Source organism: Nicotiana sylvestris, chromosome 4 (assembly GCF_000393655.2).
Source record: "Nicotiana sylvestris chromosome 4, ASM39365v2, whole genome shotgun sequence".
Lineage (NCBI taxonomy): Eukaryota > Viridiplantae > Streptophyta > Magnoliopsida > Solanales > Solanaceae > Nicotiana > Nicotiana sylvestris.
In genome coordinates this window covers 170,926,445-170,989,957 of record NC_091060.1, presented here as the reverse complement: position 1 = coordinate 170,989,957, position 63,513 = coordinate 170,926,445, and the positions used below count along the sequence as shown (strand labels likewise).

Sequence of the window (63,513 nt, the reverse complement as noted above, 5' to 3'; positions counted from 1 at the left end):
GTTTTCTTTTAAAAAAAAGTATTTTAGGGATAGAATAGAAAATATTTTAGTGAAACTAAGTGCTTATAAGCTGAAATTTAATAAGTTGGGGCCGAGGAGACCAACTTATGGCTTTTGGCTTATAAACACTTAACTTATAAGCACTTTTAATTTTATCAAACGCGTAGATAAGCCAAAAAGTGTTTATAAGTCAGTTTAACCCCCTTATAAGCTTAGCCAAACACCCTCTGAGACTAATGCATATATGACAAAAATGGAGGCAAGATTTGATAAATGAGAACGCTTATGTTTGTAAATACACCCACAACAGGCAGTTACATAATGTATGTTTAATGCACTTAATATGCATGACAAATATTAGCCATACAGGCAGTTGCATGTGTTGTCGTTAATCTTCTCAATCTTGATTAACACATCTTAATCTAACCAATAACCATCTTATCTCTTTGAATAAGCTGTTGCATCATTCGGACCAGGTAGTCTTATAACAAAGGACGGAGAAATTAATTAACCATATTATTTTGTATCGACAAGGACTAATTAAGAAACAAGATTTTGGTGGTTATAGAGAAAAAGAAACAATGAAGTTACATCATTTTCTTACTAAGAAACAGAAAACAAGTAGTTGAAAATATTTTAAAAGGATGGGACAGAGAGAATTGACATTAAGAACGACATATACATTGACTCATAAACAGTGATTTTAGCACCTATATGTTGAAATCTTCTATTTTTCTTTTTCAACACCTATATGTTGAATTCCACAACACCTAAAATTAGTTGGAATTTGGAAAGAGCCGTATCAAATTTTATGTATACTTACGTCTACAACAAGTTTATTTCTTTTTAAAATTTTATACACACTATGTATGGCAGGAAACTCAAAAGTACTCTTAGGTTTTGGTCAATATGTTTTAGGCAACTCAAGAAATTTTGAGCCTTTAGTGTATTTTTATATCTAAGCTTTAAAGGGTTTGGTTTGGGGGGGGGGGTGTATATTAGAGGACTTTGTATACACCGACAACGTAAAGGTTTTAATTATCAGGTTCTCTTTATATATATATATAAAGGTAATCCCATAAAAAGTGAAATTTATAATGCTAAAATAAGGTAACTTACCTGTTCTAGAAAAGCTTGTCTACTAAAGTTAAATGTGAATGAATAGTGTAAAATTATTTAGCATGTGATTGTATATATAAGTTACATTGTCTAATGTTTATTTTTTTTCTTCTTGAGTTGAGGATCTTTCGAAAACAACCTCTCTATCCCTCTCGGTCTGCGTTTGTAGAATTTTACTGCGTTGTGTTGTTGTTGCCGTAGTATATAAGTTACACTCTTAAATGAATGGTATATGAGATTATACTAGACATATACAGGGGCGGATCTACATGCTAATTTTGGGTGCTCAAGCACCCATTATCTTTGACAAGATTTAGTAAATTTGTATAGGTAATTATAAAAATATTTAGGTAAATATTGATTGAGCACCCATAACTAAACTCTTTTTCCTCTTCTTTCAAATTTTTTATCAGTGAGCACCCACGACTTTAAAATCTTGTATCCGCCATTGGACATATATAACAACCATGGTTAGAAGGTAGGACACGTTAATAATTAAGAGTCCAAAGTATTTATACATATACTATATATCACAAGTGGACCTAATTATTGGCAAAATTTGAGTTGGTCAAATTATTCGAAATTTAGCATAGCCAATTATCAAGAGGTAGACTCAATCTAATACGTACTCCACAAGTTCCGCAAGTTTTTCTACTGTTCATACAGAGGACTATTGCATCAATCCATTTCAATTTTACTTTTGGACATATTGAAAGAAAAACTTGTGATTATTTTTAGATAATATTTTGTTAAAGTTAAAAAAACGCTTAAACTTAAAATTGAAATAGAATATTTTGGAAGTGTATTTATATATAAACTTCAGTGATCTATGCATATATAGTGCAACTATATATATATAGACTTAACTTCTTCTTTTCTTGGAATGTTATAATCAGAATAAGTAAGAATAAAATATTTGATTTAAGTTTTAAATTAGTTCATATTTTAATTTTTTATTGACCCCGTTGAAAGGGTAAGATTCGGTGAATCAAAAACAATTAATTAATAATTCAAAAAAAAATTATGGAACAAACATATGAATGTGCTTGAATCATCCTTTAATTATCATGAACTATGTATCTTAGTTATTACTCATGTGACCATGGTATAGTCATCCAATGGGAATGCGACACAGCTAAATAATTCTGTTTAATTGATTCATGAATTTTCGTGTTTAATTTATTGTTTAACTTAATTAGTTGCAATATAATAAGGAATAGGTACTACTAGTCTAGTTTCTCATTTTTAACCTGATTAGGCAACTGTATTAGTACGTACGATCCATATATAATCTATGTTTAGATTTCCTTCGTGTGTCTTTTAGCCTTAATCCAATCCATATATATGTTCATATCTCCAACATGGTTTAAGTGATACTGACCTCATCATTAACAATTAATACTTCCTTCAATTCAGGGAAGATAGACGCTAATCGATATTATATTGGGATCTAACTTCTTATTAGTTGCAAACTGCAATGTAATTAAATACTATAATGCAACTCTAGCCTATTATTGCCTGCATCAAGCATGCTCTCTAACTATATTTAATCTAGGGATATTGCTTATTAATCTATCGTTATGATCGTATAGCTACTCCAATATAGTCTAATATTTCTCAATCGTTAATACTTGTTCCCCCCCCCCCCCCCACAAAATAAAAACTTGTGGTTTTTGGTAAATATGAGACTTTCTTATAAAGTTTGATTAAGTCAACTATAAACGAAATATCAACACTAAAAGAACAGGAATAAGCGATTGACAAAATCCGTAGCCGAACAAAAAAAATTGTTGCTAATTTTATTTAGCGACGGATTATTAAGAATGTTAGTTATGAGCGATTTAGCGACAGTTAAACGATAAATTTCATAACTAATTCCAATTTTTGTTTTAGCGAATATTAATGGTTGAAAAGAGTAGTTCAACAATCAAGAGCTCGAAATGCAAACACTTATCTGTTGTCAACCAATTGCACACCTCTTTATTCATCTATTAAATTAATTGAAGAAAAAAAAAGGTTTAAATTAATAATATCATCAATATTTTAACTAATTACAAATATTGAACGCCGACTGCAAAAGTGCAAACACTTATTTGGTCATTCAATTACTAATTTGAAGGTGCATCTCAACTGAAATGCTGGATTTTCTTTACAAATTTTAACTAGCACAAACTTTGTATTAACTTTAAGTGATGTTCTTATTGAGTCAATTTCTACCATTTTTTTCCAGCTTCAACCTTAAATACTACTCCTAATTTTCTCAACCTCAAATTTTAATATTATCCAAAAAACCGACATGCATAACTAATTTTGAATTAGCCAATCATTCAATTCCAAAATGAAACCTTAAGAAGAAGAAATGAAAAAGAAATAACAGACCCGTCGACCAGTCCTCACGTGAAGGTTTCCTTTGTTTATGTCCCCACACAGATCCTCCGTATCCCTTTGTGGGCCCCTACAACCAGTGGGGCCCTTGAAGTTCACTCGTGTCAGGCCTCATCCCTCGCACGTGACATTCTCTTTCCCCCTTCTTCTTCTCCCTCTATTTGTCCTATAAATACCCAACCTGTATCTCTTATCCTAGACAATCTCAAAAGTCATATAAACAAATGTTCTTAACTATACAAATTCAACAAAATGAATCCTTTTCCTCTTCAAACACATAATACTACCACCATTTTTACCACCTCTCATTCTTGCATTTCTGAATTTTCCTCTTCTTCTTCATTGTATCTTTTGATGTTATTAATGAAAAGTAGCTAGTATCTATAGCTAGAACGAAAAACAAAGATTGAGATTGTGAAAATCTTTAAAGTGCAATCTGTCTTACGTTAGTCCCACGCTACTGCTGACGCCCCTGCTCTTGTTCTTGGTACTTTTGCTCCTGCCACAAAGATTTTGTTCCCTTTTCCCCAAGTGTCACCTCAAAATTTTCAAAACCATAATATATATACCAACTTTCAATAGTTTCCACGTATATATATTTAGTACTCCTATCTAACTAAATAACACATCCCTCACACCATTTTACTTAATCTTCACTTTGCTATACTCTTTGTATAGAAGCAAAAGCCTTCCTCTTTACCTATGGCTACTAAACTTTTGTTGACACTTGCTATATGTCGGCTTATTGTAACCGTCGGGTTTAGGTTTGACCCGACTGAGCTTTTACGGCTCGGGCTCAACGGAAACCTCAGCGTGGCGGTAGCCGATTTAGAAACTGCGTCCGTGGACTTCGGCGGGTTGCATAGAGCTGAGCCGATGGCGGTTCTTAACCCGGCTACAGCCGAGGACGTAGCGCGGCTTGTGAAAGCCGCGTACGACTCGGCTCATGGGTTTACCGTGTCGGCTAGAGGACACGGACATTCTATAAATGGACAGGCTATGATAACAAATGGTGTTGTGATCCAAATGAGCGGCGGCTCTAACTCTAAGCAGAAGTTATTGACCGAGGTTTCGGAGAAATTCATGTATGCTGATGTGTGGGGTGGAGAGTTATGGATAGATGTGTTGACGTCCACCTTAGAGTATGGACTTGCACCAAAATCATGGACTGATTACTTGTACTTATCTGTGGGTGGTACCCTCTCCAATGCTGGTATTAGTGGACAAGCTTTCAATCATGGCCCTCAAATTAACAATGTTCATGAGCTTGATGTTGTTACAGGTGCGTTTAATTTAATTTTTTTCTGTTCCTGGGCCCGATGGGATGGTTTATCGGAAATAGTCTATCTACCCTCCTAATGTAGGAATAAGGTTTGTATACACACAACTCTCTGGATGTGTACGCGCTACCTTTCCCAGACCTCACTCATGAGATTTTATTGGATTTATTATTATTTTTGTTGTTGCATGTAAAAAAATTCTTTTCAAGTGAAACTCCTACATTATCAGAGAGTTTATTATACTGTTAGTGTCTAAAAATTAAATAATATCATAAAATATCATTGCCAAAAACAATAATTCTTACATTCTTATCTTCAAGATTCCAGGACGTTATTGTACTCTCTCTATTTAATACTTAATTCCTAATAGCTTTTGTTAAGAAAGAAAGTAGATGCCAGATATGTTACTTTAGAACAATAACATGGGATGTTAGGATGGTTTTTTGTCTTGTAATATCTTTTGATGGGGTGTTTTATCAATAGCTTTATTTTTGTGTTAAGTAGGAACCCCTTTTTTTCGAATATGTTTAGAGATGTGTACTTGAAATTGTGTGAGTACCACATGGGGTGTTTTTGTTTTTATGCTTAACTCATCTCTCTTATTCTAATAGAATCTCTTACTTTGGGCATGGTTTAATCATTGTCATTAGTACCAATAATTCTTATTGTCTTAAGAGCAATGACAATATAGATTGACATAGTTGATTGTTTTACACACCACTCTTTTGGATTTTGGGGTAAATTTAGAAATTAATAAAAGTATATAATTTGAACCATTTTAATTGTCATATTTGATGTGACTCATGGGATTTTGATACAGGTAAGGGTGAGCTATTAACATGTTCAGAAAAAGAAAACTCCGAGCTGTTTCATGCTGCTCTTGGTGGATTAGGACAATTTGGGATTATAACAAGGGCAAGAATTGCACTTGAACAAGCTCCCCAAAGGGTAATATTTAATTTCTTTTTTTGTCCTAATATAAATGCTAGTACTAAATAGAGCATATTCCACTATTTTGATTGCCTTTTGTTTTCTACATGGTGGGGTTTTGGCTTGGTTGAAGACTTTTTTTTCTTAGTATTAGTTTTTGGACAAGACACGAAAGGTAGTTTGCATAATTCATGACATAAGAGTGAGGAAGATGGGTCCTCTGTTAGCAGCTTTTTCCAACTTCATCTTAAACGGCTGTTCTTAAGCTGGCACTGTTGTTGACATATTACTTTTCCCTCCAAAAAAATGTTATCTCACTTTCTATTTTAATTTTTCATTTTTTTTCATTCTTCATAAATAACTCGTGAATAATTAAAACAAAAATCTACTTTTCTTAGCGTTTAACTTGTATAGACAAGTGTACTTTAACCTAGTGTTGCAAGTAACATGTCTATTTTTTTAGGTTATTAATCCTTTTTTTTATGAACAGTTGCTTATAATTATCTTTAGGTGATCTAATAGAGTAAACATCACACTTACCTATAGTTATTTTTAAATAACATAATAATGTAAGAACTCTTTTGACTGTCAAATTAAAGTAAACTCATTTATATAATGTACATGCAGGTGAGGTGGATCCGAGTTTTATATTCAAATTTTTCAACATTTACCGAAGACCAAGAATATCTAATATCTCTACATGGAAAACCAGCTTCCCAAAAATTTGACTATGTTGAAGGATTTGTTATAGTTGATGAAGGCCTCATTAACAACTGGAGATCTTCTTTTTTCTCCCCAAGTAACCCTGTCAAGATTTCTTCTCTTAAGTCTGAAGGAGGAGTTTTATATTGCTTAGAAATCACCAAAAATTATCACCTTTCAAATGCTGATATCGTTGACCAGGTTTATACCCACTACTCTATTTGAATCTTATGCATGTTTCGTTACAGATATTATATTGTTGCTAAATCATGATTGTGTTAGTTAAATATATTATTTCCTGATAGATTATATTAAACAAAGTATCTTTAGTTTAGTTTCTTGATTCCTGCACACATGATTCCCATCTGTATTGACATTAGAATATAAAGAAAAAAAGATGATTAAAGTTGGTGATCGATTGCTATAAGATGCGCTAGTAGTAGTTAACCTTTAGCTTTATCTCTCTGATTAATGCATTTTAGTGCGAATAAAGCCTGTAAAGTAGACATTATTTTGCTAAATGAAGCTATATAGGTGGCGAAGCTATACCTTAGGAGGCCTGTTTTCTTCTTTTATTTTAATTACATGCTAAATCTTACTACTACATACGACATATTGATAACATATTTAAAAATAAATCAATTATGCATATGTAAAAGATTTTAACATTATTAGTATAGCTTCATCTTCTTTAGCCGAGGGTCTATCAGAAATAATCTCTTTGATCTTTCAGTGTAGGAGTAAAGCTGCATACATCCTACTCTCTCTACTTGAAAAATTACATTGGGTTATTGTTATTGTTGTATAACTTCATCTGTGGTAATAGCCTAATATATACTATATTACTTAACAATTCATTTTCAAAAGTTGCTAGTAATTGACGTTTAACTGACATAATAGTATAAATTCTGTAACACTATGGGTGTATATATTAGTTAAACTCATACTATCAAAAAAGAAAGATTGATTAAGAAATGTGGTACGTTATTTAATTGCTGACATAGAAAAATTAATTATAGAACATTCTACAAGGTTTAGTTGTCGCTATTCCTGTTTGGTACACATCCAAAGCTATTTCTAGGAATAATTAAAGTAGATTATTAGATTATCTGTTCATCACTCTGATTATTCGATGACAGCATTCGTCGTAAAAAGAAGGAACACAACATGCACAAGAAAACATGGAAGATCTTCCACAATCTATCAGCTCTGTCAGATCCTAAGATAGAACGCAAACTTTAATTGTTTATTAGTATTATAATATAACTATATTATAATATGATTATATCTATGCCGTCCACTGACCTCCCACCAAAATTTATTCCCTAAGTCTAATAATTCTGTTTTATAGTATGAATATTTAATTGGAGTTTGCATGAAACTAAATTAAAGGTTATCCTGACAAAAGTATAACAGTTAAGCAGTGACTACCTTATTTGTACTTTGATTACAATTTTTTAATGTGTGTTAACTTTGAAAATGAATTGTAATTGTTCTTTTTCCTTTTCTTTTTTTTTAATGAAATGCAGGAGATAGAGACATTGTTAAAGAAGCTAAAATATATACCAGCATCAGTTTTTACAACAGACCTTCCTTACGTGGATTTCTTGGACCGGGTTCACAAGGCAGAGTTGAAACTCCGGTCTAAAGGATTGTGGGAAGTGCCACACCCATGGCTAAACCTATTTGTCCCAAAATCAAGAATTGCAGACTTCGATAAAGGAGTTTTTAAGGGCATTTTGGGGAATAAGACCAGTGGTCCCATACTCATCTACCCCATGAACAAGAACAAGTAAGTTCTTAATCGAAATTCTTTTACTTACACTCTGTATTTACATTAAATGATACTATCAGTATTAATTTATTATAGTTAAATAATAAATAAATATCAAAATGCAAATGAGATAGTCCTAATTAACTGATTAAAATTAAATTGAAGACAAAATCGGTAGTCCTATATATAATCTGACTTTAATGACTATATACTATAAGCAATCGTTCATAAAATAATATTATTAATTAGTAACTTGAAAAATAAAATAAATTTTCTGGCATGCCGCAACTACGATAATGTAAAAATATTTACACCGACAGTTATATAAGTTGAATCCTTACAATTATGGCTTCTTCTTGTGATATATATACATACCGTCATCTACCTCTGTCTGTTTCTTACGTTGGTTGTCTGCAGTGCATGCGTGCAAAAAAACAGTATGTAGTATGTACTATGCTATGCATATATAATTTGTGCTGTTTTTCATGACACAAACTTTGGTAGAACTAGCGATATGTCTATGTCATGTACATCCCCTCACAATTTGGATTATGTTCATTAGACATCGCACCCGATTTCTGTAATTTTATCGATAATTACGAAAACCTAAAGACCAAATTTTCAATCAATCTTCATAGTATGGTCCATTGGTCCCTCCCCTGCTAATTGCTTTAAGCGATCGTTCAGTATCTACTTTTTTGTGCAGAATTTTGGCTGTAATTTTGTTTTGTCCTAGCTAAAAGACAGCATTATGACTAGTAAATTGGCATGAATCCAAAAGATATGAATAGTGACAATCCGACGTTCTATACCAAATACCATGCCCTACTAATGACCCCACTTAAAGGGGAATTCAAATTTATACTTAATGAGTTTAGTATTACTCCGTTTCAATTTATGTTGCTTATTTTCTTTCTTTCTTTTATCTCTTTAAAAAAGAATATCTTTTTTTATATTTAGTATTATTCTTTAACTGTCTAACCTTCCCATAGCAAATTTAAGACCACAACATTTAAGAATTTTTAATTACAGACATTTTTAGTTTAAGACTATAAAATTTAAAAGGTTTTGTTACTTTATTAAATTTTATGCCCAATCAAACTTGGACAGATAAATTACAGATAATTTAAAACATAGAGGGGGTATTTCTTTTAGGTTTCTAGCATTGATTTCCCCTGAACCATCCCAATGCTTACTTTAATTTGGGGTGAGTGGTTATTTAAGTTCATGTAATATGTCGAATGATAAGTGGCATGTCCACCTAAACACGTGGCATGCATGCATAATACTAGTCTAATATCCAGCTAAAGGCCTAAAACTATGAACCTTATGTCCCTTTAAATCCAAATAAAAATAAAATAAAATTAGAAGGTACAGAAATGGTCCAAAACAATGAAGATCCTCTTGTCAGGAAGATCTTCCCTTTGGGGACCAATTCATGGCTCATGTAATAGTTATACTTCCTAACCTTATCAAAAAACAACTCACGAATATTCGAAAATCTTGTTCTAAGTACGGGAGTCCAATCGATACGACAAATTTATTGTAATGTATGACCACACTTTTATTTAAACGTTTAAATTGTTATTCAAAAGTTTATATATGATTATATATGAAACACTTTTATCAAGTTAATTTGTAGATTTACAAATGCTTGTTAAGTACAAAATTTTTATCTAACAACTTTAAGTTCTTAAATGAGAGACAACGCTATAAAATTTATATATAAACGACTTAGTTAATAATAATCATCATTTCGATATGATCATTCCTAGTTTTCTGATATTTTAGGATCACAAAACAGGAATTCAGGGGCCGACCTCGTACCATTGACATAGACATGCCATGGTCGACCTCGGCCTATAGTGGCATGCCACGGCCGACCTCGGGCCATTGACATAGGCCTGCCACGGCTGACCTCGGGCCATTGCCATAAGCCTTGGCCTCGCACGCGACACTTCAAAAAACCTCTATTTGCAATATTGTCTTTGCATATTGGCCTCACTCTTGGCTTGTGCTATAATTTTTTTAATAGGTGGGACGAGAGGAGTTCAGTAGTGACGCCAGAAGAGGAAGTGTTTTACTTAGTGGGATTTCTGAGGTCAGCATTGACAAATGGTGACGAGACACAAACATTAGAGTACCTCAGCAATCAAAACTACCAAATATTGAAGTTTTGTGAAGATGCAAAGATCAAAATCAAACAATACCTGCCTCATTACACAACACAAAGAGAATGGAGGGACCATTTTGGAGATAAATATTGGACCAGATTTCAGCAAAGGAAATTAGATTTTGACCCAAGACATATTTTAGCCACCGGCCAACGCATTTTCATGCCTTCTTTTAATCCTAATACTGCCTCTTGGTGACGCATGTCACAGTCTATTTTGAGATCTTAATTAGGATTAATTAGGACTATGATCAAATTTAATTAGTAATAGATTGATAGGATGTCTAATATATTTGTTGTACATATCAAGGGGGAAAAGGAACAAGAATTAATTCACTTAATTATTTAGTAAAGAGAAGCATGGTTCCGCTTGGGTTACAAATTTTCGGACTTGTAATTTTTTTTTTTGTCTTCTTATTTTTCCTTTTTTTTTGTCGTGTAGTACGGTTGAGGAGTGGTTGGCTCTCAAGAATTTGTCATTTTACACGTACGATATTTAATTATTTGATAGTGTAAGACGTCGTCTTCAAGAATATTTTAAACGACAATATAGAAGAAAAAGACTGCGTCTTTTAGTCATGAATTACCATATTCCTTGTGACTTGGGACATTATTTGTAGGGTATTCAAATCCTATAATTCACGAGGTAAAGGAATGCGTGAGCATTGGATTATCCAATAGAAAGAAGAAAGAGATTTTTCTGGATTTAGTGATCAATTATTTTTTATATAAGTAGGTTGTACAACGACTCAACTTCTTAAAGTCAACAAGGGAAGAAAATAAAAGAAGAAATTGAAGTTGTCATTTATTAGACAAGGACCACGTGCTGTGTTTTGCATACCAAGTTAGTAGTATTTTGGTGATACATATACCTTTCCAATCAATAAATCATGTCTTACTAAATGGTTTAAGGGCTATCTCCACCCTTTGTGTATTAATAATGTCTTCATTAATTATTCAAATTCAATAGTATTCCCTTTTAACCCTTTTAACTACTTTCCCATTTTTCTTTCAAAAGTCTAATTAGAATTCTTCTCATTTTCATGTAACCAATATTGTTGCACAAACTTGTAAGTTGAAATACTAATTATTATTCCGTTCGAGGTGAAAAAAAGAGAGAAACTATTGGATGTGATGAAATCCATTAAGTCGAAGAGTTTAGCAGCCTTCAACATGAAGTAGCTCGGTTTTTCAGATATGAGCCCACTTTACAAAAAAGCCCAATATGATTTGTAACGTAACCAATTTGGTTGCCAATATCATAAAAATAGCACGGACTAGCCAGTTTTCGGACTTGTTATTGAAAAATAGTCAGTGTTTACAAAATTATTGAAAAATAGTCACTATTTTGCTGCAACACGGAAAGTTCCAGCATAATATACTGGAGATCGGTGTGCATGTGTATGAACTTCTAGCATATTATGCTAGAACTCCAACACGTAGAAAGTTCCAGCATAATATACTGGAGATTGGAGCACCTGTGTATGAACTTCCAGCATATTATGTTGTACCAGTATATTATACTGGAACTCCAGTATAACTTATGCTGGAACTCCAATATAATATACTGGAGTTCCAGTATATTATACAGGAATTCCAGTATATTATGGTGGAGTATTTTTTGAATTTTTGAACAGTGTTTCGTTCAGATTTATCTTTACATAAAAAATGGCTAAATTTCGATTACTTTTGAAATTGTGACTATTTTTGAATGACCACTTGTAAATCTGGCTATTTTTTAATTTCTCCCGCTAATATCTCTTAAACTTCGTTTGGATGTCAGTATAGGGGAGAAGAGGTAGAAATGTCATCAGGTAGCCACTCAAAGGGCTTCTATTTAGGAATTAGCCTTTATTTTGAATTTTAGTTTTTCAGGACAAAAATATCCTAAATTGTCCTGAAATTAAAATTTTTAGGACAAATTAAATACTGATTAATTTCTAAATAACATTTCTAAGAATACTATTTGTATATTTCCCCTGGAAAATAGTTCATTTCTTAAGAAAATAAGAAATTGCCGTAAAGAGTGGACGGACTGTCACGACCCGAAATTCTCACATTCAGGACCGTGATGGCGTCTAACATTTCACTTGCTAGGCAAACCAACATTAGAGGATCTTTAAGCAATTTTAATCAATTTCAATAAATAAAGTCAATTAAGCCAAAATGAAACTAAAACTGAGTGTGGAATAACATAAAAAGCTAATAATATCAATACAACCCGAATCCGGAGTCACAATTCATGAGCTTCTAGAATTGTCTACAAACAGAGTCTGAAATAAGTACAACTGTCTCGAATGAAACGAGCAGTAAATAAGGGAAAATGGAAGGGGACTTCAATGTCTGCGGACGCCAGTAGATTTACCTCGAGTTTCCAAGTCAGCGGATCTGAGATAATGCACCTCAATGGCAACTGGGACCAATACCAAAATCTGCACAAGAAGGCAGAGTGTAGTGTGAGTACAACCAACCCCATGTACGCCATAAGTGTCGAGCCTAACCTCGATGAAGTAGTGACGAAGCTACGACAAAACACCCATGTAAATAACTTGTGCTGATAACAATATACGTACAAAATAACAACAAATAAAAGATAAACATGTACAATTTGAAGGGGATATGCGAAATGGGTACAAGATATGATGATTACAACAGAAATGATAACCAGAACAGTCAATATGCCTTCAACCAGTAAAACAGATAAACACAATGAATAAAATTGCACGACATCACCCTTCGTGATTTTAATCTCAACCTCACAATGAAACAATAATACGGCATGGCATCACCCTTCGTGCTTTTACTCTCACTTTCATCATAAATCAGTAGATACGGCACGACATCACCCTTCATGCATTAGCTCTCAAAATATGACATGGCATCACCCTTCGTACATTAACTCTCACAATATGGCACGACATCACCCTTCGTGCATTAATACTCAAATATGGTACGACGTCATCTTTCGTGCATTAACACTCTCCTTTACCATATAACAATGGACATGCAACAAGAAGATAGAATAAACAAGAACAAGCCTTATATCCACAAGGGTTCCACAATACCAACCTCAATTTTAGAAACAATACTCAATTATCACAGAAACCCATAAACGCGGTAAGAACAATCATTTTAATAAGTAAATAGTCTAAGCATGGATAACATGATCAAAATAAGCAATAAATTACGAGGAATAAGTCTCACCCGCATGCTTTAACCCAACAACAATGCATAAGTATTCGTGACCTCACATATATGTTGTACCCAACATCTAAACAAGTAGCAAATAGACAAACAACTCCTAATCCCTCAAATAAAGGTTAACCACAATACTTACCTTACTCTGAAGATTAACTCAAAGCTCAACCACATCTTTGCCTTTCAAACAAGCCTCTGAACCAATAAAATCTAGCAAATTACCAATTAAACGGCTCAAATTAAGCCTTAGGAACTACCCACGATTACAAAAGATTTAATTTAGGTTATTATTTAAAAAGTCAATCAACTCCCGGGCTCGCTTGGTCCAAACCTGAAATTTGGACCAAAATCCGATTACCCATTCACCCCCGAGCCCGGTTATGTAATTGTTTTGAAATGCGACCTCAATTTGAGGTCTAAATCTCAATTTTACAAAAATCCCTAATTCTACCCAAACCCCCAATTTCCACCATGAAAACACTAGATTTTAGGTTGAAATCTTATGAAGTATAATGAAAGATTGAAAGAAAATATGTTAGAATCACTTACCAATGGATTGGGGAAGAAGGGCCCTTGGGAAAATCGCCTCTAGGATTTTCTTATTTTAAAAATTTGAAGACTGAGAGAAAATTCCATCTAACTCATATATTTTCAGTTGTAGATGTCGCAATTGCGACCCCCGCAAATGCAAAAAATACCTCGCAATTGCGAAGTCTTCACACCTCTACTTTTATCACATTTGCGATGAAATGTTCGCAAATGCGAACTCTGGTCTCCCTACAAATGCGACCTCCTGATCGCAATTGCGATCCTTGCTAGCCCAGGCCTTCTTCGCAAATGTGAAGAAGTGGTTCGCAAATGCGAACTTGACAGGACTTTGGGTAATTCGCAATTGTGAACACTGACCCCGCATTTGAGAGATCAGAGACCAGTACCAGAACCAGATGCACCAACTATGTTTTCTAAGTCCAAATTCCCTTCGTAGCCTATCCGAAACTCACCCGAGCCCCGGGGGCTCCAAGCAAATCATGCACACAAGTCCAAAAATATCGTATGAACTTGCTCGCGCGATCAAATTGCCAAAATAACACCTAGAACTACGAATTGAATACCAAATCAAATCAAATTTTCAAGAAAACTCATGAACTTTTGTTTTAACAACCAGACATTTGAATCACGTCAAACCAACTCCGTTTCTCACCAAATTTGACAGACAATTCATAAATATAGTAGTGGACATATACCAGGTTCCTGAACCAAAATACAGACCCGATATCAATAAAGTCAAATATTGGTCAAACTTTTAGATTCATTAAGCCTTTAAACCTCAATTTTTCAACAAAATACGATAACTCGAGCTAGGGACCTCCGAATTCGATTTCAGGCATACGCCCAAGTCCCAAATCAGAAGACGGGCCCATTGGGACTGTCAAAATACGGATCCGAGTCCGTTTTCTCAAAATGTTGACCAAAGTCAACTCAAAATGGATTTTTAAGGAAATTTTTCATATTTGTTCAATTTTTAACATGAAAGATTTATTAGAAAAATACCCAGACTGTGCACACAAATCGAGGAAGGCTAAAATAAGGTATTTGAGGCTTCAAAACACAGAGTTAGGCTATAAAACTTTAGATGATCTATCGGGTCATCACCTTCTCCATCTCTAAAATAACTGTTCATCCTCAAATGGACATAGAAAAGTACCTGGACTGGTGAAAATGTATGGATATCTTCTCCGCATCTCCGATTTGGACTCCCATGTAGCTGCCTCAGCGAGCTGACCTCTTTACTGCACTCGACTTAAAGGATAACTCTTTTACCTCAACCAACGAACTTGCCGGGTTAGAATAGCTACCAGCTCCTCCTCATAATTCAAATCCTTGTCCAACTAGACAGAGTTGAAATCTAACACATGGGACGGATCACCGTGATACTTTCGGAGCATGGACACATGGAGTATCAGATGGACTGCTGATAAACTAGATGGCAATGTGAGCTTGTAAGCCATCTCACCCACTCTATGAAGAATCTCAAAAGGTCTGATATACCTAGGGCTCAACTTGCCTTTCTTTCCGAACCTCATCACACCCTTCATGGGTGAAACTCGGAGCAATACCATCTCTCCAACCATGAATGCAACATCACGAACTCCACGGTCGACATAACTCTTGTGCCTGGACTGAGCTATGCAAAGTCGATCCTGAATAATCTTGACCTTATCTAAGGCATCTTGTACCAGATCTGTACCCAACAACCGAACCTCCCCCAGCTCGAACCATCCGACTTGAGATCGGCACTGCCTCCCGTATAATGCCTCATAGGGAGCCAACTGAATGCTCGATTGGTAGTTGTTGTTGTAGAAAAACTCCGCAAGAGGCATGAACGGATCCCAAGAACCTCTGAAGTCTATAACACAAGCGTGAAGCATATACTCCAATATCTGGATAGTGCGCTCGGACTGTTCGTTCGTCTGAGGATGAAATGTTGTGCTCAACTCAACCTGCATGCCCAACTCATATTATACTACCCTCCAAAAGTGCGAGGTGATCTGCGTACCTCGATCAGAAAAGATGGACACAGGCACACTGTGAGGATGAACGATCTTGCGGATGTAGATCTCAGCCAACCATTCTGAAGAATAGGTAACTGCCAAAGGAATGAAATGCGCTAACTTGGTTAGCCCTTTCACAATGACCCAAACTGCATCGAACTTACTCTGAGTCTATGGGAGTCCAACAACGAAATCCATAGTGATATGCTCCCACTTCCACTTAGGAATCTCTAACTTCTGAAGCAAACCACCAGGTCTCTGATGCTCATACTTTACTTGTTGACAACTTAGACACCGAGCTACATATGCAACTATGTCCTTCTTCACCCTTCTCCACCAATAATGCTACCACAAGTCTTGATACATCTGGTGGCACCCGGATGAATAGAATTCCGAAAAATATGGGCCTCCTCAAGAATCAACTCACAAAGTCCATCTACATTAGGCACAGAAATACAACCCTGCATCCTTAAAACTCCATCATCTCCAATAGTAACTTGCTTGGCATCACCGTGCCGCATTGTATCCCTAAGGACAAACAAATGAGGGTCATCATACTACCGCTCCCTGATGCGCTCAAACAAGGAATACCAGGCGACTATACAAGCTAGAATACGACTGGGCTCTGAAAAATCCAACCTAACGAACTGATTGGACAAGGACTGAACATCTGAAGCAAGTTGTCTCTCACCGACTATAATGTACGCAGGGCTACCCATACTCACTGCCTTTCTATTCAAGGCATCGGCCACCACATTGGCCTTCCCGCGATGATACAAGATGGTGATATCATAGTCTTTCAATAGCTACAAACACCTCATATGCCTCAAATTGAGATCCTTTTGTTTGAACAAGTATTGCAAGTTGCGATGATCTGTGAAAACCTCGCACTACACGCCGTAAGGATAATGTCTCCAAATTTTAGCACATGAACAATAGCTGCTAACTCTAAGTCATGAACAGATAATTCTTCTCATGAACCTTCAACTGCCGCGACGCATATGCAATTACCCTTCAATCCTGTATCAATACTGTACCAAGTCCAATACAACATACATCACAATATACCGTATAAGATCCTGAACCTGTGGGCAACACTAACACTGATGCCTAGTCAAAGCAGTCTTGAGCTTTTGAAAGCTTGCCTCACACTCGTTTGGCCATCTGAACGGGGCACCATTCTGGGTCAACCTGATCAATGAGGCTACTATAGACAACACCCCTCCACAATCCGACGGTAATAACCCATCAAACCCATGAAACTCCGTATCTCCATAGCTTAAGTGGGCCTAGGCCAGTTCTGAACTACCTCAATCTTCTTAGGATCTACCTGAATGCACTCTGTTGATACAACATGCCCCAAGAAAGCGATTGAGTCCAACCAAAACTTGCATTTTGAAAATTTAGCATATAACTGTTGTCTTTTAGAGTCTAAAGTACAATTCGAAAATGCTGCTCATGCTCCTTTCGGCTGCTAGAGTAGATCAAGATATCATCAATAAACACAATCAAAAAGGAATCCAAATAGGGTTTGAACACCCGGTTCATCAAATTCATAAATGTTGCTGGGGCATTTGTCAACCCAAATGACATCACTAGAAACTCATAACGCCTATATCGAGTCCGAAAAGCTATCTTAGGGACATTGGATGCCCTAATCCTCAACTGATGGTAGCCAGACCTCAAATCAATCTTTGAAAACACCTTGGTACCCTGAAGTTGATCAAATAAGTCATTAATCCTCGGTAATGGATACTTGTTCTTGATGGTGACTTTGTTCAACTACCGGTTGTCTATGCACATCCTCATCGATCCATCTTTCTTCTTCACAAACAACACGGTCACCCTAGGGCGAGACATTAGGTCTAATGAAGCCCTTATCAAGCAAATCTTTTAACTGCTCCTTCAATTCTTTCAACTCTGGCGGGGCCATACGATATGGCAGAATAGAAATGGGTTGAGTGCCCGAGCCAAATCAATACAGAAGTTAATATCCCTATTGGGTTCCATCCCCGGCAGGTCTGCAAAAAGATACCTCTGGAAACCCACGAACAACTGAGACTGAATCAAAGGAACCTCCGCTCTAGAATCGCGAACATAAGCTAAATAAGCTAGACACATTTCTCAACCATATGTCGAGCTTTCATATAAGAGATAACCCTACTGGTAAAATAGCTAGGAGTTCCCTTCCATTCTAATCGAGGCAACCCCGGTAAGGCTAAGGTCACTGTCTTGGCGTGACAATCCAATATAGTGTGATAAGGTGACAGTCAATCCATACCCAAGATAACATCAAAATCTACCATATCGAGAAGTAGAAGATCTATACTAGTCTCAAGACTCCCAATGGTAACCACACACGAACGATAAACACGATCTACAACAATAGGATCTCCCACAATGCTTCAAGTGGCCGTGGCCCTCATATGTCTTATTCCGACCAGCTAGCCTACAGTGCACCACTAGCTCCTATTAGTGTGCCTCCGCTCCAAAGCTTTCAGGGTGGTTACTCAGATCGATATGGTCAGTTTCAGGGTTAGCAGTCATAACAGTCGAGGTTTTGTTATACATGTGGTTGTCACACCTCCTTTTTCTCGGGGGTAGGGGGTAGGGGAGTTTTTCTAATTAAAGTGACATTAATATCGAAATGGAATTATTTATTTCATTTCAGAGTCTCCACTTGGGATATTCATGTATCCCAAGTCACCGGTTTATTTTAAATCTCAAATCGAGAAAATTGACTCTTATTTATGGTCCATGAACAAAAAAGACTCGGTAAGAAATTCTGTTAACCCGGGAGAAGGTGTTAGGCATTCCCGAGTTTCGTGATTTTAGCACAGTCGCTCTAATCATACCTGGATTAATTAGTTTGTTTAATTACTCATTTTAGAACCTATGTACATTTATCCTTTTTACCTCTTTTAATTATGGCGTTATGGATTTAATTTTGAAACGGATTACATGTATGTAAACCTATTTTATTTGGGGCACTAAAATCATGTCATGCGAACGTGTACACAATTAATTGCGTTTTATTATTATTAAGGTTGTTTGGCCAAAGTTGCGCGAACGCATACCTCGATTTAATTTTGAAAATCGTAATTATGTCATGCGAACGTGTACACAATCACAATAATAATTTAAACCGCGCCTAGAAGTATTTCTACGAGTATTCATTTTGAAACCGTAACCATATCACGCGATCGTGTACATAATCACGTAGCTTGATTAAATACGTGTTTAAAAGTATTTCTACAGATGTTCATAAGTTGTTTATTCTCCTATACTTTATTCGGGGTTAAAGTAAAATCTATAAGTTATTTATTATGTGATTTTAGACTATCAGGATAGAACCTGGAATTAGCTATATGTTGCTTAGGAAATGCTAAAAATTGCACAGTTTTTGGAAAAAAGGAGGAACAGTCCATGCTTCATGTGCTTGGTAATATAAATTTAGAATTACTGGGGAGGGGCATTTAGAGTTTTTCGTTCAATAATGGATAAAAGAAATCAGATATTCCATGTTGGCTCTAAAACAAATAAGCTTTATCTCGTTCATGAGCCGGCGTGGGCCCAAAACAAGGGAATATTCAACTGTCTACTAAGTAGGCTCATTTGGAGCCCAATTTACCATATAAACAAACATTCTCATATTCAAATCACATGTAATCAATTAATAGACTATTCATGCTTCATCTGATAGATGTCTTGCAACAAATCATACAACAATCGGATAAATGAGGAAAGAATAACTGTTTTGAAGAACAAATTATTACAAAGCTTGCTATTCTAAGAGAACTGAAGGTGAATATAAAAACAAGATGAATTATGTTAGTTTATAGACTCCTTTATACAGATCAACACTTATGTAAGCATCTTTACTAAAATTCAACACAGTAATCCACTTCAGAGCTATGACTAAAATCTCTATACCACCAAACATTCATAATAAATCTTCCTACTGGCTTCAGTAGTCTCCTGCCCTTTATCTATTCGTAAGAATCAAGTTCAAATTCTGAAAATGAGTAGCTTTAAACTTGAGATGGCCAAAATAGACAAAGCTACCATTCTAATTGAAAACAACATATAGATTAGAATCAAGTTTCAACATACTTAATCATATCTCATACATTCTTCGAAACATAGAACAACTAATAATTATTTTATTTTTTCTAGGAAACAACAAATAAACATAAATAATCACTAAAAGAAAGGCAGAGATAGGGCATATATGACAATATACCTTAAAGATAAGGCATGAGATTGAATATAGCCATGGAGACAAACATTTAAATCTTCATTTATAATCTGAGTGAAAATTAACATACCTAAAGCAGAAATCACAAACTGAGACCAAATAAAGGTTAGGAAACCAAAGGAGGAAACTCAGCATACTTAGAAAAAGAAGCAACAGGTAAGCAGGAAAAACAGCAATGAAGAAACTCCAGAAATGAACTTCAACTTCAGCTCAAGAACCAACTTAAGAAGACCAAGGGTTAAAAGAAAACTAGAACTTCTGAATTTTGTGTGAGTGAGTGTAAAATTTAGAAAGTTCTGCATCCTTCCTTTTTAAATGCAAAAATCAGTGTAAAAATGAAAGAAAAATTCTGAAGTGTAGAGAGTGTTTTCCGTGTGTGAATTGTGTCAAGTGAAGGGACTATGAGGCCTCTTATATAGGCAAAGGGTGAGGGAATAATCTGACAAATGCAGTCCCTAAAATTTAGGGGGAAAATATCTTTTTAATAGAAAATGGACAGCTGCTGGGACATCTGTCCATTTAGATATTTACTCATATTTTTTCAACCCTCTTACTTCTCATTTTAACCCTTATAACCCCAAAATCTGATCTAATGTTGTTTTATTATATTTTAGTCTCTTATCTCTGTTCTAGAACTTTCTCAACAGCTAAACCGACAAAATCCTTCATTTTCTTATTTCTTTTAGCCCCCTTAAGGTTTTTATTATTACCCCTTCAACCCTTATGATTCCAATTTACATTCAACATCAGCAATCAACAAATCAAAAACCAAATCAAAGATCAAATGACATAGAAACAAACGACTAATTCACCTAACTAGATTACTGAACTAATTAAAATTGATTCAATTAATCTAAACACATGCGATTAAACTATCGATCAGGAAATTAACTTAAATAATCCTATTTTGATTGAACTAATCAAAACAATAATCAACACCTGACTAGTGATCCCAAAAACAGAAAAAGATACAAGAAAAAAGGGAAAGGGAAAGGCAAAATACATAAACGACCCATTTAAGTTGTCCCCAATGATCAGACAAACACTTCAACTGACCCCTTTACCATTTAGACACTTCAAGAAGCTATTAAGTGTGTCAAGTAAGCACTCCCACCCAGCAAAACATTTGCGTAAGTTACACTTACTAGTGATGTAGTAAATAAACCAATAAAAGAATGACACATGTAATTTGTAATAAATATTTGATACATATAATTATAAAAAAAATACATTTAAAGGAAAAAAACTTTTGCAAACCAACGCCAATCTCCACCCCCCCCCCCAAAAAAAAACCATCTTGCTTTCCCATCCGCGTCCCCAATGGCATTTCTCAAATCAATCCCAAAATATTAAAAGCAGCTGGAATTGGCTACACTTTGAGGAGTAGGGATGAAGGGTAGGCTATGATTCTTCAAACTCAATTTTAGAAATTTTATCTTCTTCAACAGAATCTAAACAAACCCAGCATCAGTGGTCGAACAGACTTCATCGAGAAAATTTGAGCAGACCTAAAAAAATCGAACAAACCTATCTTCTTCGAATAGACTTTGAATAGACCCAAAAATTTTGTCTTCTTCGAACAAACTTCAAAAACTTCGAACCAAAGCTTATTGAATAAGCTGCAATCATCCTTAATCTGTAGATTTCGCTTCACAAAGAAGCTTTCAATAAAGATTTTGAACATTTAATCGATTTGGCCTCCAATTTTCAGATCAAAATAATTGGATTGACTTCCAGATTAAATCTGTTAACGAGAAGGCATTACTATACTGTAATCAGGTGTTAGTTTGGATTAACTTGCTTTTTGTTCTAATGTTGGAATTGTGCAAATTGAAGATATTGGTCGAGCAGCCATTGTTACAATCCGTCTCCATGGAAGCTGCTATTTGAGCTTGTGTTGAGCTTGCAAAATGACTTCACGCGCCCAAAATGTTGGTAGCAAACACGCACATGCCACATAAGCAACATGTATTTACTTGACATACTTAATAACCTCTTGAAGTGTCTAAATGGCAAAGGGGTCAGTTGAAGTATTTGTCTAGTCATTGGGAACAACTTAAAGGGTCCATTTATATATTTCACCAAAGGGAAAATATACTGATTTTGCCAAAAATGAGTGGACAAATGATGTGTATCAACGAACGACGATGGCGACGAAGCTTGGCTGGTCAGTGGTGACTTGGCTGGAATCCGATAAACTTCGAATGACCCAAGACCAACATTAACCAATTGTTCTTGTCAAGAACAATTGACAAATATAAATCTTTAGTCAAAACGGGTGAATTTGCTCACAAATTAAAAAGAGAAAAATTTGGGTTTTAGCATTTCTGAGATTTAAAATTGGAGAATATTGGTGGAGATTTTGGAAAAATTGGTGATGGATTAGGGTTGAGAGGAAGATGGGGAGTGTGTGGTGTAATTTTGGGGTAGTTTGGGGTGTCGCCGCCACCATAGGCGATTTCTGGTCCGCGACGGAAGGTGGTGAGAGACAGGGGTGAGAGAGAGATTTATGGGAGTGGTCTTTAGGGTTTGGGGGGTGATCTCGGCTAAATCCACACCACAATTAGTAGCGATGCGGTCGACGCAATAATAACTCAACAAAGGTCGGGATCGAATCCACAGGGAGTTAGAATATAGGATTAGGTGTATATCTAAGTTGATTGCAAGTTTTGGCTTAAATTGTACTTCTACAATATTGATTGGTGTACTACTTCTACTTTACTCTATTGAATGTGAAGATAAAACTAAAGGGCAATAGTTTGGGTTTAGAGTTATTTTTTAACTGATAAAGGAATCTAGGGTCGTGACTTCTACCTAGGTGGCTTCCTAACGGGTTGTAAACTATAGGACAAGTTTAATTTATTGGATTTGAGGTATAGCAAATACACGCAGTTGCTCACTCTATACATCTCGGTAGTTTGAGTGATTTTGCCTGATCTGGCTTTCTCAAGCCCAAGTGGATATTTGCACAAATCAAGTGATATATGCTCAAGTCAGGTCTTACTATCTCTAGATTTGACCATTTAATTGGGGCTATCAATTTCTTGAATTCACCCCAATTCCTTGTTAGCCAATTTTTCCTAAACCTAGTCTCTCTTTCTCAAGCAAAGACTAGGTCAAAAAGGCATGAATCAATGTTTGCAACCATTAATTCTATAATTTAAGCATAAACAAGGCTAGATATCACTAACTCAATCACAAACAAGCCCTAAAATTAAATACTCATTAAGTACCTACACTAGGGTTGGGTCACAACCCTAGCTAAAGATCTAGCTACTCATAGAAAATAAAGAAATACAAAAAGAAATTAAGGTAGAATGCATAATCATAGATTAAACAAAGAAAAACTAATGTTAAGAGATCAATCTAATACAATTTTACTCAAAGAAGTAAAGAAAAACATTTAGGTGCACCCCTGCAAACAAAATTTAACCTAAAAATGATAAAAAGTTATATTTATACTAAGCTGAAAATATCTGATAAAAATACCCCTACGGAGGTTATGCGGCGGCATAATTCTGATGCGGACCGCAAAATGGCCTTATGCAGCCGCACAATTCTGGTGCGGTCCGCACACCTGTGAAATTGGGACTGGAACTTGAGGTCTTCTGCGGTCTGTATAAAAGTGATTGCGACCGCATGGATTTTGCGGCCACACAAAAGTGATGCGGCCCACACTCTTCAGCTTTTGGACTTTGATCAATTCTCTAATTCTTCAATCTTGCGAACCGCATAATAATGATTGCGGCCGCATAGTTTTTGTGCAGTCCGCACTGTCTAAGTTGTCAATAACCACCTCTTTAAATCTCATTCTGCGGCCGCACTGCTGGCCTCTTTGTCCAGTTTTGGCTCTTGTTCACTTTTGTCTCCTTTATGAGTTAATTTTGACTTATTTGGCTCGTTTTCCAACAATCCTGCATGTAAGCACATTTTGTTAGTTTTCGGGAATATCTTTAAGCATTTTGAGCTAAAACGCAAGTAAAGAGAGGAAATAAGCAGTCAAAATCTCTACTTATCAGGGGTTTTTTGACATTTTTAAGGATTTGGGGAGTTAGTTCTAGGCCGTAGGATTGGAGAATTTGAACGAACCATATCAAAACACGCCAAATGACATCGTTTGAATTAGTGAGGGGTTGGACAAGATTTTTGGGTAGTGGGAATTGGGCTGGGGTGGATTTTTTGTTTTAAAAAAAATTAGGCTGGCCCAAACCACCCCCTTTTCCTTTTCTTTGTTTTTTTTCCTTCTTCTTTTCTTTTTCTTTTATTTTAAAACCTAACTTAGGTCCTAAATCAAATCTAATTTGTGAAATAAACTTAATTAAATATTTCTAATATTTTAACAATTAATTTAACTTAAAAATAACGAAAGAAAATTACTAATTTAAAACTAAAACTACAAATGTAAAAATGACCAATATTTATGATTTTTTTATTTAATAATACAATTAATTAACAACTTATTGCAAATAGAAAACTAAAATGCAATGCATGAAACTTTTTGACATTTTGTGGTATTTCTTGCAATTTTAAAATATTAAACATGCAACTACATGCAAACAACAAGTAGCAAGAAATTCCTAAAAATTCTACAAAAAATTAAAATAATTAAAAAAATCATATTTTGTGAATCATGTAGGAATATTTTAGTTCGAAAAAAAATCACGTGTTCAAAGCTGGCTCTTTGCTCGAAAACACGAAGGGTTTTCAGGCAAAGATAAAGTGAATAATTATGAGCAATTTTTTTCCGTTTGGATACTCCATGGGAAGCATTTTGAAAAAATTTGACTGAACCTTACTTCGGAGGTTTCCTACATATCCTTGGTTGTAAAGGAATCAGGTTAGTGTAGTTCTGGAAGTTTTAGTAGTTGGGACTACCAAGAGGTTGTGAATTCACTGCTATTGTTGCTATTACTGCTTGATGAGATCCTTATTACACCAAAGTCATAAATGAAAAATACTAACTAAGCCTATCAGCTATGAGTTACAAGATTCATATCTATAAGTCTTCTGAAGCTTGATCTTGAGTCTTGGCTGGTTCCCCTCGCAGACTCTGACCTGAATCTTGATGCTTGCCAGCTGCAGGTGCTAGTTCATTCTTCTACGACTTTTTCGGATCAAGACGGGACATGCAAAGATTGTGACTTCAGTCAGGTCTTGAGCAGTCCAACATCTTTTCTCCGCTTCTGCACTTTGGATTCACTTCTTTTCTTTTCTTTATTTTGGATTAAGACTTCTCTTGATTATCTCAAACCCTGTGTCTCGAGGTATAACTTGCTCAGGCACCAAAACAAATGAATGAACGAAATTTTTCTTCCCTAGTTTTTACTAGGAAAATTCATGAGTTATTCGTAATAAAACTCTATACTACTTCATTATTGAAAGCAAATAAAAGGTCGGGATTGTGTACCCTTGGGAAAACAGAGATTAGGGAGTGGAGACCCTATGTCTAAAAATCATCAACTAGAGAGTAGAGACCATATGTTGTAAAATCATCAACTGGGGAGTGGAGACCCTATGTTGGCCTCAACTAGGGAGTGGGGACCCTATGTTGGAAAATCATTAACTAGGGAGTGGAGACCCTATGTTGGCATCAACTGGGGAATGGAGACCCTATGTTGGAAAATCATCAACTAGGGATTAGAGACTCTATGTTGGCATCAACTAGGGAATGGAGACCCTATATTGGAAAATCATCAACTAGGGAGTGGAGACCCTATGTTGGAAAAGAGACTAGGAGTGGAGACCCTATGTCTAAAATAGCATCAACTAGGGAATGGAGACCCTATGTTAGAAAAGTGACTAGGGAGTGGAGGCCCTATGTATAAAAATCATCAACTAGGGAGTGGAGACCCTATGTTGGCATCAACTAAGGAATGGAGACCCTATGTTGGAAAATCATCAACTAGGGAGTGGAGACTCTATGTTAGCATCAACTAGGGAGTGAAGATCCTATATTGGAAAATCATCAACTAGGGAGTGGAGACCCTATGTTGGAAAATCATCAACTAGGGAGTAGAGACCCTATGTTAGCATCAACTAGGGAGTGGAGACCCTATGTTGAAAAATTATCAACTAGGGAATGGAGACCCTATGTTGGAAAAGCGACTAGGGAGTGAAGACCCTGTTTTGGAAAAACAACTAGGGAGTGGAGACCTATGTCTAAAACAAAATCAACTAGGGAGTGGAGACCCTATGTTGGAAAAACGACTAGGGAGTGGAGACTCTATATCTAAAATAAAATCAACTAGGGAGTGGAGACCCCATGTTGGAAAATGCAGCTAGGGATTGGAGACCCTATACTACCATGATTTTGACTTTCTTCCTTTTCTTTCTTTCTTCTTCTTTTTTATTTGTTTTAATTTTCATCATTTTTACCATCGCCTTACGGCGCCCGTGAGGGTTTTCACTAAGACTCTCTCATTTTATTTCTCTCATTTTGATTGTATCAGATCCAAGTGATTGTATCCTCCAATTCTTGAACATTCTTGCCGATTGATCGGAAGGACTTGAAAAGAATTTGGGTAAAAAGAATTTGGACTTTATTACAACTTTTAGAACCTTTCAAGTGAAACCATTGCCGAAATATTATAACATCTGCCCCAATTTCACTTTTGGGGGAATTTGAATTTTTGTTTTGGTTTGACTGAACTCTAGACAGAGGCTGCCTACGTATCTTTTCAGAATCAAGTCGAACGTAGTTCAAGAAACTTTTTTTTTATTTTCTTTTTTTCTCTTTTCATCATTTTTTTGTATAACATAACTTTCAGGTTCCAAAGAGAGTAATCAAAGAAAAAGGGAACCAGGTCAAAGGGTTTGCAAGGAGTAGTAGTGTTTGGGTAGCGAGAATGAAATCCTTCTCCATCCCAATCGGAGTGTATTAAAGTTGCGAAAAGGGTCAAACATAAATCCTCTTGACCGCATCTGTATTGACAGCTGTTTCAGGATCATTTCCTTCAATGTCTCCCAAGTACAACGCTCATCTTGGCAACACTCTTCTTATAACGTAAGGACCTTTCCAATTTGGAGCAAATTTTCCTTTTACTTCTTCATGATGTGGGAGAATACATCTCAAAATGAGTTGCCCCACTTCAAAGTTCCTAGGCCGCACTTTCTTGTTATAGGCACGAGTCATTCTTTGTTAGTACACTTGCCCATGGCAAACTGCGGCCATCCACTTTTCATCAATCATAGTTAATTATTCCAACTAGGTCTTGACCCATTCATCATCCTCGATATCAGCTTCAACAATGATTCAAAAGGAAAGAATCTGAACTGCTACAGGTATTATGGCTTCAGTGCCATAAACCAATAGATAGAGTGTGGCCCCAACTGATATGCGCACGGTTGTGCGATATCCTAATAATGCAAAAGCAACTTTTCATGCCACTGTCTAGAACTTTGAATCATTTTCCTGAGGATTTTCTTGATGTTGTTGTTTGCACCTTCAACAACACCATTAGCTTTGGGCCGATAAGGGGTAGAATTCCAATGCGTAATCTTAAATTTTTCGCATACCTCCCTTATCAAGTGGTTGTTCAAGTTTGTAGCATTGTCAGTAATGATAGTTTTAGGAATACCTGTTACACCCCATGTTTCCGTACATGAAAGTATGCTATAAGTGAATTGATGAAAGCTCAGGAATGAGATGTTACATCCCGCATTTTTGGACGTTAAGGTTTCATCGTAAAGTTAATCGACGCAAGCTCGGGAATGGGATTATTTTGAGGTAACAAGTATTATGCTATTTTAAACAAGGGATAAGTAAATTTGTAAAGGTATGAGGGTAAGCAAATCGAAGAAAATGAGTTTTGTGAAGCTTGACAATTTGGGATAAAATATGATCCGAGCTATAATACCCGGTATTTGTGTGTCATACAAGGTACTATATGACCATGATAATAAGGTGTACAAGGTATGTTAAAAGTGAGTAGTATTTTGAGTAATTTGAGAAAATTCTTAATTATGTGGGTAATTGATTAATTATTAGGTAATTAAATAAAAAGTGGAATAAGATTTAACCCTTCCCCAACGTGGCAATCATCATTTACACTTAAATGACTAAGCATTAAATATTGTAAGGTGTCACATTTTGAGAAAGAAGTCTGACACCAAGCTTAATTGTGGGGCCATCTACAAAGAATTGAATAATAACTACAATGTCTTATGAAAAAATTCTCACAAACATTTTTCATAAACTTCAGTAATGTAAACCCTCTTAAAGTTTTTGTTATGAATGACAATTATAATCTCTCAGAATTTAAACAAAATTTTCCATACCTTAGTAACATCATTTCTAAGAGATTAATTCAAGCTTCCCATTTCAAAGTTACGTTAATTCTAATCACTTAAGGAAAAATTTCAGCCAAGATGGTCTTTGCATAAGCAACGTTATTGCTTCGAGCTTTTTATACAACTTGTTCTGTGTTTTGTCACAATTAACGTGTGTTAGAGGATTGTTAAGAGAATCGACTCAGGTATGTTAAGGCTATCCCTTCTTTCTTTTTGGCATGATCTATACGACAAGAACGAAACGAGAAAATGCACAAATTTCATAAATGACTCTATTCATAGAAGTATTAGAGATGTCTATGTTCTTGAATTCCATGTCTTATTATTCTATCATCTATTCATGAGTCTCACAAATACGCAAGTTGATAAAGTTTGTTTCATGACATTAATCAGAGGTATAATGATCTTTTGACATTTCGAGAGGTTTTATTAACGTACTTCTCATGCATTGCATTCATTTATACATGTACATTGACACATACCTAGACGAAGTTATATGCACACACACACACATATATATATATATATATATATATATATATATATATATATATATATATATGGGATATGGGAAAAGGTTCAGCGTTATATACGCACCACCACCTGATCAGCTGGTATACATTGATGATTTTGTCCACAGTGGTCGGGATGATATGATAGGATGCCCTCAGAGGCTTGATGATGTTATGAATACATGTACCTATGCACGACATGACATTCATACACATATGCATGACACTATAAGTATTTCACGATTTACAGAGTTATCCAGACTTACAGGTTGAGTCATTTACTCTATATTTCTTCCATGTCTTTTATGTACTTACTTATGTCCTTACATATTTGGTACATTATTCGTACTGATATTCTTTTTGCATGGGGACGTTGCATTTCATGCCCGCAGATCCCGATAGACAGATCGAGAGTCCTCCAAGTAGGTTATCAGCTCCGCGAAAGATGTTGGTGCACTCCATTTGCTCCGGAGTTGCTTCTTTGGTCAGTATGATTAGTACATGTATTAATTGGAATGGCGGGACCCTGTTCTAACCTTTATGATATTATATATTCTTAGAGGCTTGTAGACAGATGTCATGTACGTGAAAGTTTGTATGGCCTTGTCGGCCTATGTTTAGTATACGAGTGATTATTTTGGTTGTATAGGCCCATATGTGTTATGTATAAGTTGGTATTACATGTATTATTCTAGTTATCCTACAGTAGCCTTTCCGTCTCATTTACCTATGATGACATGATACGAAAAGATACGTTATGTCGGTACTCGGTTGAGTAAGGTACCGAGTGCCCGTTGTGGCCCATCGGTTTAGGTCGTGATAATACCAAATGACAAATAATATTGGAATGCACAAAGTCCACCTCCATTTTCTTGGTGACGGCTTTGAAAGTGGCTGCTTCGACCCACTTTGTGAAATAATCAATGGCAACCAAGATGAATCTGTGCCCATTTGAAGCTTTCGGCTCGATTGGCCCAATGACATCCATAGCCCAAGCAACGAATAGCCAAGGTGCTGACATAGGATGCAACTCTGAAGGTGGTGCATGAATCAGGTCACCGTGTATCTGACACTAATGGCACTTCTAGACAAAGCTGAAGCAATCCGTTTCCATGGTCACCCAGTAATAACCTACCTGAAGGATTTTCTTTGCAATGGCATATCCGTTCATGTGGGGCCCACATACTCCTGAATGCACTTCGTTCATGATCTTTTCAGCTTCTTGGGCATCTACACACCTCAAAAAGATTCAGATTTGGAGTTCTTTTGTACAAGACTTCTCCGCTCAAGAAGAAACTGCTGGCAAGCCTCCTAATAGTTCTCTTTTGATCTCCACTGGCCTTCTCGGGCTATTCCTTTGTTTTCAAAAATCTTTTGATGTCATGGTACCATGGCTAAACATCTGGTTCTGTTTCAATTGCATTACAATAACCATGTCTTTCTCGAAATTGGATTTCCAGCGGGTCAATATGGACATTGCCCGGATACAGCCACATTGAGGCCAAAGTAGCTAGTGCATCAGCTAACTCATTATGGAATCGAGGAATATACTTGAACTTGACGGACTTGAACTATTTTCTAAGATCTTTCATATGTTGCCTGTATGGGATAAGCTTGATGTCTCGAGTTTCCCATTCACCTTGAGCTTGCCGAATAATTAAGTCAAAATCTCCCATGATTAACAATTCTTCCACATCCATGTCAACTACTATATTCATATCCATAATGCAGGCTTCAATTCAGCAGTATTGTTTGTACAAAAGAACCAAAGTCGGGCTATGGCCATATAGTGCTGACTAGTGGGCAAAATCAAAATTTCCCCAATCCCGACACCTTTTGCATTTACAGCTCCGTAAAAGAAAATTTTCCAAGCATTGATGTCTTTTGGAATTACTTCAACTGAATTTACTTCCTCATCCGGAAATTATGTACCTAGGGGTTGGTATTCATCATCAACCAGATTCTCAGCTAGATGATCCGCCAAGGCTTGAGCTTTCGTCGTCGTGCAAGTGACATAGACAATGTCAAACTCAGTGAGCAGCACTTTCCATTCTGCTACCCTTCCTGTGGGCATTGGTTTTTGGAATATGTACTTTAGAGGATCCATTCTGGTTATGAGATATGTGGTGTAGGCCAACAGATAATGTCTAAGCTTTTGGGCGACCCAAGTTAGGGCGCAACAAGTTCTTTCCAATAAGGTGTACTTGGCTTTATAATTGGTGAACTTCTTACTCATATAGTATATGGCTTGCTCTCTCTTCCCGGTTACATCATGTTGCCTTAGGACACAACCAAAAGAATTTTCCAAGACTGTCAGGTATAAGAACAAAGGTCTCTTAAGCTCGGGCGGAACCAACACTGGTGGATTTGACAGATATTCTTTGATTTTGTCGAAAGTTTCTTGACACTCATCCGTCCATCTGATAGACACATCTTTCTTCAACAGCTTAAATACAGGCTCACACATGGTAGTCAGCTGAGCAATGAACCTGCTGATGTAATTCAATCTTCCTAGCAGACTCATGACCTCTTTCTTTGTTCTCGGAGGTGGAAAATCTCAAATATACTTTATCTTTGTTGGATCTAGCTCGATACCCCTCTGGCTGACTATAAGCCCCAGAAGTTTCCCAGATGGAACTCTGAATGCACATTTTGCTGGATTCAATTTCAAGTCATACTAGCGCAGACGCTCAAAGAACTTTCTCAAATCTCGCACATGGCCTTCATGCGTTCTGCATTTAATGATCACATCATTCACATACACCTCAATTTCCTTGTGCATCATGTCATGGAAGATGGAAATCATAGCTCTCATGTAAGTTGCCCCGACGTTCTTCAAACCAAATGGCATGACCCTATAATAGTAAGTTCCCTAAGGTATGGTGAAAGTCGTCATTTCTGCATCTTCTTCATCCATCAAAACCTGATGGTACCCAGCATAACAATCCACGAAAGACTATATCTCGTGTTTGGCATAGTTTTCAACAAGAATATGGATATTTGGCAATGGAAAGTTGTCCTTGGGGCTTGCTTTGTTCAAATCCCGATAATCAACACACACTCGGGTTTTCTCGTCTTTTTTCGGCACTGGGACCACATTAATCAACCATGTGGTGTATCGTACCACTTGGATCATGCCAACTTTCAATTGTTTGGTGACTTCGTCTTTGATCTTATATTTGATATACGTTTTGAACTTTCTTTGCTTTTGTTGGACAGGTGGATAATCGGGATAAGTTGGCAATGTATGTACTACCAAATCAACACTCAGTCCTGGCATATAATCATAGGACCATGCAAACACATCTTTGAATTCAAACAACAATTGGATCATTGCATCTCTAGTTCTTTCATCAATGTGAATATTTATCATGGTTTTCTGAACCTCTTCTGGACTGCCCAAATTAACTAGCTCGGTTTCATTTAAGTTTGGCTGAGGCTTATTCTCAAATTGTTCCAATTCTCGATTTATTTCCCTAAAAGCCTCATCTTCATCATATTCCGGTTCTTGATTCATTATTTCACAGTTAGACAACGTTTTAGGATCTGGGCATGAAGTCTGCAAGTATGTCATGTTATTTAAGTCCGCATTATTAGAACCAAAAAGAAAAAGATAAGAAAAATAACAAAATCAGAATAACAAAAAAGGAGACACCTATTGACGATGAAATATTGATTTCATTTCATTGAATTTGAAGATATGAGGGTTTACATCGAAATCAAAAGACAATAAAATAAAAGCATTCGAGTTACACCCTGAAATAACTCATAATGTAGAAAAGATGGCAAGACTGGACTACCGGGACTCCTGTCTGACAGGGAATGGAGTAGCCTTCAAATTCTGAAGCTTGGCATTTGGTCCTATGTACAGCACCTCAGCAATGCTCGTGCCTTCCCCCGGCTGGACCATGCGGGACTCGTACAACATTCGTTTTATTGTTTCACAAATATCCTCAATATCCTCGGCCGTGAAGGCTTCATCTTCCTCTTCTTCTCTATACTTGGGTTTAACAAATGACTTGGCGAGATGCGAAACGGGCTGAGGCAGGACCCATCCATTTTTCTTGAGCTCATCAGCCCATTTTATGTTGGCATTTGTAGCTTGGAAACCTACGCTGAAGAACTTCTTATTGACAGTCCAAGTGATGGCCTCTGTGATGCATTGTGGAGATACCCAGAGCCCTTTCCCAGGCTTGTACCCATGTTTAATCATTTCACTAACTATCATGACTGATGCATTTGATAAGCAAGGTTGAGGAAATGGGTCCCCTTCTTCACATTGGTCGACGACCACAAGTTCGAAGGCTTGATAGACAATGTGCTCACTTCCTTCTCTAGCTTTGAGATGTGAGACTGACGGGTCCCTGTAAATGGACTGTTCATCCTCCTCGTGGACGACAATTTATTAGTTTTCATGTTCAATATTGACCATTTGGTGGAGAGTGGAGGGCACAACCCCTACAACGTGTATCCATGGTTTTTCTAGGAGAAAATTATACGAAGTATCCATATTCAGAACCTGGAAAGTCACTTCGAAATCCACAGGACCAATGGTCAGAATCAAATCAATTTCCCCTATTGTGTCTTGCTTGACTCCATCAAAAGCGCGCACATAGACATTATGTGGTTGAATTATTTCTGTTCCAATTTCCATCCTCTGAAGCATTGAGAAAGGGCAAACTTAGACCCTGGACCCACCATATAGCATGACCCTCTTCACATAATAACCTTCGCATTTGACAGTCAAGTGAAGGACTTTGTTGTGGGTGGCTCCCTCCAGGGGCAAGTCATCACGGCTGAAAGAAATCTTGTTGACTTCGAAGAAACGTTCAGCCATTCTTTCCAATTGTTCTACTGAAGTTTCAATCGGGACATATGCCTCGTTCAATGTTTTCAAGAGTACCTTCTGATGTTCATTTGAGCTCAACAACAGGGATAAAAGCAAAACCTGGGAAGGGGTCTTCCTGAATTGATCAATTATGGCATATTCCGAAGTTATCATTTTTCGGAAAAACTCTTCTGCTTCTTCAGCGCTCAAAGGCTTCTTGGGTGGAAACCCTTTCTACTTGTTTAGTTTTGATTTCTTCAACTCTTACGGGTGGTGGTACCTCCCAGATTGGTTCATTTCATTCACCTCTCCCATAATCTTTTTCCCCTTGTAAGTAACTATTGTTTTGTTGTAATTCCAGGGGATTGCAATGGGGTTTCTCATGGGGCTCTATGGTGCAGGCTGATAACCACGGGCTCAGTCAGCTTTGGTGAAATTACCGGCACCCGCGCCACATAAGTCCCCTTTGGCACATATATCTTTGGCATATTCAGCGTGACTTTCTTTTGCTCAAATCTTTTAGGAGCGTTCAACATGAGTTGTTCCTTCCTAGGGGCCCTAGGAATATAGAGAATTGTGTCCTTAGTAGGTGCTGCCCCAGTTTTTGTTTCCACAGCTTTTTCTACAACTTGAGGGGTTGGAGTGATCTTCTTCTCATTTTTGACTTATTTCGCCGCCGCTTTGGGTATTGCATCTGAACCGACAATGGCAATGATGGCTTTCAAAGGTGGATCAAACTCTTTATCATAACAAATCATTTCAATGATCGGCCCATTTTTGTGAGCCGATAATGGATTGTTAGTCATATTGGGGACGTTCTCGTCCCTCAGCACCACTCGTCTTTGTTCTATCAAATTCTCAACCGCCCTCTTGAGAGTCCAACAATCCTCTATATCATGACCCTCTTCCCCCAAATGATAGGCACACCTGGTACCGGGACGGTGTGATGGAGATTCTGGATTTTGATGGTTTTGAGGCACAGGTTGCAGTAGGCCCATCTGGATTAATTTAGGAAAATGGCTAGAGTAGGATTCACCAATAGGGGTGAAGTTGCTTTTCCTGGGAGGCTCACGGGGGCATGTATTATGTTGGTAGTTGTTCTGTGGTGGACAAGGTTATATGGAGCTTGGTGAGGATGGTTATTTCTTGGAGGTGGAGATCTATTTTGATTGTAGTGTTGTTGTGGCCATGTATAGCATTGGGCATTCATCACCTCATAGGGAGGCGATGCCACGACATATGCTGCATCTTGATGGGAGTAGTAGTTTTGTGGGGTTCTGGAAGGCGAGTAAGAATAATCACGGGAATGACAAGAGATTCTCGAACTTGAAGCCATCATGGCTCCTTCTTCCCTCTTCTTCTTAAAGCAGATTGACTTATGATCCGGCCTGTTTTCAGGTCGTTTTCTACCATTTATCCAATTTTTATGGCCTCCGTAAATGGTTTGCCCATAACAGACATCATGTTCTGAAAGTAATCGGCCTCTTGGGCCTATAAGAAAACACTTACCATTTCTATCTTATTCGTTGGTGGTTTCACTCGAGCTATTTGCTCACGCCACTTGATAGCATATTCACGGAAACTTTCCGCAGTTTTCTTCTTGAAATTGGTCAGGGAATTCCTATCTGGGGCTATATCAACATTGTATTGAAATTTCCTGATGAAATCTCGGGCCAAGTTGACCCATATATGCCAATGGGAGATGTCCTGGTCCATGTACCATTCTGACGCAGTTCCCATCAAGCTCTCCCCGAAATAGGCCATCAAAAGTTCTTCTTTTCCACCTGCCCCTCTCAACTAATTGTAATATCTTTTCAAATAAGCGATCGTGTCTACATGCCCGTTGTATTTCTCAAATTTTGGCATTTTAAAGTCAACTGGCAAATGAACATGAGGAAACATGCACAGATCAGAGTACAAAATACTCTTTTGGCCACTCAGGTCTTGCATGTTCTTTAGAATTTGTTCGAGACTTTTCATCTTCCGGGCCATTTCTTCTTGCTCGGGGTTTTTTGCCGTTCTTTTCTATTCCACTAGAGACTCGTATTACAGGTGTTAAGGATAGGAGTTTGGGGTGACATGGGTTGTGTCTAGCTAAAATTGTGGTACTTGAAAAATGAAGGCTGACGGTTCGAAGCATGGCCTAGGCACTGTTGGTTATGCCGTATTGGATACTGGTGGCACGGTGAATACTGTAGAAGATACTCCCGAAAATGGTGCATGAGGGCGAACCTCAGAAGGAATACCGATGAAATTAGCTGATATGGTGGGGTACCCAAACGGGATGAATGTGTTGGTTACGGGAATGGGGACATTGGAGGTTTCGCTTGTTCTAGGAAGTAGTTCAGGAAATCCAGGGATCGTACTGGGCAGTTCTTTGCCATTAGACCAAGCGTCCCACATATCTAACATACGGCAACGCAACCTTATGTTTTCTTCAGTAGTTGCTGATTCTTACTGTGGGATAGATGATACCGGGCTATCCTCAGGTTCAATCATTGGTAGATGACTTTCAGAAGCCATAGGAGCACTGCCTTTAGATCTTGTGAAGTAAGGATGGAAAGCCAGATTACCACAAAACCAACCACCTGAAACAGGCACTATATAATTTGCACACACAACAGACTGGTTAGTTTGAGACATTTAATAGATAGAGAAATCACATATTGGGGATGCAATGCATCTGAACAGTTAAACATTTCTAAATGTTTTGCAACGGCTGTGTGTTTCATCCCGACTTTGCTATTTCTTTTCTCAGATTTCAAATCCTAATTTCTTTTCCTTTCTCTTTTGCTATTTTTCACTCCTATTTTTTTTTCAATCTTTCTTTTTCACTCAAATTTTCTTTTTTTCCTTTTTTGTGTCTGGTTTATTCTTTCACTCAGATTGTCTATTGCTATGATTGAATTTGGTGAAGATTCCCTACGTATCACGATGCCGTATGAATCAGATCATTACATAGTTCAGGGAACAAATGCAAAATAAAAGAAAAGAAAATTTTAGGTTTTCAATAATTCATTAAATAAAATATTTTTAGGTTTTTCTATTACAATAACTCGGAAATACTGACGATAAAAAAGGGAAAATACAGACTCAAAACAGAAAAACAACGAACTTGGAAAAGACTAACATACTCGAAAAGGTGAAATACAGACTCAAAGCCAAAAGAAAATCAGGAATACATAAGAGCCTCAAATGCTACTCCAGGGGCCCGCGGGACATCAGTCGGTCTTGACGCGAGACTGTGTGTAGTCTCTTCTTGAAGTTACTCTAAATTAGCCATTACCTGATGGACAAAGGTCATCACAGCAGCAAAGAACATGGACCTAGTCATATCTTTACATTTATGGCACTTCATCACAACATAATCAGCGATTCTTTAATCCTCATTCTAATGACACCCTTCTCTTGGAGCAAGGCATCCAATTTGCTGAGACTGGGCCTCCAACACCTGCATGGTCGTATGGTTTTGCTCTTGCAATTGCTGCCTGTCTTCTTCCAATCGGTACATCAATGTATAGCAATGCTCTCTTTCCACTTTGAAATTCTTTGTTTGCCGGGCCATTTCATTTTCAAGAGTAGTCAGCTTCTTCTTTAAAAACGTGACTCCTCTGTCTGCTGAGCAAACCTTGTCCGTTCTTTTGCATTCTTTGCCAATTTTTCCTAAGTTTTTTCCAATTCATCCTCGACCTTTGCCAGGTTAAACCAATAATCCTGCACCTTTAACCTTAAACTTCTTATGAGTTTTTCATCCTTCTCGCTCCTCACAGGCGTTTCAATAGCTATCCTCATGTCCCGAAGTTGGGATCGGAGCGCCTCGTTCTCCCGGGTCAACCTTCTCCTTTCACTTTCAGTTTCTTGCGCATGTAAGTCACTATTAAATGAGACGTTTCTCAAATTTTCTTCTAAGGTATGAAAGGTGGCTTGATATTTCTTCTCCTTTTCTCCCCAGGCCAACCTTTCTCAGATTTTATCATCAAAAGCCTGAACATGAGGTCTTTTGGCGGGACTTTCGGGCTTGGGCTCTAGTTATGGCTCATCATTAGCACAAGACCTTCTCTCAAACCATATGGCATAATTTGGGTCCACTTCTCCTCTCGCGGGATCTGGTACCTGGGTGTCATCTTTCATATATCGGCAACCATTCCAATCTTGTTGGACTAAAGCCACAGGTAATTGAGATTCTAGGTGTAGCTCAATGACTTGGGTACTCAACTATTCATCTTCGGGCACCACTTGATATCTTCTTCCCAACTGCCTTAAAACTCTCTGCGGTGCGTATGGTTGGACACTTCTTAAACCCATCGCCAACCCAAAGTCTATTCAATCCGGCTTGCCTTTAGAGTTCTTAGGTGGAAAATCCAGGCTCAAACCCTTTTGGCGAATTGTAATCTCTCACCCTCTCCTCATAACTCCCGATGAAGTTAATCTTTCTCAGGACATAACTCATGAATTTGGGGTGATGATGGAGATGCTCGATCAACCACATTTGCAGAAGAATATTACAATATTCAAAAAACTTAGCCCTGGACTTACACAATGTTAATGCTCGATAGATGTCCGCCAATATCACTGGAGCCAACGTGTGATCTTCTTTGGCAATAAGCACTTGCGCAATTCTGGCCATGCAGATATCTGTTGTCCCTTCTGTATTTGGGAAGACCATAATTCCCAGAAATGCCACTATGAAAGCAAAGCGACGATGAATTTTCCAGGTACTCTTATTTTGCTTGTTGTTTAACCCCTTTTCATGTGTTTCAAACCCAGTTGAGTGACCAAACATGGAGTACAGGAAATTAAAAAGAACAACATCCTTTGTTTATATTGGTCTTCCTGATTTGCTTACTGATGTTCAAGAGATCAAAGAAGCGGTGCACAGAGGGAGGCCTTGGGAATATAAGTTGCTAATTTCTCAAGTCCCGGCCAAAACCAGCATATCTGGCTATTTCTTCCAAGGTGGTAGTAAGCTCAAAATTTGAGAAGCGAAAGACGTTGTGGACAGGATCCCAGAAAGTTACTAAGGCCTTAATCAAATCATCCCGCGGTTTAACATTCATGATGTCTATGAGAGCGCCCAAATGATATGTTATCCAATCTTGACCATCTTTTTCTAAGTCATACCACCACATTTGAAGCTGTAATGGGGCATGCTCTACAACTATTAATGGCATATTCTGGACAGTGTTCATTTTGTACCTGTAGATGGTTAGGGTTAGGGCTGACTCCAGTGGACTCTTTTGCAAAACAAGTTTTCAATTCTCTTAAAGAAAAATCAAAGGAGGGTGGCTAGTTATGCAATATTAGCAACGGATGGCTATTTTTGCAACAATGGCTTCTTCACACTTTCAAATAAAGTTTGAGGCCGGAGAAGGGCACTTTATGAAAAAAGTGATGTCCCATTGACAGACACGCCCATTCTTTGCGAGAATAGCCCTTGAACAATTTGAAGATGTTCTAAAGCTGTTCCGGGAAAAATGGATCAATACGCAACTGAAGCTGGGTCGGCTTATTCCTTTGAATAAAGCACTGGACATATTTATTTTATTTTTGGTTATTTTTGCAAAAGTGAGGCCGAACCCTATGTAGGTTGCCTACGTATCTCACATTCGGTGAGAATTAAACCTGCATAGTTCGGTCAGCTTTGACATAATCGGGAAAATATGTTATTCACCCATTTTGAAATGACTTTTTTTTCAATTTTCAATCATTTTTTTTCTTCTTCTTTTTTTGAAATATTTTGGCAGAGTTTCAGGATATTTTTAAATACCGGGGTTTTCAGAATCAGGCTCAATTTCTCTCCTACCTCACTCTTGGTTTTTTCTCTTGATTTTCTTTTCCTAGCCGATCAACATGCAAGCCGAAGCAAATAAATGTGCAAATAGCACGTAAGATGCATCGGGATGGTGTTTTATTTCGAGTACATCCGGACTCAATCTCTGTGAGTCTCCAAAGTCAAATGCACGTGATGCAAATAAACGTTCCTACTAGGGATCCGATATGGTGCTATGTTATTCTAGGTTTAAACCTAGGGTTGTGTTCTAGACATGGCTTACCCGAGCGGACAGCTCGAGCCGAGGTGGGGCAATGTACCGGAAGCACGAAAGTCTACCCGGCCTAGTTTATGACCCAGCCTCGTTCTATTTGGTATGAAGTCTAATAAAAAAGTGGGCCACACATACATGTGCACCATATTGTTAGAAAACTCAGAAGGGAGGCGTAAGAAGACAGTTTGATACAATTCAAATAATATCAAAGCGGTAAATAAGCGGCAATTAACACATTAGGCCCAAAAATATAGTAATATCAACAATAAATAAAGCCAGGTATAAATCATATTAACAAGCTCGAACTCTGAACCCTGAACCAGAGATTCTGGGTTCGATCCCCAGCAGAGTCGCTAGAGCTGTCACACCTTCTTTTTTCGAGGGGATAGGGGAGTTTTCCAATTAAAGTGATATTAATATAAATGAGATTATTTATTTAATTTCAAAGTCGCCACTTGGGATATTTATGGTGTCCCCAGTTACCGGTTTATTTTAAATCTCAAATCGAGGAAATTGACTCTTATTTATGGTCCGCGAACACAGAAGATCGGGTAAAGAATTCTATTAACTCGGGAGAAGGTGTTAGGTATTCCCGGGTTTTGTGGTTTTAGCACGGTCGCTTTATTCATACCTGGCTTAATTATTTTGTTTAATTACTCATTTTAGAACCTATGTACTTTTACCCTTTTTACCGCTTTTAATTATGGCGTTATGGATTTAATCTTGAAATAGATTACATGTGTGTAAACTCATTTTATTTGGGGCGCTAAAATCATGTCATGCGAACGTATACACAATTAACTAAACTTTATTATTATTAAGGTTGTTTGGCCGAAGTTGTGCGAATGCATACCTCAATTTAATTTTCAAAATCGTAATTTTGTCACGCGAATGTGTACACAATCACAATAATAATTTAAACCGCATCTCCAAGCATTTCTACGAGTATTCATTTTGAAATCGTAATCATGTCACGCGAACGTGTACATAATTACGGTGGCTTGATTAAATACGTATCTAAAAGCATTTCCACAAATGTTCATAAGTTGTTTATTCTCATATACTTTATTCGGGTTTAAAGTAAAACCTATAAGTTATTTATTGCGTGATTTTAGATTATCAGGGTAGAACTTGGGATTAGCTATATGTTGCTTAGGAAACGCTAAAAATTGCACAGTTTTGGAAAAAGGAGGAACACTCCACGCTTCATGTGCTTGATAATATAAAATTTAGAATTACTGGGGAGGGGCATTTAGAGTTTTTCGTTCAATAATGGAGAAGAGAAATCAGATGTTCCATGTTGGCTCTAAAACAAATAAGCTTTATTTTGTTCATGAGCCGATATGGGCCCAAAACAAGGGAATATTCAGCTGTCTAAGCAGGCTCATTTGGAGCCCAATCGAATACCATATAAACAAACATTCTCATATTAAAATTACATGTAATCAATTGATAGACTATTCATGCTTCATCTGATAGATGCCTTGCAACAAATCATACAACAATAGGATAAATGGGGAAATGATAACTGTTTTGAAGAACAAATTATTAAAAAACTTGTTATTCTAAGAGAACTGAAGCTGAATATAAAAACAAGATGAATTCTGTTAATTTATACTCATTTATACATATCAACACTTATGTAAGCATCTTCACTAAAATTCAACACATTAATCCACTTAAGAGATATGATTAAAATCTCTATACCACCACACACTCATAAGAAATCTTTCTACTGACTTCAGTAGTCTCCTGCCCTTTATCGATTCGTAAGAATCAAGTTCAAATTCTGAAAATGAGTAGCTTTAAGCTTGAGATGGCTAAATAGACAAAGCTACCATTCTAATTGAAAACAACATATAGATTAACATCAAGTTTCAACATACTTCATCATATCTCATACATTCTTTGAAACATGGAACAACTAATAAATTTTTTTTATCAGGAAACAACAAATAAACAGAAATAATCACTAAAAGAAAGGCAGAGATAGGGTAGATATGATAATATAGCTTAAAGATAAGGCATTTGATTGAATATAGCCATGGAGATAAACATTTAAATCTTCATTTATAATCTAAGTGAAAATTAACATACTTACAACAAAAATCACAGAACTGAGACCAAATAAAGGTCAGGAAACTAAAGGAGGAAACTCAGAAAACTCAGAAAAAGCAGCAGTAGGTAAGCAGGATAAACAGCAATGAAGAAACTCCAGAAATGAATTTCAACTTCAGCTCAAGAACCAACTGAAGAAGACCAAGGGTTAAAAGAAAATCAGAACTTCTGAATTTTGTGTGAGTGAGTGTAAATTTCAGAAAATTCGGTGTCCTTCCTTTTTAAATGCAAAAATCAGTGTCAAAAATGAAAGGGAAATTCTGAAGTGTAGAGAATATTTTTCGTATGTGAATTCTGTCGAATGAAGGGACTATGAGGCTTCTTATATATGCAAAGGGTGAGGGAATAATCTAACAAATGCAGTCCCTAAAATTTAGGGAAAAATATTTTTTTATTAAAAAGTGGACAAATGTTGGGACAACTATCCATTCAGATAAAAAAAAATCTGATTTAATTCAGTTGTTTTATTATATTTTAGACCCTTATCTCTATTCTAGAACTTTCTCAACAGCTAAAACAGAAAGATTCCTTCACTTTCTTATTACTTTTTGCCCCCTTAAGGTTTCTATTATTACCCCTTAAACTCTTCTAATTCAATTGACATTCAACATTAGCAATCGAACAATCAAAAACCAAATCAAAGATCAAATGAAATAGAAACAAACGACTAATTCACCTAACTAGATTACTGAACTAATTAAAATTGATTCAATTAATCTAAATACATGCGATTAAACTAACGATCATGCTAATCCTATTTTACTTGGGCAAATCAAAATAATAATCAACACCTGACTAGTGATCCCAAAAACAGAAAAAGAAACAAGAAAAAGGGAAAGGAAATATTTACTGATTTGGCCGGAAATAAGTGGACAAACGAGGCGAATCAACGAATGACGATGGCGACGAAGCTTGGCTGGTTAGTGATGACTTGGTCGGAATTTGATAAACTTCGAAGTGACCCAAGACTAACATTAACCAATTATTCTTGTCAAGAACAATTGACCAACGTAAATCTTTAGTCAAAACGGGTGAATTTGCTCACAAAAATCAAAAAGGGAAAAATTTGGGTTTTAGGGTTTCTGATATTTGAAATTGGAGAATATTGGTGGGGATTTTGGGAAAATTGGTGATGAATTAGGGTTGAGGGGAAGATGGGGAGTGCGTGGTATAATTTTGGGGTGGTTTGTGGTGTCGCCGCCACCATAGGCAATTTTTGGTCGGCGGCGGACGATGGTGAGAGACAGGGGTGAGAGAGAGAGAGAGAGAGAGAGTAATGGGAGTGGTCTTTAGGGTTTGGGGTGGGGGAGGGGTTTAGACATTTTTAAGGATTTGGGGAGTTAGTTCTAGGTCGTAGGATTGTAGAATTTGAACGGCCCAGATCAAAACACGCCAAACGACGTCGTTTGGATTAGTGAGGGGTTGGATCGGATTTTTGAATAGTGGAGATTGGGCTGGGGTGGCTTTATTGTTTTAAAAAAAATTGGGCTAGCCCAAACCGCCCCCTTTTTCTTTTCTTTGTTTTTTCCCTTCTTCTTTTCTTTTTCTTTTATTTTAAAACCTAGCTTAGGTCCTAAATCAAATCTTATTTGTGAAATAAACTTAATTAATTATTTCTAATATTTGAACAATTAATTTAACTTAAAAATAACGAAATAAAATTACTAATTTAAAACTAAAACTACAAATGTAAAAATGACCAATATTTATGATTTTTTATTTAATAATACAATTAATTAACAACTTAATTCAAATATAAGCCTAAAATGCAATGCATGAAACCTTTTGACATTTTGTGGTATTTTTTGTTATTTTAAAATATTAAACATGCAACTACATGCAAACAACAATTAGCAAGAAATTCCCAAAAATTTTATAAGAAATTAAAATAATTAGAAAAAAATCTTATTTTGTGAATTATGTAAGAATATTTTAGTTCGGGCAAAAATCACATGCTCATAGTGGTGATCTGAGGCACATTGCTAGATTTTGCCCTAAGGCATCGAGTAGCTCACAATATCAGAATTAGGCTCTAAAACTCTAGATGACCTTTCAGGTCATCACGCGTAATTTGTTCTACCTACTATAATTCTTGATGATAGAAATCCTCTAATTATCTATTTTATTGAACTATTTTCTACCCTATCAATATACTTGGCTTTACGGGGTGATCTACCAACCAAATTAAAGATCTACAAGTTTAATTTTTAACGCATTAAATCGTTTGTCGATACAACGTCGGAATAGAAAAATATTTGCGTTTTTCGTCACAACAAAGAAAATGGAAAGGAATTAACTCTACGGTACTTTTTAGTCTTTTAAGTTACAGAAAAACAAAATCCTACAAAAAGTAGTACTAGGTTTTTTCCATGACATAATAAAATATAAATGCGCACGTTAAGCAGGGAAAGCTAACATACGCACAATGACGATGCCCCGATGGAAATCTCAACAAATTGCACCGCCTACAATACCTGAAGAGGACGACAAAGGTAGAATGGTAACACCGGAATCAGGAGTGCCACAAATGATAGGTCAGATGCAGTTGGTCCACTGGATGACTGGGATAGGAAGTGCACCAATGATCATACAAGCTCCGAAATGTATTGACGAATAGAAATCAGTAGAGGTAGATGCTAATACTACAACAAGGAAGTTGAATTTCTCAGTACGACGAGCAAAACCTACTCAATCCGAGCCGACTCTAGCTGATGTGGTAAAAGGAAATAGAGTTTTGCAATAGGGGATGAAATTGGAGTACTATCCACCAGTAATGAAGGAAGGAGTGAAGATTGTTTGATTGAATCGAGCTGAGGTAGCAGAGCAAACCCAAAAATGGAAGAAAACGTTAATTGGGTATGTTTTGGATGGAAAGCCATCTTTTAAAGATATGCTAAAGTTTGTGTATAGGGTGTGGAGTTTTATCACAACACCTCAAGTGTTTTTACATGACGATGGGTATTTCATTTTTCGATTTAATTCTGAAGAAGATAAGAACACTCTTATACAACAAGGCCCATATACATACCATAATAGACCCATGATTTTGAAGCAATGGGAACCACTTTTCAGATGAGTAAAGAGCTTACTCGAACAATACCAATATGAGTCATATTCCCAGGATTACCTATACAATTCTAGACATAGGATAATTTGGGCCGGATAGCCAGCTGCTTAGGAAAACCTATATGCTCAGATAGACTTACAGCTGAAAGGGAAAGGGTGTCTTATACATGTATGCTGGTAGAGATGGATGTATCACAAGAATTACCTGATACAATGCTCATTGAGGAAGATGGTGGTCATTATAGAGAACAATCACTGGAATATGAATGGAAACCTGCTTTTTGTGAGGAATGTTGTCAAATAGGGCATCATGATGAGAAATGTGGGAAGGCAGTAAAGAAGAAGACAAGTGATGGCTATGTGGAAAAAACTGGAAAACAGAAACAAAGGCAGGGGAAAGAGTTTAAGAATCAGATCAAAAAGCAATGGAGGGCAAAGCCTATTGCTGAGCAAGTACTAGTGCAGAAGGAACAAAGTAATGAACAAATACAGGAACAAGAGGATGATGGTTGACTGAGTGAGCAACCAGCAATACAGAAGGAACAGATTCCTAAGCTAGTACAAGAACAATAGGTCAATCCATAGAAAATGATTGACCAGGAAATGGAGATACAACCAGTTCAGAAGTCCAGAGGGAAATAGAAAATGAAAGCTAAAGAAATTACACAACAGAAGGAAGATTAACCGAGAAAGAATTTGTGAATATGCTGAACAGAAATAGATATAGTCCACTATCAATACAAGAGGATAGCAGCACTAGAAGGGTGACTGAAGGGATTAGCCTCAATGAAGAGAATCCACCATGATCTTTAGCTATTGGAACATAAGGGGGCTAAATAAGCCCTATAAGCAAAAAGAACTCAAGCCTTTTTGCTTAAACATAGAATATCTTTACTAGGATGCCTTGAGACAAGAATAAAACCTAGAAGTGTTAATAAAGTGAAAAGGAAGTTTAGCGAGGACTGGAAAGTGCATTTAGATGAAGCTATAACAAACAATGGGAGAATCTGGCTATTTTGGAAGGACAGTATGGTACATGTATATATTATTGGTGCTACTCCTCAATTGTTACATTGCCAAGTGAAGGATAAGGGATCAAGATTCTCACGCTACATCATATTTGTTTATGGGAAGAACAAACTCAATAAAAGAAGGGAATTATGGGAGCAACTAAGACAAATTCATAGCACTATGCAAGAGGCTTGGCTAGTTATTGGAGACTTCAACAATGTTTTATCTGTTCATGATCGACTTAATGGTCAACCAGTACATCAAACTGAAATGGTGGAATTTCAAGAATGTGTAAGGGATATTGGACTGGGGCAATTGAACAAAAAAAGGTGTCAGTGGTCATGGTGTAATAAAAGAGATGCATAAGATAGAATATACGGTAATATTGACGGGGCATTTGGGAATGCTTCTTGGCTAACTAACTATAGTAGCCTTGAAGCAAATTTTGAATTGCCAGGAGTCTCGGATCATTCTCCTATCACTATCAACATTGAGGTAACTAGAAATCATTTGTCACAACCATTTAGATTATATAATGTGCTGCTCAATCAGAAGGAGTTTGAAGAAGATGTTAATGAGGTATGGAAGCAAAGAATTCAGGGATACAATATGTTCTCAATTTGGAAGAAATTGTAAAGGTTAAAGGATAAGACAAAGCACATGAATAAAGAAATGACTTCATTAGAGAAAAAGATTGGCCAGATCAGGGAACAGTTGAAGAATATTCAAGGAGAAATTGATGAAGACCCATTCAACAGCCAATTAATAGCTAAAGAAAAGGAGATGTTAATGCAGATTGAAAAATAGGAAGGGGTTAATGAATAGGTTTTGAGGCAAAGATCTAGAGCAATGTGGATACAGGAAGGGATCAGAATTCCAAATTCTTTCATGCTCATTTGAAGGCCAGACAATCGAGGAATAGAATTTCAGCCATATTCAATGACCAAGGGGATAAAATGACTGATCCTGTTCTGATAGAACAAGAGTTTAGAGGATTCTTCCAAACACTCTTGGGCACATCAGCTAATGAATTGCCTTGTATTGATATTGAAATAACTAGAGATGGTCACCGTCTTACTAAGGAGCAACAACAATTTCTCAATGCACAAGTAACAGAAGAGGAAATTGATAAAGCTCTTAAAGAATTGCCAAATGATAAGGCCCCAGGAATAGATGGATTTCCAGCGGAATTTTTCAAGACCTACTGGAATATAATTGGAGTAGAGGTTAAAAAGGCCATTCAAGAGTTTTTTACCAATGGAAAAATGCTAAGAAGTGTAAATTGTACCAAAGGTAGCAAGCCCAAGATTTGTCAAGGAATTCAGACCTATAGCATGTTGTACTACATTGTACAAGCTTATATCAAAGATCATTACAGCCAAGTTGAAGTTGGTAGTGGACTCTATTGTGGAACCTGCTCAATCAGCATTTATAGAAGGGAGGAACATACTGGATAATATCATTATTGCACATGAATTAGTCAAAGGATACACTCAGAAAGGGGTCTCAGCAAGGTGTTGCATTAAATTAGATATAAGAAAAACTTATGAATCAGTAGAGTGACCTTTTTTAAGGATGATACTGCTTGAGTTTGGAATGCCCGTGAGGTTTGTACAGTTGATAATGGATTGTGTGACAACAGTCAGCTATTCCTTTTTATTGAATGAGGGACTAACAGATAAGTTCCAAGCAAAAAAGGAGTTACGACAAGGAGACCCCATATTTCCTTACTTGTTTGTATTAGTAATGAAATATCTAAATAGGTCGTTAAAGAAGTTGAACTAGGATTCAGATTTTAACTCTCACCCAAGATGTTCCAGAAATCATATAACACACATTTGTTTTGTTGATGATTTGATCCAATGCTGTAGAACAGACACGATTTCAATAACTTTGCTACTGGAAAGATTCACTCACTTCTCTGAGGTTTCAGGGCTCAAGCCTAACATGGAAAAGAATGCATTGTATATTGTTGGGGTACCTAGAGAATTTAAAGAGCAGATAATAGAGGAAATACAATTCACTTTAGGAGAACTACCATTCAAGTACCTAAGAGTACCACTGTCCTCTAAGAAGTTCTTTGTTCAGCAATGGATGCCACTAACTGAAAAGATCACTGCAAGAATCAATTGTTGGACATCTAAATTCCTATCTTATAGTGGGAGACTCCAGCTACTCAAAAGTGTGGTTTTTTAAATGCAAACATACTGGGCACATGTGTTTCTATTACCTAAGAAGATCATCAAGATGATAGTCACAACATGTAGAACCTTCCTATGAACTGGAAGTAATGAACCATCTAGGAGGGCCTTGAGCTCAGGAAACCATATGTATGCCAATGTAAGCAGGTGGGCTTAATATTCTAGATATCTATTGCTGGAACAAGGCTGCATTATGCAAGTTACTATGGGCTATAATAACAAAGAAGGATACTTTATGGATTCAATAGATTCATAGCTTCTATGTAAAGAACAAAAGTGCTGAGAACATGAGTGCTCCAAAGTAAGCCTGTTGGCTTATAAGGAAGATATTTGATACTAGGGATTGGTTCAGTCAAAACAGTCCCACTGATGATTTGAATAGCTACTTCAAGAAGGAAAAATTCAGCATCAAGAAGTTATACATTGCATCAAAACCTCAATATCAGAAGTGTCCCTGGAAAAGACTAACTATAGCATCTAAAGCACTGCCTAAGCAACATTTCATTCTTTGGTTAGCATTACACAGAAGGTTAGCCACAATAGAGAGACTACAGAAATGGGGGATTTCAATGTCAAAAGAATGTGTACTATGTCAAAAGAACATTGAGGAAACAAAAGAGCATTTGTTGTTTGAATGGGAGTACTCCAGAATCCTATGGGCTAAATTGCTGCAATGGACGGGTATAAAAACACCAGATAGGAAGCCGGGACGAGGAGATCGATTAGATAACAAAAAGAGCTGCAAACAGAGTCAAGGGAGAGATATTAGTATTCTTATTTGCAACAGTGGTATATCCTGTATGGGCTGAGAGAAATAATAGAAGATTTCAGGGGAAAAAGACAACATACAATAAGACAATTAACGAGATTCTACCGGATCTGCACATTCGAGGGCAGACAAAAGCTAAATAGAAAAAGGAATTAGAAAGGCTAAGTAGTTATCCTAGCTAGTTAAGTCAAAGTTCTGAAATTAGAAGCTAGGTACTATTAGCAGATCATATGTTTTTGTTTTGATCGGATTTTTGGATATTTGATCCTTGATCGGTTTTTTTTAGTAGAGATAATGTATAGGATCTAGTTCTAGAGTCCACACGAGCTAGTGAGATGTAAATATTATACTTGGTTAAGTAAAGTTTGATATTTTAACCAAAACTAAAATAAAAGATAAATGTGAAATATCTGGAATCAAACAAAAACTTCAAATCTAAACCGAATCTGATGCGATAAAAACCTTTAATCCTCCAATGAATGAATAAAGTTTTGTCAAAATCCGACGTATACTTTATGTCACGTGAACTGCCGAGAACATTCGCCACGTGTCTACCTGCACTTTGAAACTGCACGTGATCATCCATCTCATCACAAAAAACCGCTGTCCCAATTGATCAGTTTCTGAACAAAATCTACTTCTTTATGAATTTACAACATTATCCAATTCCCTTATCAAATTATAAAACAGCCCGTAAATTTCTCATCATGTTACATTTTAGACCCCCAATAAATTAATAAAGGTAAACACCGACGTCCACTCTACGCAGACAGTTGTTTTTGTCGCACTATCTTTTTCTCTTCCTGTGAGAACTCAACCACCACACTTCGTCAAAGCCATGACTAACCCTTCTGCTTCTTCTCGCAAGGTTTGTTTTTGTGTCTATATGTAAAATATTGTTGAATTTTTGTGGCCTTATATGAACAAAATTTAGTTTTTTTTTTTTTTGAATTTTTTGGCAAATGGGGTTGTTGATTGAGTTGGAATGTAGTAGGCTTTGAGCAAGATCGCTTGCAATCGGTTGCAGAAAGAGCTTGTAGAATGGCAAGTTAATCCTCCTGCTGGATTTAAACACAAAGTTACTGATAATCTTCAAAGGTAAAGAGCTATTTATCTTTTTCTTTTTCCTTATATAAGTTTATTTAGTTTCAGTGTATTAAAGGTGGAATTAGAAAAAGATCGTTTTTTTCCGTGAGTCGTTTTCAATTTATGTTTTGTGTTTGAGTGGTAGATGGATAATTGAAGTCAACGGGGCAGCAGGGACTTTGTATGCAAATGAGATGTATCAGCTTCAGGTTGATTTTCCTGAGCATTACCCTATGGAAGCCCCACAAGTGAGTTTCTCTCCTTTTTTATATTTTGTTTAATTTTTGTTTTGAATAAAACTTTCTCTTGCTCTGTTTTATATCAGTTTATGGATTAACATGGTCAGTAAGAGAAGAAATTGTGAATTCCTTAAGGACTAATAAATATTGGTTTAAGTGAAGACTGAAGCAGTAGGCAATGATCAGTTAGTACTAGTAAGAAATGTTAACCCTTCGGGGTAGCCGAGTTGGTTGAGCAGGGGATTTCCCAAATGGGAGGTCTAGGGTTCTAAACCCCCTTCCATATCTCCTCGGTCAGCCCGTCGCACTGGGTTTGCCTAGCGCGGTTTACCCTCATGTGTGGTTTGCGGGCTATTACACAGGAGCGGGCTTTACCTTGTGAGTACCCGAAGGATAGCGGCTGCAAGTTCCCTTGTTAACAAAAAAATACTAGTAAGAAATGCCTAGGATTTCCTTATGGTGATGTGTACATGTATTTATAAAGTAAGCCCTTCTGAATTTTCTCAATTAATTTACTATTAACTAATGGAAGTACATTATATTATACATGTGTTAACTTTCTTATTCCATCAGCTTGGGTTTAACTGCTTTAAATACTTCAACTTGGATCTAATATCTAACATCATATGTCTCGAAATGCAAGGCATTCTGTTGCTTATTTGATACTCCTATTAGTTTCCTCTTTCTATAGTATATTTAATTTTTACTGTAGCATTTTATTTTCTACTTGGCAGGTCGTTTTTATCTCTCCAGCACCATTACATCCTCATATTTATAGCAATGGGCATATCTGTTTAGGTTTGTTTTCCCATCCTACGCAAAGTATTTGTTTGCTCATTTGGTCTTGATTGGCTTCCTATATACAAAATTGCAAAGTAATCAATGCAGCACTTGAAATTGAGGACTACATGTAGGGAGAAAACAACATATAGCCTATAGTTGCACAGCATGAGATGATAGAGATCATTTTCCCCTATTTTGTCAGCATGGCCCATTTTCCTATGGTATCATGAATTTGTACCGTGTACGGTTATTGGATTGTGATTGTGCCAACTGTCTTGTTGTTGCATCCTTGTATTATGGTTCTCTTTTCTCTTGTGGAATGTTGGTACCCAAGAGAAATCAAGACTAGATATAGTGGCAGTTTTTATTTAGCTCCTTGGACTTCTTGTTCATTCTTTCGTTTGTATGTGTGTTGAAATCATTTAAATGAACACCAAAGGGGTCCATTATTGTTCAACATCTATTGGGCACTTTGAAGCTTAAAAGTGAATCTCTTGGTCAAATCTGCTTGTGAAAGCAAACAAATGAATTCAGATAATACCACTTGATTGCTTTAGTGCTCTGCACCATGATTATATCTTATTTAGCAGCCACTTCTAATTAATCTCTTAGAACATTGTCGGAGTACTGAAGATGTCGTTGATTCATACAAAAATGGTGCTTGGAACAACTTGCCTGGTAGTTTTATATTTACCTTCTTAATCTGAACTTAGTAATTTTGAAATTAAAGCAAATAGGCCTAAACTACTACTGCATCTTAGCATAGTGGGCTAGTGAGTTCTGTCCATTATTCCATATTACATATTATATTATAGTTCCAACTCTACACATTATTCTAGAACTGATCTTCTCTTTTTTCTTGTTTTCCTGTTATATTCTTTTCCATGGAAAAATCCTCTTAAACTACATACCAAGATCATTTTTAGGTAAAATTTTCTTTACAAGGTTAAAAAGGTAATCCTAGGGTTCATAAGTTGTACCAATCACCCTCCTGTTTTAGCATGCTTGGGAGCTGATGGGGTGCTTGTATTCCCTGTTCCATGTCTATATCATCCTTGTACCTATTGGCATCATTTAGCTTAAGGTTAGAAACTGTTGTATTGTGTGCTTGTGCATCCATCATTTGATTGGGCCCTGCCGAGACAAACTATTTGTTCTCTTCTCATTGTTAATATTTTTCTTCCTTTTGTCCACTTGGTATCTTTACTTTGGAGTGTGTGTGTGTGTGTGTGTGTGTGTGTGTGGTGATTTATTAGGGGCTAGAAGTAGTCTAGTTAAGGGCCACTAGTAAGCTGGTTTACTCTTATTCTGATACTGCTATGTTATTTAGGCAGAGCCAGTCACCTCTGTATTATGCTCCGTTTGGAAGAGATGTCGGGTGCTGCAGAGTATTGATTTTGCAAAGACTAGGGAATGTAGCACCTGAATGAGAATTTGTATCATTTTTCTATCATTCCACGGGTTCGAGCAGTGGAAACAACCTCTTGCAGAACTCTTGCAGAAATGCAGGGTAAGGCTGCGTAAGGTCCGGCCCTTCCCCCAACCCCACGCATAGCGGGAGCTTAGTGCAGCGGGCTGCCCTTTGTTCTATGACATGTTTGAGATACTGAATTTGTCAAGTCTTGTTGTATATGTTGGTGAGGCGTAGACTTTAGTCATCATCGTATATATTGGCTCCTCCGGAGGGTTTAGCCCTTTGGTTTTGAAACCAAGCTCACAAGTTTAACCTGAGACTTCTTAGACACACAAATTTACTCTCCTGAACAGCTGTTTTGATCTTCTTGTCGGTTAGCTTTTCCTCCTATTTGCTAAGTGAGAAAGAAAAATGGAAAAAAGAGATGATCTAAAGCACATTAACACATTTGAAAATATATGAACTAGAGAAGCATGGGTGAAATTTCATCAACATATTGGCCAAGAATATTGTGGTATCCCCTTGCACAAGATGAAAATTACTAGCTCTCCAATTTTGTTTGGTCAACCTACTGCCTCAAAATTCAAAAAATGTATCTATAAAATAAAGTTGCAAAAAGTTTATGGTAGTTAGTAGCAGTTGTCATCTAGTTCCTAAATGTACACATTTTATCTCTAGAAGGAACATTGGGTTATATTTGCTACCAACCAAAAGTTGATCAATCCAGGTGAATTGACTATAGATCAGTCAATCCTATTTAGCAGGAGAATGGCATAATTTTGTACCATAGCCACCTCCTTCTCCAACTAACAGTCTTATGTATTATATGCTGACATATTACTTTGGTTGCAGACATTTTGTATGATTCATGGTCCCCCGCCATGACTGTTAGTTCCATCTGCATCAGCATTCTGTCAATGTTGTCTAGCTCAACTGAGAAGGTCTGTTAGCATTTAAACTTCATTTGAATTTTACATTTGTCATCTCTTTATTTGTTCTTGAACTTTTAACCTTTTGAGATTGAGGCCTCAAATTCACACTTGCCTGTTTGAACAGCAACGTCCTGCAGACAATGATCGCTACGTGAAGAACTGCAAAAATGGCAGGTCTCCCAAGGAGACGAGATGGTGGTTCCACGACGATAAGGTGTAGTTACACAAGCTGCATACGACTGCAACACAAGCAACTCCAACTCTCGTGCCAACTGAAAAGTTCTTCTCTTCTTTTCCAGAAAGCAAGAGAAATTGGTTTTATAAAAACAAGTACTAGAAGAAAAAAAAAACTGACATTCTGAATTCGCCAGCTTACATTGATTGGGCTGAGCAATATTTGAAAGCTGCTATTACGCAGCCTCAACTTGTATAGCAGTATTGGTGCTTCTGGTTAAATGTGAGACAGAAACATAGGTTGGAATATTGTGTTTTATGTTATAATGGGTGTGGCCTTAAACTGCTGACCCTTTCATCCATCTTATGAGATGTACCATGTAATCCAATTTGTTTTGCTTGGTTATTAGTTGGGGTTAAGAGTTTTACTGTAAGTGTAAATTGTAATATGACTTTCCTGTACTTGATTCTCTGCAGCCAAAATTCATCATCTTTTGGTGTTGAATCAAAAGCTTAAAACTTCAAACTTGAAACTCTTTATGTTCAATATAAGAATAATATCTTACCAAATCCTAAACACAAGAGATCACTTAGATTAAAAACTATGAATTTTGTGATATATATGTCGTCTTAATAATCTTCACAAACTTGTTTTTAATTTTATGATCTTATTTTTTTTTATATATGAAAAATTTACTTTTATACGTAAGATATCTGAAAAAGATACTTTATTAATTTTAACATTGTAAATGACCACGAAGGACCATTACCTGGTCCTAGGATCCGTTCTCCCCGCTCCCCGAAAAAGAAAAAGATCCAACTATAAAAACCAATTTTGTTTAAACTTAACTTCATAATTAAAGGCGCATTTGAGAGTTCATGTTCCAAATTGGTGGAACGTATATTTCTGTTTTTACTAATAGTTTAGTTTAGATTATGCCAATTCTTCACATAAATAGTTATAAATTCACGAGAACAATTCGTTTTTTTTTTCACATTTCATTGAACAGATGAGTAAAAATAGACATATTATTAAATTATGAACCAAATTCTTAATCTAGAGTTAGATACTTAGTGGGCGTTTGGACATAAGAATGGTAAATTCCAAAAAAAGGGGTAAAAAAATTTTCAAGTGAAAATGGTATTTGAAAATTATAGAGTATATAATTTTGGGTTGTTTTTGAAATTTTGTGAGTGATATGAGTGAAATTTTATAAAACAGCTTTTTGGAATTTTCAAATTTTCAAATTTCATCTTCAAGTAAAATTTAAAAATTTTATGATCAAACAGTGATTTCGAAAAAAGATGAAAAAATTCTTATGTCCAAACGGGCTCTTAGTAAAAACTGATAATTTTTCCAAAAATTGAAGGCAAATAAGCAGCACAATTCACTAAAAGCCTTGAAAACACTTTATTCGAATTGCAGTCAGGTTCTTAGCTAGTGTTTGATCATAGATTCCAAATTTGTTTTGAAAAATTTGATTTGAGTGAAGTTTGGTTTGAAGATGAAAATATATTTGGACATACATTTTCAAAACATATTTTCCAACTTTATTTTGGAAAAATATGTATATAATTCCCAAGTTTTGGGATTTTGACCCAAAATTAGCAATTGAGGTGATTTTGGGTAGGGGTGGGCATATATCGGGTAAAATCGATAACTCGAACCGTTAATTATTTATTGGGTTATCGATATTGGATTATTGGGTTAACGGTTCGTTAATGGGTTAATTTTTTTTTTTATATTGGGTTATCGATTCGGGCTCTGTTTGACAATTCTGTAATTGGGTAAAACCGATAACCCAATAAGAATTAACTAATTTACTAGTTTACCCCTAAGTATATACATACTAGGTTTCATAATTCATAGTTCACTCTTTGATTTCCCTATTCTTTCTTAGTTTCTCCGCCTCACGCCCTCACTAGTCAGCCCGTCAAGACTCAGGCAGGCGTCAGTCGCATTTCTCAGCTTCTTTCTTTCACTCTTCAGTCGCATCTTCACTTCATTTCTCAGATCCATCAGATTCTTCAGTCGTATCTTCACTTCACTCTTCAGCCGCATTCTTCAGCTTCATCTTGATTCTTCGTGTAAGTTTTTAGTTGCTTCATCTTCATTTTTTTCTTAGTTTGTTTGAAAGCATTCTGGCTCTGGATTTTTCTTAGTTTGTTTGAAAGCTAAAGTGAGATTTGTCGTGTGCTTTAATTGTTGAGTTGTTACAAAGTTATCTTGTGTCAGTTGTTATAAAATTTGTATTTCATAACTAATAAACTTTTTAATCTATATACATAATTCTGTACTAGAGTAAAAATGTAGATATCCATGTACAAAGAGTTACTGCTAGTCGTTTGAACAAAGAAGATCTTAAGAATACTGATTTTACCGAAACTGTTTTATACATTGCGAAACAGTTTTTTACATTGCGAAACTGTTTTAATTGTTTTATCTTATCGGATAAACCGATAACCGAACCGATAATGATTGATAACCGAGTAACCGATAACCGATAACCAATATCTTATCGGTTTGGTTATCGAGTTATGATATTTGTAAACCGATAACCGATAGACAGAACTAATAAGATTCATAATCGAACCGAACCGATCGATGCCTACCCCTAATTTTAAGATTTGGGGTTTGAGATTTTACCAAAATATGGACAAAATTTATGACCAAACATGAATTTTGAAAATAAATTTCAAATTTATTTTAGCAAAACTTATGGCAAAGGGAGCTTTAATATTCTAATAATAGAAACCCCTGAAATTTTCAACTCAGTAATTTGAGGATTGCGCTGCAAAAGGGCTCTGAATTGTTGAACAGCAGAATCAAGAATGCTGATACGGCGTTATAATCCCATGTCTATTTTTTCCTCCACCTCTTCCTCCGCCGTCTTCAGCCCAGTTCACCGGCAGTTTAGGAGGTGTCCTCTTCCCTTATTCACTCAATTTTTGCGACCCCATTTCCCACCTTCACTTCTTTGTACCACCATATCCAGTGTCCCCACAACTCTCACCCCTTCATATTACTCTACTAACAGTGCAGAAAGCTCCACTGCTGATGCCACTGCCACTGATGAACTGCAGCATCACCTATCGAATTCTAAGCAAGTAAATTTGCTAACTTTTGTCTTCTTTATTTCATAAAAAAAGAGAAGGGGAGCCTTGGCATAACTTTTGGCATAACTGTTGCCACTTGACCAGCAGGTCACGGTTACTAGCAGTGAAAACAGCCTCTTGCATAAATGCAAGGTAAGACGGCATACAATACACCTTTTAGTCCGGCCCTTCCCCGGATCCCGCGCATAGCGGTAAAGTTGCTGCCATAGGACAAGGAGGTCACGGGTTACTCTTGTGGTCCTGCCCTTTCTCGGACTCCGGGCATAGAGGGAGCTTAGTGCACCGAGCTGCCCTTTACTTCATAAAAAAAGAATCTTTATTTTTTCTAAAGCTTTCAGGGTGGTGCCAGTGTGAATTAATTACATTTCCTTTTTGTTTTTAGGGCCCTTTGAAACCAGGTTTATATCTAGTTGGAACCCCAATTGGCAATCTTGAAGATATTACTCTCAGGTAATAAAATCACTTGCATACTTTACTTACTCCTTTTTTGTATTGGCCTTTGACGTGTACTATGCATTACAGCTGAGTAAACACACACACACACACTAAGTTTAAACCAAACATTACAAAGCAGATGAATAGCATTCCACCTGTAAAGTTTCACGGATGTTATACATCAACTACTATTATGTCTCAATCCCAAGCTAGTCGAGGTCCGCTATATGAATCCTTAGGTGTTGTTCAATTGGACTAGTTTCATTCTAATATGAGTTTTCTAACATTAAAGGTTCTCTTTATGTTTTACATACAAGTATCATGGATATTATGAAGGCTAGCCTTGGCGTAATGGGTAAAGTTGCTGCCACGTGACCAGGAAGTCATGGGCTCACGAGTTCGAGCCGTGAAAACAGCCTCTTGCAGAAATGCAGAGTAAGGCTACGTTCAATAGACCCTTGTGGTATGACCCTTTACCGGACCCCGCACATAGCGGGAGCTTAGTGCACCGGGCTGCTCTTTTTTATCATGAATATTATAGTTGAACAATTTGATATATATTGATAATGCTTCTGCTTAAGAATGGATTAGTTGTTGGTGTTTTGAAGCTCTAATCTTGAACACTGATGTCAAGATTGTTTCTTTTTTCTACATTCTCTGCCTTGTCGGTGAACCCTGATGCTTTCAGGGCTTTGCGAGTCTTGAAATCAGCAAATGTGATTCTTTCTGAAGATACAAGGCATTCCGGAAAATTGCTACACTATTACAACATTAAAACTCCTCTTGTAAGTCACTTTTGGGTTATGCATGGTGCTTCAATTAGAATGTTCGTTTGTCTCGAACAATAAGCTTTAGGTTTCAGCTTAGTTATCACAAGTTCAATGAATCTCAAAGAGCACAAATGGTGCTGAGGAAACTACAAGATGGTGAAATTGTCGCCCTGATCAGTGACGCTGGCACACCAGGCATCAGTGACCCTGGAATGGAACTGGTGAGCAAGTATATCCTTGTCAGTAATCTTGTGGATTTTTCGTTCCTTTCTTCAGATTGTATTGAACATCCATTTCTATTGGTTATTTCTTAGGGGAAATATAGTAGTTGTTTGTGCACCATTGGAAGTTTGTCTTGAACATTCTCTATATATTTGAGGAAAGAGCAGTAATGAGGTTTTCAGGCTTCATGTTCCACATCTTGTCTATTTGATAGATATGCACATGATATATTTTTTAAATGCAGGCTAAGCTGTGCGTGGATAAAAATGTACTTGTTGTTCCCATTCCTGGGCCTTCTGCTGTGGTAACTGCTCTTTCGGCCTCTGGCTTACCTACTAATGAGTTCACATTTGGTAATCCTCTGATACATTGTGTGTCTTAGTTACTAGAAATTTCAAGAATATTTAGTGAAATACTGGTAAAACTGATTCACATATTTTCTCATTATGCAGTTGGTTTTCTTCCAAAGCATAATTCTTCGAGGAAAGAGAGGCTGATACTTTCAGCAAATGAATCAGCCACACAAATTTTCTTCATTCCACCTCACAGGCTTTCTCAATTTCTTGAAGAGGCTGCTGCTATATTTGGTGAGAGTAGGTAAATATCTATGGTTCATGGTTTCATAATCAACTATCATATGCGCGAATCCAAGGGTGTTCCTGACAATCTTTCTAGCAAATAGGAACTGACGCTCACATCTTAATATCCTCATCATATCCTGGTTAGCTGCATGGCATGGGAATCAGGGGTTGCAATCTTATCGTTCCTCTTTGCTATTTCAGAAATTTATTCTAGTCGTAATATTTTCTTTGCTAAAACTTGTTACCTTAAGTTGATGGAGGAACCTCAGCAGGGGGTGGGAACGAGGTGTAAACATTCCCCATCCAGCTCTCCCTTTCCCCCTTCTTACAAAAAGATAAAAAGAGAATGAGGGAAGGAGAATTTGAAGTTCCAATTTTACAGTTTTTTTTACTTTTACATGCTACTATTTTACATTTTATGCTTCCATGTAGGGAGTGTGTCATGGCTCGGGAGATGACCAAAGTACATGAGGAGGTAATTGTATATGAATTAAAGTTACTATCTGCTGAAAGTTTTCATTTTTTCATTATCATGCTTGTTGGATTTAAAAGCTAGTGCTTAAGTAACTGTCTAAACTGGAAGAGGGGTAAGTGAGCTTAAGGATATTTCGAAGAGGGGTAGTAGTTAATTTTTGTTACTTCTGGAGGAAGACCGGACTGGTTTTTCCTTTCTGTGTTTGTATGTTTCGAGTCTATAAAATAGTTCATACAACTAGTTAGGCTTTCTTGTTTTTGGTGTACTCTCTTGTTGTATATCAGCACTGGTTTGTATAATTAATAAGATTGATTTGAATTATAATTAAAGTAGCTAGCTACACTGGAAACAGAATTTTAAAGGAGGGTGGCCTACTCTCCTCGAGGAGAGACTAATCTCATTATAGACATAAAAAATTGGTGGTCTCACTGAACCAGTCTAGCAGTCAATTTAGGCATCGAGAAAATGCGGTGAAACAATAATAAGTATTTTTTTTCCAAATAAGTATTTGAGACTTTCTGAATCGAGTACACCTGACATCTTACGACACTGACAGTAGACATGATTAAGTCTCCACCAGTGGAGATTAGCCAGTATATGGGGACAACGTGAAAAAACTAAGCTAAGAGAAAAATGACTTTTCTTCTCTCTTCGACAAAAACAAAAGAATGAAGGAAACGGATTAGCAGGAGGGCAGGCGAAGATGCATTGTAAAGAATATACATTACAGCTTGTTTGGATGGTTGTTACGTATCGTTTCATAATGTATCGTATCGTACTGTATTGGCTCTGATGTTCAGATCAGCAAAGCATCTCCTCAAGCCTGAATCCTTTCTTTCAGACGATGCGACCTAGTTAGTTATTTTTGTAAATCTTTTTGAGCTTCTCAATTGACAAGAAGTGACTAATTGCAAAAGGACAATTATTTTTGAAAACAGTGCTGTGTTTACAAACATTGAGGAATTCCTTCTTAACTTACCTTTTATGGGTACCGGTCATTTAAGCTCTGATGTTTTCGTAAGTGTACGATGTTTGTGCTAACCCCATCTGGTGAATGTGCATGTCTCCAGACATATTGATAAAACAAATCCTTCTAATTATTCAGGTGGAACCTCAAAAATTAAAGCTTCTTTATTCAATAAGCTTTCTTCATAGTCTTTTTTCCCTGCCAATTGCCCTCTTCTTAATCACAGTTATTATGGTGATCCATTATGAGCATCTATTGCGCAAGTTCAAAAAGTTACTCTTTAATTCTTTTGTCTCATTTTTTATATTTATTAGTTTTGGCGCGGCACCATTGGCGAAGCCAAAGAGGCATTCTCGGCACGTCAACTGAAGGGTGAAATTACTTTCTTGATTGAAGGCAAATCAATCAGTATTGATGAGAGTCCATCAGAATCACAGCTGGAGAATGAGTTGAGAGAGCTGATTTCGGAGGGACATTCTCTTTCAATGGTAGTAATCTTTTTCCAAAATGCAGATTTAATTTCTTCTTTTTTGTTTTTTGATGGGTAAAGATTTTATTTGTTCAGATCTTACTCTGTTCCTGATGTGTTTACATGGTTTAATATTAGTTGTTCAGTGAGAATTAAGGAGTTAATAACATAATAATTTTGATCAACTTTCTTAAATTTATCTGGCCAATCTTATTTCTGCTAAAGGTTTGCCATGTTTTTGCTGGCTCTCTTCTTCTAGGTTGTGAAGTATTATAGTAGATCTAAGTTCCAATCTTTTATGGTATATCTGAGAACAGAAGACCTATACTTGAGGACTACTCATTACTTTGTATTAGGTATAATGAGATAGAATCTATCGAGTAGGCACCTCGGATATTACTGAAAAGACATTTTCAGCATAGAAATAACTTTTCTGGAGATGTTAATGGAATTCTCGTGTGTTTACTTTAGTAACACTTGAGAAATAATTTTTCTGGAGATATTTGGCAGACTTTTTTTGTTCTGTAAGCATGGCTTTTCTTTCTACCTTGCCTTATTTCAATTTTTTTTTTTTTTACTCTAATTGAAATTTCAGTACCCTATGATTTTGCATTGAGTTAAAATCTATTGAGGAGTCGCCTTGGATATTACTGAAAAGATGTTTTCAGCATGGAAATAACTTTTCTGGAGATGTTAATGGAATTCTCGTGGGTCACCTATTATTGGTAGACTTATTTTTTGTTTTCCAAGTATGATTTTTATTCTGCTTTCCCCTGTTTCTATTTTTTATACTATAACGAAATTTAAGCAACCTACGGTCTTGTTCAATAAGTAATTCTCCACCTACCATCCATTCTTTTAGTGTTCATTTTAGTTACATTTTACCATCAAAATTTGGTGGTTAAGTCCATGAAAGAACCATTTCTGCAAATTCACTTGCTTAAGGATTCAGAAGCCGTGTCACATCAATTTGTTGCAATCCTATTTTTGACTCATTTTCATAGTTTACTTGATTAAACTAAAACATCTTTCAAGTTTATCTGTAAACGGTAATGCTGTTACAGATATGGCAAATCTGTCTCTCAAACTCCAACCTCATGCTTACTTGTAATTGTTTGCTTCATGATCACGGACCATCCTAATTATGTTCCGTTTTCTCTCAATTTGCGGATGACATAAATCTATAGTCGAAATCAGTGGATCTGCTGCTCAGTCAAGCATGATAGTGCAAAATTATTTTATATTGCCGTTTTGCGGGGCTCTTCCCTTTAGCAGAAAGGGGGAAAACTAAATATCATTAAGTGGATATAGCTGAATGATATAAATATATACTTGACAATGATACCGGAACTCAATATTTAGCAGCAAATTGACATTCACTACAAACAGTTTGTTTTTTTCATTGCAACACTTGTCTATGTATGATTTGAAGCTTGAACTTCACGACCTATAAGATATCATTTGATCACAGGCCGTCAAGTTGGTAGCAAGTGGAAAATCGGTGAAACGAAAAGCAATATATTCTCTTGCATTGAGGAAATTTGGAGGGCAACTAGAATCAGAGGATGAGTAGACTAACTTATCCGGTGAGTGTCTCTTACCTTCTCCCAACCACTACCTCACCCTTCTCCCAAAATTAAGAAAACAGAAAGATTACTCTGTTGCTTTCATTGTAATTTAAGTAACAACTAATGTTATGGTTGCTATGATGTTGACCAGTTTGATATCTTCTCCAACTGCTTTGATTAGGAAAGGAGTATTGTGATATCTTCCCCGTTCGTATGATACGAGAGTGTGAACTAAGGCAAAGAGAGTGCAGCACACTATCTATCCATGACTGTTTGACTGAATTCTTGTTAGAGGGAAAGGTTATTATTTTATACCAATGTGGATACCATGGAGTTAGAAGCTTTGTTGGAGGACAAGGACAGCAAATTTGGTAGAGAGCAACATGATTTGTTAGTTGCAAATTGTTTGTTAAGCAGTCTGTAGTTTTAGTCAATAATCATTTTCTTTTTATTGTTACTCCATTGTACTTGGAGCGGCGAAAGGGAGCCTTGGAGCAACAATAAAGTTGTCTCTGTGTGACCTATAGGTCACGAGTTCAAGCCGTGGAAACAACCACTAATGCTTACATTAGAGTAGGTTGTCTACATTACACCCCTTAGAGTGTGGCTCTTCCCAGAACCCTAAATGAATGAGGAATGCCTTGTGCACTGGGCTGCCCTTTTTACTGTACTTGGAGCTGCAAACTGGTGTCTGATAACATTTTCGATTAGTTTTTGGTTTTTGTAATAAATCACGTGTATTAGGTGCAAACTAAGTTTTGCCATAGGTTTCTTGGTAATAGCTTAAGTAGTATTTTTATGTTGTCTTTGTTAGATGCCCTTTTGGTTATTGAGTTAGTAGTGAATAATCATTTCACTCGTGTTTGAACAACTTGTGTTTGTATTTACGCGATGATTTTTTTTTTCCTTTTAAACTAGTATAGCACACCGGAGAATATAAATCATACTGTGTAATATAATTTGTTTGACCATATTATATTAAATTGCTTGAGTTAAATTTCAATTTTCTTTTTTCTTTTTTATCCAGTGAAATATGCTCAATAAAAAAAATCTTGTGAAATTATAAAAAGAT

At 36.6% G+C, this 63,513-nt stretch overlaps 3 protein-coding genes across 10 annotated transcripts; all 3 read left to right on the top strand.

Annotated features, from left to right (window-relative positions):
- Nucleotides 1-3,703: 3,703 nt before the first annotated feature.
- Nucleotides 3,704-10,704, top strand: LOC104213285 (cytokinin dehydrogenase 5). The gene is made up of 5 exons (XM_009762750.2): nucleotides 3,704-4,786; nucleotides 5,605-5,732; nucleotides 6,342-6,617; nucleotides 7,946-8,208; nucleotides 10,226-10,704. The coding sequence occupies exons 1-5, from the start codon at nucleotides 4,207-4,209 to the stop codon at nucleotides 10,560-10,562; spliced, it is 1,584 nt and encodes a 527-aa protein (XP_009761052.1). The 5' UTR covers nucleotides 3,704-4,206; the 3' UTR covers nucleotides 10,563-10,704.
- Nucleotides 10,705-49,872: 39,168 nt separating this feature from the next.
- On the top strand, nucleotides 49,873-54,265 carry LOC104213286 (probable ubiquitin-conjugating enzyme E2 16). The gene is made up of 6 exons (XM_009762752.2): nucleotides 49,873-50,077; nucleotides 50,204-50,307; nucleotides 50,441-50,543; nucleotides 51,269-51,332; nucleotides 53,584-53,672; nucleotides 53,788-54,265. Exons 1-6 carry the CDS (start codon nucleotides 50,048-50,050, stop codon nucleotides 53,881-53,883), a joined length of 486 nt encoding a protein of 161 aa, XP_009761054.1. The 5' UTR covers nucleotides 49,873-50,047; the 3' UTR covers nucleotides 53,884-54,265.
- A 2,338-nt stretch (nucleotides 54,266-56,603) lies between these two features.
- On the top strand, nucleotides 56,604-63,343 carry LOC104213287 (uncharacterized). 8 transcript variants are annotated; one of them, XM_009762758.1, is made up of 12 exons: nucleotides 56,606-56,758; nucleotides 56,876-56,945; nucleotides 57,042-57,086; nucleotides 57,337-57,404; nucleotides 58,078-58,174; nucleotides 58,252-58,380; nucleotides 58,626-58,734; nucleotides 58,834-58,978; nucleotides 59,395-59,437; nucleotides 60,719-60,892; nucleotides 62,345-62,459; nucleotides 62,593-63,343. In XM_009762758.1, exons 1-11 carry the CDS (start codon nucleotides 56,670-56,672, stop codon nucleotides 62,444-62,446), a joined length of 1,071 nt encoding a protein of 356 aa, XP_009761060.1. In that variant the 5' UTR covers nucleotides 56,606-56,669; the 3' UTR covers nucleotides 62,447-62,459; nucleotides 62,593-63,343. The 8 variants fall into 8 exon arrangements, with proteins under 8 accessions (XP_009761062.1, XP_009761060.1, XP_009761059.1 ...); XM_009762757.1 differs by having other exon boundaries at nucleotides 57,039-57,086; XM_009762753.1 differs by having other exon boundaries at nucleotides 56,606-56,945; nucleotides 57,039-57,086.
- The last annotated feature ends 170 nt before the right edge of the window (nucleotides 63,344-63,513 follow it).

What these genes read in the sequence shown, in the direction of transcription:
- LOC104213286 (XM_009762752.2), top strand. Translation starts at nt 50,048, where the DNA reads ATGACTAACCCTTCTGCTTCTTCTCGCAAG. An exon ending in CTTCTGCTTCTTCTCGCAAG is followed by an intron (nt 50,078 to 50,203) that starts GTTTGTTTTTGT and finishes GGAATGTAGTAG; the next exon opens with GCTTTGAGCAAGATCGCTTG. An exon ending in CAATGGGCATATCTGTTTAG is followed by an intron (nt 51,333 to 53,583) that starts GTTTGTTTTCCC and finishes CTTTGGTTGCAG; the next exon opens with ACATTTTGTATGATTCATGG.
- LOC104213287 (XM_009762753.1), top strand. Translation starts at nt 56,670, where the DNA reads ATGCTGATACGGCGTTATAATCCCATGTCTATTTTTTCCTCCACCTCT. An exon ending in GCCTCTTGCATAAATGCAAG is followed by an intron (nt 57,087 to 57,336) that starts GTAAGACGGCAT and finishes TTTTGTTTTTAG; the next exon opens with GGCCCTTTGAAACCAGGTTT. An exon ending in TACTAATGAGTTCACATTTG is followed by an intron (nt 58,735 to 58,833) that starts GTAATCCTCTGA and finishes CTCATTATGCAG; the next exon opens with TTGGTTTTCTTCCAAAGCAT.
- LOC104213285 (XM_009762750.2), top strand. Translation starts at nt 4,207, where the DNA reads ATGGCTACTAAACTTTTGTTGACACTTGCTATATGTCGGCTTATTGTA. An exon ending in TGAGCTTGATGTTGTTACAG is followed by an intron (nt 4,787 to 5,604) that starts GTGCGTTTAATT and finishes ATTTTGATACAG; the next exon opens with GTAAGGGTGAGCTATTAACA. An exon ending in TACCCCATGAACAAGAACAA is followed by an intron (nt 8,209 to 10,225) that starts GTAAGTTCTTAA and finishes TTTTTTTAATAG; the next exon opens with GTGGGACGAGAGGAGTTCAG.